Source organism: Gossypium raimondii, chromosome 11 (assembly GCF_025698545.1).
Source record: "Gossypium raimondii isolate GPD5lz chromosome 11, ASM2569854v1, whole genome shotgun sequence".
Taxonomy (NCBI): Eukaryota; Viridiplantae; Streptophyta; class Magnoliopsida; order Malvales; family Malvaceae; genus Gossypium; species Gossypium raimondii.
In genome coordinates, this window is record NC_068575.1 from 57,715,411 (window position 1) to 57,785,081 (window position 69,671).

General features: G+C 33.5%; 9 protein-coding genes and 1 long non-coding RNA gene across 12 annotated transcripts; 4 read left to right on the top strand and 6 right to left on the bottom strand.

Moving 5' to 3' along the window:
• Positions 1-1,553: 1,553 nt before the first annotated feature.
• Positions 1,554-2,523, bottom strand: LOC105802452 (metalloendoproteinase 1). Its single transcript, XM_012634099.2, has one exon. It carries the CDS (start codon positions 2,513-2,515, stop codon positions 1,634-1,636), a length of 882 nt encoding a protein of 293 aa, XP_012489553.1. The 5' UTR covers positions 2,516-2,523; the 3' UTR covers positions 1,554-1,633.
• A 3,863-nt stretch (positions 2,524-6,386) lies between these two features.
• LOC105802451 (putative ribonuclease H protein At1g65750) lies at positions 6,387-9,841 on the bottom strand. Of its 2 annotated transcripts, none has more exons than XM_012634096.2 (9): positions 9,614-9,841; positions 9,089-9,250; positions 8,453-8,527; positions 8,056-8,157; positions 7,813-7,905; positions 7,576-7,719; positions 7,364-7,471; positions 6,786-6,837; positions 6,387-6,678 (listed from the first exon to the last, which is right to left on the bottom strand). In XM_012634096.2, exons 1-9 carry the CDS (start codon positions 9,710-9,712, stop codon positions 6,644-6,646), a joined length of 870 nt encoding a protein of 289 aa, XP_012489550.1. In that variant the 5' UTR covers positions 9,713-9,841; the 3' UTR covers positions 6,387-6,643. The 2 variants fall into 2 exon arrangements, with proteins under 2 accessions (XP_012489550.1, XP_012489551.1); XM_012634097.2 differs by having other exon boundaries at positions 9,089-9,247; positions 9,614-9,840.
• A 9,111-nt stretch (positions 9,842-18,952) lies between these two features.
• On the top strand, positions 18,953-20,663 carry LOC105802449 (xyloglucan O-acetyltransferase 4). Its single transcript, XM_012634094.2, has 3 exons — positions 18,953-19,241; positions 19,327-19,625; positions 19,807-20,663. Exons 1-3 carry the CDS (start codon positions 19,085-19,087, stop codon positions 20,569-20,571), a joined length of 1,221 nt encoding a protein of 406 aa, XP_012489548.1. The 5' UTR covers positions 18,953-19,084; the 3' UTR covers positions 20,572-20,663.
• A 264-nt stretch (positions 20,664-20,927) lies between these two features.
• LOC105802448 (protease Do-like 9) lies at positions 20,928-25,781 on the top strand. Its single transcript, XM_012634092.2, has 9 exons — positions 20,928-21,689; positions 22,128-22,327; positions 22,414-22,594; positions 22,725-22,916; positions 23,815-24,047; positions 24,710-24,811; positions 24,941-24,991; positions 25,086-25,190; positions 25,311-25,781. The coding sequence occupies exons 1-9, from the start codon at positions 21,080-21,082 to the stop codon at positions 25,407-25,409; spliced, it is 1,773 nt and encodes a 590-aa protein (XP_012489546.1). The 5' UTR covers positions 20,928-21,079; the 3' UTR covers positions 25,410-25,781.
• Positions 25,601-28,018, bottom strand: LOC105802450 (WAT1-related protein At3g28050). Its single transcript, XM_012634095.2, has 7 exons — positions 27,636-28,018; positions 27,486-27,551; positions 27,227-27,340; positions 26,924-27,149; positions 26,669-26,827; positions 26,419-26,570; positions 25,601-26,166 (listed from the first exon to the last, which is right to left on the bottom strand). The coding sequence occupies exons 1-7, from the start codon at positions 27,833-27,835 to the stop codon at positions 26,007-26,009; spliced, it is 1,077 nt and encodes a 358-aa protein (XP_012489549.1). The 5' UTR covers positions 27,836-28,018; the 3' UTR covers positions 25,601-26,006.
• A 5,812-nt stretch (positions 28,019-33,830) lies between these two features.
• LOC128034633 (uncharacterized) lies at positions 33,831-37,557 on the top strand. The gene is made up of 2 exons (XR_008190755.1): positions 33,831-33,956; positions 37,112-37,557. It is a non-coding gene; the product is annotated as an uncharacterized LOC128034633 (long non-coding RNA).
• Positions 37,558-39,421: 1,864 nt separating this feature from the next.
• On the bottom strand, positions 39,422-39,907 carry LOC105802447 (uncharacterized). Its single transcript, XM_052623707.1, has one exon. It carries the CDS (start codon positions 39,905-39,907, stop codon positions 39,422-39,424), a length of 486 nt encoding a protein of 161 aa, XP_052479667.1.
• A 6,259-nt stretch (positions 39,908-46,166) lies between these two features.
• LOC105802444 (imidazole glycerol phosphate synthase hisHF, chloroplastic) lies at positions 46,167-54,526 on the top strand. Its single transcript, XM_012634087.2, has 19 exons — positions 46,167-46,813; positions 46,895-46,983; positions 47,560-47,654; positions 48,899-49,002; positions 49,309-49,478; positions 49,605-49,719; positions 50,142-50,197; positions 50,289-50,327; positions 50,501-50,599; positions 50,854-50,916; positions 51,028-51,090; positions 51,200-51,282; positions 51,444-51,552; positions 51,661-51,714; positions 52,130-52,217; positions 52,402-52,439; positions 53,567-53,672; positions 53,968-54,134; positions 54,229-54,526. Exons 1-19 carry the CDS (start codon positions 46,645-46,647, stop codon positions 54,286-54,288), a joined length of 1,767 nt encoding a protein of 588 aa, XP_012489541.1. The 5' UTR covers positions 46,167-46,644; the 3' UTR covers positions 54,289-54,526.
• Positions 54,527-54,893: 367 nt separating this feature from the next.
• Positions 54,894-59,656, bottom strand: LOC105802445 (serine/threonine-protein kinase STY13). Of its 2 annotated transcripts, none has more exons than XM_012634088.2 (6): positions 59,129-59,656; positions 57,813-57,934; positions 56,747-56,943; positions 56,428-56,602; positions 55,732-55,866; positions 54,894-55,229 (listed from the first exon to the last, which is right to left on the bottom strand). In XM_012634088.2, the coding sequence occupies exons 1-6, from the start codon at positions 59,424-59,426 to the stop codon at positions 55,023-55,025; spliced, it is 1,134 nt and encodes a 377-aa protein (XP_012489542.1). In that variant the 5' UTR covers positions 59,427-59,656; the 3' UTR covers positions 54,894-55,022. The 2 variants fall into 2 exon arrangements, with proteins under 2 accessions (XP_012489542.1, XP_012489544.1); XM_012634090.2 differs by lacking the exon at positions 59,129-59,656 and adding an exon at positions 58,054-58,349.
• Positions 59,657-63,276: 3,620 nt separating this feature from the next.
• On the bottom strand, positions 63,277-68,853 carry LOC105802441 (uncharacterized). The gene is made up of 19 exons (XM_012634080.2): positions 68,629-68,853; positions 68,251-68,288; positions 68,147-68,169; positions 67,351-67,457; positions 67,228-67,279; positions 67,064-67,148; positions 66,757-66,847; positions 66,380-66,418; positions 66,169-66,236; positions 66,023-66,085; positions 65,839-65,894; positions 65,667-65,740; positions 65,426-65,518; positions 65,230-65,331; positions 65,009-65,089; positions 64,803-64,894; positions 64,658-64,673; positions 63,819-63,929; positions 63,277-63,718 (listed from the first exon to the last, which is right to left on the bottom strand). Exons 1-19 carry the CDS (start codon positions 68,749-68,751, stop codon positions 63,617-63,619), a joined length of 1,416 nt encoding a protein of 471 aa, XP_012489534.1. The 5' UTR covers positions 68,752-68,853; the 3' UTR covers positions 63,277-63,616.
• Between the last annotated feature and the right edge of the window lie 818 nt (positions 68,854-69,671).

Below are 69,671 nucleotides of genomic sequence, written 5' to 3' on the forward strand. Positions count from 1 at the left end.
GAGTTTCAACAGCCACCTCAGATGTACGAGGTTTCGTGACAAGTCCGGCATCAAATAACCTCCAATCATCTCAAGGATGTATGCCCGAGCATATCATATTCTTTCTACTACATTGGAATCATTCCCCTGCTCTAAGAATGTGTCTCGTAACCAGCCCATCTCGATCTGACCTTGTAAATATTATCCAGAATCGCACCCAAAAGATCGTAGCATATGGCTCCCTAATCAACAGATTGAACAGACCCGATGAGTGCGGATCTATCCACCAACAATCCTAATTGTAACTACACGTCGTCCAAAGTGATAGTACACTCTACGCATGGAAGATGGAATATGTACGTCTCGGGTCTCCACCTCTCTGTTAACGCGCTGATGAGTTTTGGATCCAACTTGCACTCTTGGCCTATAGTGGCCACGTGCCAAAAACCCGCTTCCCTCAAGTAATTTTCTATCAACAGTGATGGAGGACCAGACATATTAAGAATATAACATTGTAACACCCGATCTACAGACTGTTATAAAAAATTATAAAATACAAATTAATTAAAATCACATTAATGAAAAAAATATTAAATATATTCAAAAATTAAAATTAACCCTTACCATTTTCATTTGTTCGACGGAGATATGTTTATGATCGAGACGAATTAGTTCCCCGGCCACTGCTAACACGATCAAATATTTTTGAAATTATAAAAAAATAATACTAATTTAGAAAAAAATTAAAAGGAATGAATTAATTAAAGAGAGCTTTGAGAAATTTAAGGAGAAATTTGAGAGCTTTGAGAAATTTAGGGAGAAATTTGAGAATTTTTTGCCAAAATTTGAAGAAATATTGTGTGAAATAATAGAAGGGGGGTTTTATATAATTTTTTTTACCGTTGAACCCCCCAAAGGTAAAAAATAAAATAGTCGTTGGGAAAAAAATACGGAGCAAAATGCGCCCTTGGGGGAGCGATTTTACTGCGTCAGCAAAGCGCGTCCATGTCAGCGCGTTTTGTGCTAACATGGCAAAATCGCTCCCCTAGGGGCGCGTTTTGCTAAAATATCACCCTAAAACGCTCCTACGTGGACGCGTTTTGCCAAAATCGACCATTTCCGGTAAATAATATGGAAATTGACCCATTTCCGTAAATATATTTGAAAATGGGCATTTATAGGTAAATTAGTCATTCCTAACAATTTTACATGCAAGATGAACATGATAAAAGAAGAAGAAAAAAAACACAACACAACATGAATACACAAATGTTAGAATATATAAAAATTATATAACATAAATTATTACCATTTCAAAATTTATATAATCACAGGAAAATATAGCAGAAGACAATACAAATATACAGTAAATGAAATAAATTCATCAAGTGGAGGTTGGAGAATAAACTTGAGGAGGGTAAGGAATGAATAAGTTGAAAGTTGATTTTATAATTGCAGTAAACTAAAATTCTCGAGTCATCAAACTAAAATTTATGTATAATTTTAAAATTTTAATTAATATTTAAAAATATTTTTATTTCAAAAAAAATTAAAATTTCAAATAGTAAAACATATTTTTTATAGCAAGTAAAATATCACCCATTTTTATTCATAAACAACAATAATTTGCATCAAAACATATAAGTTCATTTTGTTACCGACCAAAGTACAAAGCTCGTATGCCATCAATATCATCTTGGCCTAGATTCCTTTTGAGCCTATAATATGGGTACATAATCGCATTTGGGTCCCGACTATGCCCAAGTCCTAAAATATGTCCTATTTCATGAATAGATACAGATTCTACATCGATTTGATCTAGTCTTGTAAGATTATTAGTACTCCAATTCTCGTCAGCATCGTAATGAAGCCTCCCGTCTTCGGGTGCAAAAGCATGAGCCAAAATATTTCCGGGGCCATCGAATGGGTAGTTGTCCCAATGAAAACGACGATGAAACCCCACCACGATGTCTGATGGATTGAATACCCACGCTTCCCGGAATGTGAAATTGGAAACATCAGCCCATTTACCAAATGCCCTAGCGATGATAGGCCTTAATTGTCGGTCACTAATCACATATGCACTAGAACGTAACTTGTAGGTCAATTGGCGTTTGTTCCATCGAGGCATCCCATTAAAAAAGGTATAGTTAGCTACCATACGAAACTTGAAACCATCATTTGAGTCGTTGAAAACATCTCGAACGCCACATCTAGGGGTTGACATTTTTTTCATGGTATCAGAGTTGATTTTTCCTGTTACCTCGAGACGATAGTATTGTTGGTAAGCTTTAAGCGCAGATTCTAACAAGCTATCGAAATGATCAGTGAAATTGACATCGTTAATGGAATAATAATACCCAAAGGCTTTCAAGTATTGCTTAACGTGATTAAGTCCTTTGAATGTGTATCCCTTTTGAGCTCCTTCAAATAATTGGAGAGATCTAGAATGAGATTCGGAATTAACAAATAAAGACTGTATTATAAGCAACAACAAAGCTTGTGAGATTATATGATGAGAAAGGTTGGGAGCCATGGTTTTTTTGCTATAATCAATTGAAGAGATTTCAATTATTTATATTCAAATTTTGGTGATTATCTTTGCTAAAGCAGCTGTTTTTACATTAAATATTTGGCTACCTTATTCATTATGAAAATTAATGAAGTTAGGTTTTCCTTGAATTTTACTTTTCATGCTACACAATCTAATGGCTAGTTGATTGACTTCTAGATGTAAATTTGTATAAATTTTCAGTGTAGATAGGTTGATTTAATGGAACATATATATGGTTTCTGTTATCATATATAAAGGGAGGAGGGTTAATTTTATATAATTTCGTAACTTTTGTTAAATAATTTTATTATCACGCGGGTATAAATTTTAAATCGATATATATATATATATATTTATTAGGAGGGTAATATCTTTAATGAGAAAGGATTGTATGAAACTATAATTTCACGTCATCCCTATCATTTTTCAAGGATAACGACAAAATCAGATTTTTCCTACTGATTTTCAACCTTTTCCTCAAAAAATTCAAACTAAAAAAAAGAAGAAAAAGCTGATTTGTCATTCTCCTATTTGAAAGGGATAGGGATAACGTGAAATCACAATTTCATACAATCCCTTCTCTATCTTTAATATATATTAAATATTGAAACCTTTTTATATCAAATAAAAAATAATTTTAATTTACTTAAAACTCAATGTTGATTATATACGTGAATAAAATATGAAATATTAAAATATTAATTGTACAAAAATTATAAATGTGTGTATAATTATTTTAATTTTATACTAATATAAATGAATTTATGAAAGATAGTTTCAAATGAGAAATGATAAGGTCTAAAGCCAATAGCTATGAAGATGCAATTCGGTAAAAATAATAGAATTAAGTTAAAATATTATATAAAATAATAATTAAATAATTTAAAAACTTCAATTAACACCCAACCTTTTCTAAATGGCTCTTTATTTTATTTTTTATCATCAACATAGTATTTTAATTACCCTTAACTAATGTTCACAAAATCGATTTTCTATTTAGCTTCCTATTTTCTTCCGGCCTCTGGGACATGTGATTTTCAAATATTTCTCTATGACACTTCCTCAAACGTAAGGTAGAAAAGGAACACAAATCTCCCACACAGGACGCAAAATAAGGACAAGCGCTCATAACCCGAACGTCCACCATCACTCGAATCCTCATGTAATTCCTAAAACCCCTAGTAATGGTGTTTGCGTCATAATCGACAAACAGGCCAATAAAATTACAGAATTGTTGGGCCATTGCTTCCAAGAACAAACTATGCAACAGATCATGCACCTATACCCAAAAATCACAGAAGAACAAAGGAACTAATATCAGATCTTCCCCCTCAACCAATTTATGAACCAATAGCAAATGGGTATTGAAGGTCCACAATCCCCCTTCTAGCACACAGTCGATATCAATCTCGTAAAAGAATCTAAAAGGAAATTGCTTGTCAGCCTAGATTAGAGATCGCCACCGATTTGCTAGACCACTCCTCATTGACTGAAAACTAACAACACTAGCAATCAAAAAACTGGATTTCCCATGCCTCATCTTCATCGTCTTCTATTGACAATCCCACAAGTTCCTTCTCCATCGACGGTCTGTCATCTACAACACCCAAGACCAAACCAAATAAAAAGACAAAAATAAAGAACAAGAAAGAAAACAGAGATAAAAAAAAAACCGTGCTACAAGAGACCTAAATATTTTTAATTAATAATTTCTTAACATTTTAATATTTATTCTATTAATTTATTTTAATATAAATATTATGTTATTAACTTTTAATGATTATTATTTAAAAATAAATATAGTTTTTCTAAATATAAATATTATTTTATACGTTTTAATGACTATATTTAACATAAATATAATTTTTATATATATTTATATTTAACATATATTTTAAAATTATACTTTTATTAATTAATGTAAATATAATTTTAATAAATTTTAATTATCTATTATATTTAAATACCTATTTTATTATAATGTCCTTGTCATTTTCAATTCTCATCTTGCCACTATTATTGTATTTGAATTCAAACATATATCTAATTGTTAATTTTAATCTCACCGTCCATAAAAAAATAGCCTAAACTGCTGACCAAGAAAAGAATCCAGACCATATGCATATATGCTTTAAGAAATATCTTTAGAAGATAAGAAAACATTTGAAAGATTAGACATAGATAATCTCTTAATTTTTCTTTGAAATCACTGAGGCTTAATCCATAAATTACCAATTTATTGAAATTAGGGCTAACCTGGTATAATTTAGATAGATTAGGAAATAAATTACTTAAGTCAAATTAACGGGTAAAATACCAAAAAAAGCTACTTTTTTTTTAAATTTATTGAAATGGACCCGGTATTTTATTATTTATTGGAATGGACCATTTTCCCCTAAATCGCGTCCATGTCAGCGCGAAGTCAAGGGACGTATCAGCAAATCGCGTCCACGTCAGCGCGCTTTGATGACATGGCAACAAATCGCGCCCACGTAAGCGCGATTTCGGTAAATTTAAAAAAAAAATTTGCTTTTTTTGGTATTTTGCCCAAAAAGAATTTCAATTTATTTATATATTTAATTTTTATTTTTCACTTCTTACGCATTAAATTGGGATAAGTTTTCAAAATAAATCGAGTTTTATTTTTTAAAATATAATGAGAGCAAATAATTAAGTAAAAGTAAAAAGAGCGTTTAATGCAATGAAAATGGCATGAGTAGGGCATGCAGTGAAATGTGGCATTTTTCAAGTTTCCGTAATCATTTATTGTCCCACTATTAATGTTTTCATAAATTAAAAACAATTAATCAGAAAATAAATAAATAAAGTCAAAAAGAGAAAGTTTGTTCCTACTTGGAAGCATATTAATATTATAATAAATACCATAAAATAAATAGTACCGAAATTTATTAAACAACCATCAGTGACCGAATTATTAACTAATTACAGTGACAATAGCCCCCGCAATCCGCAGATTCCTGATTTTCTACACTCCTTCACACCTAAAGTCAACATTTTTGCGTTGACCGTCATAAAAATAGATAATTTGGATTTAAAATTAAACTCGTAATTTGTTCGCATAAATTTCATAGTTAAGAAATTTTATTTATTTTCGTTATTAAAATTAATTATTTTTATAATTTTATTTTATAAAATAACATTTTGCCCATCGATTATACATAAAACGGGTTAAAATGTAAATTTACCATTATATTATAAATATATTAAAATTTATTATTATATTTTATTTACTTTAATATTTATTATTATAAATGAAAAACCTGGGCAATTTACAATTAAAAGCCACTTTTTAAAAAAAAAATTTAAATTTACCGAAATCGCATCCACGTCCCCTGACTTCACGCTGACGTGGACACGATTTAGGGGAAAAAGACCCATTCCGGTAAATAATAAAATACCGGGCCTATTTCGGTAAATTTAAAAAAAAATAACTTTTAATGGTAAATTGCCCCAAATTAACATGTGAAATACTTATTTAAGATGTGAAAAATTCTACAACTAGAAAGCACTTTCTTATCATTAATTAAAAAGTATCTTAATTATGCTTATTGTGAAATGTGATTTTTTAGTAAGAAGTTGACTTAACCCGTTAACCAAAGCCCAGTTGAAAGCCTAACCCTAAGGGCAGTTTATTTTGGTAAAGAAAATCAAAATCTTGGAGGTAGGAATTTAATATTCATTTAATTCGTCTTTAATGAAGAACCTCAGAATTCTAACTCAATGATGCTTACCTTACATTTCATCTTCATATTATCTCTAATTCATTAATGCCCTCTCTTTGATTAACACATCACATTCACACTCTCTTACAGATTTCATGGACTAGATCAAATGCTCATTGTAACCGAGAATAATTCACATTTCATGATAAACATGGACAAAAGTTGGCTTAAAAGGTTAGTTTGATTTTTATCCTGGCCAAACCAACAAAGCTTAACTGAAAGGTTGAATATGATCTAGTAACCTTATCAGCCATCATAAAAACTACATTAATGTCTGTGCAAGCTAGGGCATTGACAAATGTGATGAACCAGTTAAAACCTCGAGTACTTCGTAGGCATCTTCGATAGTGTTGGCCTAAACTTGGGTTTACTTCAACAGCCAGTCCTCTTGAACCTGGCCATCTGCATTGCAACAAAATCAATCTAATATTATACTGGCACCAAGACTAAAGTGTCGCAGACTTCAGAAAGCCACAAATAAAAGGTTTGATGAGCTTGGAGACCCTTACTCATGAGATTAACGGCTTGGTTTGCGAGAGCATCAGCTTCGGAGTTAAATTCCTTGAAAATAAGCAATGTCATTTGCATCCCAGAGTCGGAGAACAAGAATCAATTATCCGAGTTGACATTAAAAGAGAGAGTTCCAAGAATTGTTTGAAAAAGAATACAACAAAACCACAATCACAAAACTAACCACATCTGTACTTCTAAAGCATCTGAAAACATAGATGACCAGAAAATTATCATGGGGTAAGGTTTTCTTATATTATAGACGCATGCAACTTCTAATGGCCAGAATCTAAGTTATAGAAGAACTAAGCCAAATATGACAAAAGAATCCTAAATTCATTATATATCCCCATAACTTTCATATTGCTTCATTACTATTTATAAAATCTAGTCTAAAACTGGCAATGACATGCTGTTACCCAACACTGATTTGTTCAATATTTTCCAAGTTTTTCCATGTATTTGGATAATCATACTCCATGACCATGTCCAAATATGTTTTGCATACGAGCGTCAGACAATGGCACTTAAAAGGAAAATGAAGAGTGAAACGTAAGAATTTATTATCAGCCTCTACCCTGTCAACATGATTGATCTGGAATGATATGAACTTATCCTTGAGATCCTTTGCCACTTTATTCAACTCAACCAAATTCTGACTTTTAATTTTCCACCGACCCTGAACCTGTTACACGAGGAAATTACAAAAGAATGATGTGAACAAAATAAAGAAAATCACGAAAACAGAGAGAATACTAGAATGTAGTAAAACACAGTAAAACTCTCAACCTGCATACAGACAAGGTTAGAGTCTCCTTGTACACGAACATGTTTGAACCCCTTTCTAAGAGCATATTTCATCCCCAAAATGGCAGCTCGATATTCAGCCACATTGTTCGTGGCAATGCCAACGCCTTCACGCAATCGACAGACCTATTATATTTCAAGGTTAAACACAGCTAGGCCATTAAAAAAAGAATGATTCATACCCTAAAAGTGTTGCATATAATTCAAGTGACATCATACCACTCTTCCATCTTCAGTTCGTAAAACAGCTCCTGCACCAGCTGGTCCAGGATTTCCTTTAGAGGCCCCATCGAACTCAATGATATAGTACGGCTAGATATTGACATAAATTGCATCCTTTGTTAAAAAACCAAAGTACAGAATCCCATACAATTGTAGTCTAATCATTGTCTTGGTGCTGATAACAGCATCAATTTAATGAAATAGAAACATTTTAATTCCACAATGATACCAATAACTCACAGAATTTGAGGGCATCATTTGAGTTGAAGGCATCACTTGATTAGTAAAGTTCATATGATTTATCCTAGGATCAGTGTAAAGTGAGGTTGATCCAACCAGATCCTGAAATTAGAGTAAAAAACCAGTCAACTTAGTACAAAAACAGAAATGCTGTTAGGTATCAGTCTTGCTTCTCTTTCAATTAAGTAACTATAAGAAATTACTCAACCTCCATACTTGTAACTATTTCTTTATTTTGAAAGCTGAATCCCATACAAAACCACTTGAAATTTAGACTACTCAATCATCTAAAGATTGCCATATGTTTGTGCCTAATTCTTTGATCCAGACAAGTTGGACATAACGAGTTATTGCCACAGAATCACAGTTTAATATTCTTTAAGTTTCGGGAAAGAACCTTTCCAAGTATTTGATGCAATCTATTTGGTGAAGGGTCCCTGTTGGATGTGTTTCCTCTGAAAGAAGTTGGTTGCTGAAAGCAAAATAGCATTTTTAATGAAGATTTCCTTTTTTATGACACAAGTTATGCCAAGTAAGAACAACATATCATCTCATTTAAGAACATAGCATACAGATATACACGCGATTTTCACCTACAATTCTTTTCACTACAATACTACAATTATCCAATCACATTCAATAATTATGTCAGAGTCCACCACTTATAAGTGCAGGCTCCACATAAGTTTTTACCTGGACCCTACATAACTTTGAATTCTAATAGGTTACTTGTAGTATCGTAAGTGATATATTCCTCATATACACTAGAGTTGTACAAACAGACAGTAAAATGAAATATGATAATCAAAAAGGTGTATCAAAAGAAATCCTCACGTTATACCTGGAAACTTTACATGCAAGACGAACATGTCACAAGAAAAATAACACAACAAGAATACACAAATATTAGAACATGTAAAAATCTACATAACACAAATTATTACCGTGTCAAAATTTATATAAACACGGGAAAATATCGCAGAATACAATACATATTTATATAAATTCATGAAGAGGAGGTAGGAAAATCAACCTGAGGAGGGCAAGGAACAAGTTTGCCAAAGGTGTTATCATTAACTTCAGAGGCACTTATGGAATAGGCAGCATTTTTTAGCCCACATGAACCAAGGTACACCTCAGCCTGCTTTGACAAGCCATATCCTTTATATACCCTCAAGGAAGGATCATATGCCTGCTAAGCAAAATTAGAACACCTTTTATACTATTTAAAGCACATGTCTTTATACCTTATTCAACAGGTAAAGTCAAAACAGATTAGCTAAACCCGCACAAAATAACAGCATTGAAGAAGGATTAACGTAAGTACAAGAAATTCTAACATTTGAATGAATGAAGTATTGAGTATCTCGTCAAGGTAAAGCAAACCCAGAATTGGAAAATATATATAATTTGATTAAGAAAAACAAAAAGACCCACTAGCAAATTAGCCTTAAAATTTTTGGCAAAAAAAATCGCCTTAAAAAAAGTGAAGTAAAAAAACCAACATTGCTAGAACGTAATTACGTAAATAAGTGAAACGAAAAAGGGGGAAATTTACTGAAATTCCAGCTTCTGCTATTAGATCCCTTAAACTTTTGTAAATGCCAATAACATCTCCCTTCTTAACAACATAAAAAGCATCTTTCTCTTCCTCCATTGATGACCCAAAATCTTGAATTTACAGATATTGACGATGAAATAAACCCAAAAAAAAACGTCTTTAAAGAATTTCGAAAGAGTGATTAAGAAGCTTTGAAGTACAACTGTAAGTGTCAAGGGTTAGTGGTAGTGGTCTTTTCAAAGTAACAGGGAACACGAGCATATGGCAAACGCTGATTTGGGCTTTGGCGGGAACTCGAAAAGAGAAAGAACAAGACAAATGGCCCATTGATTATGGACTTCAAACCCAATTTCATAAAACTCTTTATGCTTTTTTTTATCAAATTTAAAACGGCTTATTTAATGTATTATTTATTTTCTTTAAATTAAGAGTTTTCTAATTTAATCTATTATTTATTTTATTATTTTTACATGCAATTATCTTATTGGATTATCTAAGTAATAAATTACATCTAATTAAAATATATTTCACACATAAAATTTTCACATCATCCCAATGGTACTCTCATTTAATTTGTTAAAAATGGTACTTTCATTTAACAAATAAAAACAAAAAACAAAAGTTGTAGGTAAAAAATTCAAATATACAATTAATATCCTTTTGACAAACATGCAAACATTAGTAATTAAATGTTTCATTAAGCGAATTTAGTACTCTCCATGCATGCTTTGCTTTCGAGAATTTCCAACATAAAATCTGCAACTTTATTTTGTAATCACGGTTTTTTCACATCATCGGTATTTATCATAATTGATTGCAAAAATATTCATCACTTTTATAATCACAAATGATAAACACACAGCATGACAGTAGATTAATTTGTGACTCAATTTAAATTCTTGCTAATGATCAATGGATAATGGCAGGTTGGCGAGTGATGCATAGATTTCTGCACTGTATTTTTCTTGCTGCAATTCCTTCAAGGAGAAACCACAAGCTTCTATTCCAGATTTCTCTTCTACTTTGTCTGAATATGATTTATCAAGGTAGATGCGAAGTAAAAAAAATTTTAGGGGTTGAAAGATAATAAAATTTTAATTTTATTATATTTATAATTTTAAAATTTTTAAAAAGTCAAAATGTATTTTTATTTTTATTAATTTAAAATTTTAAACCATCTAAATAAAAGAATTTCTATTTTAGAAAGTTGAGACTTGCGAACCCCTAACTACCGCATTATGGGATAGCTCATTTTGTAAGGCTTTTTTTCTTCATATATTTAGGATCACAATTTTACATCCATATAACAAAATCCAGTTAGTTTAGATAGTTTAAAAAGGGTAAATTACAAAAATAATCATTTTTGTTTACCTCAAATTATATTTTAGTTACTTATATTTGAAATATTATGTTTTAGTCACTTATGTTATCGTTTTGTTACGAAGTAGTCACTCTGCCATTAAGCTTCATTGCCTCGCTAACGGCAATCCTACGTGACAGTCCTAAATCCTAATGGGTTTTAAATGCCAGCTTGGATGTTTAACTTGGATGGAAATAGTTTTTTTCAGTCAAAATGGAAAAGAAAACTAAAAGAAAAAAAATAAAGATGATTTTTCTTTTCTAGTTCAAGCTATAATTAATTAAATTTATTTAATTAAAAATATATTCTTGTCCCAATTGGACATCCAAGTTTGCATTTAAAACTCATTTAGATTGCCACGTAAGATTGTCTTTAGGGAGGTAACAAAGCTTAACAACAGAGTGACCAATTCGTAACAAAATGATAACGTAAGTCACTAAAACGTAACATTTCAAAACATAAGTGACTAAAATGTAATCTGAGGTAAACAGAAGTGACTATTTTTATAGTTTATCTATTTTAGAAATAAAATGAAAAAGTAAACATTTTAAAAAAAAATTCATTTCAGCTGCAAAATATAAAACAACAGTAACGCGTTAGGAGCATAAAAAGTTGGGCGATTTTATATGAAGTTAGGAGGAAATGAAGGCTACCTTTCCAATTCCATTGTTTCCATTAATATTTACTCATCAGTCACTTTTGGGCACAAAATAATTCATGTTTGCTTTCTGGAAATATGTCGGGTACATGTTGGATTTATGAGTTATTTAATAATTTAAAAAAAATGTTACATGCTTTAAAATTCCAACTCAAATATGAGTTGCTTTTTAAGTGAGGGTATAATAAATCAAGCTAGTTGGGATGATGCCACTATTGGTTACTGTCTTTACAGTACGAGTAGCTCACCTCACCTGCTATTAACAAGCACAGCTTGCCATTTGGAGAGGGCAAAGGCTACTGCTGCCACTAGAATAGATAGAACTTATTCCCTTTGTTTAATGCCTTTGCCTATGGTAGATAAATTTAATTAAATTGTGTCCACCTTCTTCATGTGAAACAGCCTTTAAAATTGTCACTGTCCCCTAAAACCCTTGCAATTTCTCATCCTCTACCTCAATTCCCCAGGAGCTCAACCCTAACAGCAGCAGACAAGCCTCCTCAATGTGCAAAATTCAATAATTTTCCTCGCAAACTTGGGTCGTCTACATACACTAATTTAATATTGAAAACAATCTTCCATTAAATCTTTTTCCAACTTTGACGAAAATGAATTTTCCACTGGAAAATAGATTTGGGTCTTATGTGCACTAACTTTGTGCCCCGATACTCTACATATTTTACTCTCTCTTTTTTTAATAAAATATTTTACCCTAAAAATATATAGTATGAACTGTGTAAATAATTTTCCATAAAGAAAATGTCAGTAAGGATGTGACGATTATTGAGTGAATGAGAATTTTAGCTCATTGTATCTGATCATTTGACCCCATAGTCGGGACCTTACGTCACTAATAATTCAAATCCATCCCTTTCTTTTCACCTTAAATAAAAACAAATGAATAAAATAATAATTCACTGTATTCCTTAAAATAATTCACAACTTCAAATTTAATTTTCAAAACTACGATTTTGACTTTTCTCAAAGAAATTAAAGCTGATTATTTTTAAAATAAATAGCTTTTATAAGTTTTTGTTTTTGTTTTTTCTTGTACATCCACTAAGGAGTGTACCTAATTAATGAGAATTTTCTTTAAGGAGTCTTTACACATTGCAAATGACTCTATAATCACAAACAATTATAACTAATTGAATTAAATTTTAAAATATATATGTTGATTTAGTCTTAACTCAATTTGTATGAGCATTGTTGTTAATGTAGAATGATGTGAGTTCAAGTCTGTTGAATCATATTATAGTATTATTTATGAGTTAGAAAGTAACTATGAATAACCACATAATGAAAATTAGATACTAATACATAAAAATAATTTTAATACAATATAAATTACCCTATTCCTCTTATCTATCCCTCATTGAAAAATAAATAAACAAATCACAATTTCATTTTTTTTTCAAAATCAAAATCTGATTAGGAGAATTTCGGGCAATTTACCATTAAAAGCTTTTTTTTTTAAATTTACCGAAATGGGCCCGGTATTCTATTATTTACCGGAATGGACCCTTTTCCCCTAAATCGCGTCCACGTCAGCGCGAAGTCAAGGAGCGTGTCAGCAAATCACGTCCACGTCAGCGCGCTTTGCTGATGTGGCAGAAAATCGCGTTCATGTAAGCACTGTTTGTGTCCACGTCATCAAAGCGCGATGACGTCGACGCGATTTGCTGACGTGTAGAGCGTTTCTGGGGACTCGATTTGCCCCGCGCGTGAACAGTGCAACGGTCATTTTTTTACCGTTGCCCCCCAACGGTCCAAAAAAAAACTATAAATACCCCCACCCCTTTTATTTCACAAACTAATCATCTCTCAAATTTCCTCTCAATTTCCTCTAAATTTCCTCTAAATTTGCTCTCAAATTCCTTCCAAATTTCTCTCAAATCCATATTTAATCTCAATTTGTTCTCAAGTTCCTATTAAATTTCTCTTAAATCCCTATTTTTAAATAATTTTTTAAAAAAATATTATTTTTTAATTTTTTTAAACCGTAAAAATTTGTACGATTTCAGCAATGGCCAGAGAATTGACTTGTCTTGATAAGCAGCACATATCGGTGGAACAAATGAAAATGTTAAGCGTTAAATTTAATTTTTAAATATTATTTAAGAATTTTTTATTTATGCATTTTTAGATAATTATTAATTTATTATTTGTTATAAAAGTCTGTAGATCGGACATTGGAATGCAATATCCGGAATATGCATGCTCCTCCATCACCGTTGGTAGAGAACTACCTGCGGGAAGCGGGTTTTTGGCACGTGGCGACAGTAGGCTGGGGATGCAAGGTGGACCCGAAACTAATCAGTGCGTTGATCGAGAGGTGGAGACTCTAGACGCACACATTTCATCTTCCATGTGGAGAGTGCATTATCACTTTGGAATATTTCAGTCTGTAATTGGGATTGCCGGTGGACGGGCACCCGAGCACCCGGTCTGCCCAATCTAGCGATTCGGGAGCGGTGTGCTACGAGCTTTTGAGAGCTATTCCGGAAAAAATGGACGAAGGTAAGATCGAGATGGGCTGGTTAAGAGACACATTCCCGGATCCGGATGAAGATTCAACTGAAATAGAAAGAATTTGATATGCTCGGGCATACATTCTTCAGTTAATTAGAGGTTATCTGATGCCGGACTCGTCACGGAGCCGCGTACATCTAAGATGGCTGCTGAAACTCGTTGATTTTAGAGCAGCTAGTGAATTGAGTTGGAGGTCTGTCGTCTTGGCAACATTATATCGGGAGATGTGCGGGGCGACGCGACCGAGGAAAGTAAAAATCGGAGGTTTCTTGTCACTACTGCAGTTATGGACACGGTTTCGCTTTCCATTTCGACGTCCTCGAGTGGACCACCCATATACATTCTCACTCATAACGAGGTAAATTTTATATTAGATTTTACAATTATTATGTAGATTTTTAAAAATAAAAGTATGCTAAAAATTTATTTAATTAGGTGGGACCATCCGGCAAGTCATGCTCGATTACCCTAACACTTAAGTTAAAAACCCTAACCCTTAACTTAAATATAATTTGATAATTTTACTAACCATTAATACAATTATCAGTTAATAATTTTACACTCACATAATGTTGGATTTGGAAAAATGTTTTGACTGGTACTAACAATTAATAATTTGATATAATTTGATAATTTTACTAACAATTAATACAATTATCAATTAATAATTGAAAAATTATAATTTTTTTTACAATTACATTCAACTATTGCGATTAGGGCATGATCGACTTGTATAGACTTGATTACTACACCATCCGCATAACTTCTGTTGACTGGCTGTTTCTCGGATATCCATATTGTTACGTATTCTAGTCGAGCAAGGTCAACCCTTTGGTTTACGACGTAATTCTCTATCCGGTAACAGCTTAAAAGGAGCAAGAGATACAGTAGGCCACTTACGTTCATCTGGGACCGTTGGGAAAACGTGTCTCTAGACGTTGTACATGTTTTTTAATTTGTACACTTCGTCCACATAGCTCATCGGATCTAGACGGAGATTCTGAGAAGTTGCAATAACATGAGCGCATGGATAACGAAGTGCATCAAACATCCCACAGTCGCAAGTCCTATTTCGCAAGTGTACACGATATTGCCCGCCAACAACACCTTGGTGCGGTCTGTCAAACTCTGTGACGTGAAACCATACATGGTGTTTACCCGCTCCTTGGCATTGTTAATTTCTTGAACTACCTTACTGCACCATACATGACCTCCCTACATCTGGCCTGCATAACTTGCTGCTCGCTTTGGAAATAGCACCGCCAAACGAAACTATGTCTCTCGCACAACCGATGTTATCGGTAGATGGCGCATTCCTTTAAGAACAGAATTTATGCATTCAGTTATGTTTGACGTCATATGGCCATATCGTAGGTCGTCGTCGTATGCTTGTGCCCACTGTTCGAAACGTATGTTACAAAGGTAGTCTGTCTCTTCTCCATTAATTGAACGTAAAATTGTCAACATCTCGTGAAAACGGTCTTTATTTATTTCATACCCTGCCAATATAAGTTCATAGCGAATATTACATACCACTTCTACCAATAAAACTAATTCAAATTGACAAACGAAATAACACAAATATAGACTAAATACCCATGTTGGTTACTTGTCGTCGTTCGCTCTTAGATGGATATTACCTATAGTAGTTGGAAGCAACGTGTCTTAGGCAATATCGATGGTGTGTGCGCTGCCATAAGCTTCCCTGTTGATCAAATGCAGCTAGTATACCGGCGTCCCGATCTAAAATAACACAGATATTAGGTTGGGGGCACACATGCCTCCTTAACCTAGAGAGAAAGAAATCTCAGTCATCAGACGACTCCCCTAGTGTTATTACACATGCAATTTGCAGAATTCTCCCACCGCCATCTTGTGCCACTGCAAGCAATAGCCGATGAGTATACCTACCAAACATAAAGGTACCGTCAATTTGTACCAATGACTTGCAGTATGAAAATGCGTTTCAGTATTGCTTAAAGGTCCAAAATAGGCATTTGAACACTTGGCATCCACATAGCAATCGGCCGTTGTAGTACGCATGTTTCCTTTCAAGGTCTGTGATGACACTTGGGACGTATCTCTTTAGCACTTGACACCACTGCCATATTTCATTATATGAGGCATCCCACCCACTATGCATCTACTCCAACGCCTTTTGCTTAGCTATCCAAGCCTTACGGCAAGAGGGCGTGTACCCCATTTGGCTACGGATATTGGCAATTAACACCGACACTGAAGTCCTGTGATCTACTTTTACCGTGGGCAGTATCAAGCTAGCTAACATAGCTGAATCTATCTTGGGATGATCTTGTGAAACACTTATAAACGGAGTAAATTAAATAATGCAACATTACATAATAAAAATATTTTTCAGAAACTGTCAATACTGTACCTGCAGCATATATATCTGGACCTTTGTACTTTTTAATCTCCCACAACCCTGTCCTTTTCCTTAACGAGGTGTGGATTTCCTATGAACATGTGTCGTCTTACACCGCACACTTCGCCTTAAACTTATCAGATTTGGATTTAACGACGTGGTAGTTAACGCCGTTTTTTTATGCTATCTTGTTTCAAAGCACCAATAAAACTATCATTGTTGGTAAACTGATTACCAACTTCAAATTCACCCGAATCTAGCCTCGAACTTGTACGATCACGCAACCGGTGTGGTAGATCTGGAAACTCTAACACATCATCTGTAGACAGATCGACATTATGCATGTGGGCTAGAGGTGAGTATGTTCTGAATCGTGGATTTTCTTCTTCATCAGAACTCCTTTCAGCATCTTTAGGTTTTGTTGGAATAGGCTCCGGTTCAGAAAATAAGCCAACTTCTGCACCATCAGGCCCGGGCTCTCGAGGTGGATCCACATTAGAGTCATCTTCTAACCCACAATCATCTGCACCGTACGAGGTCCCCTCACCGGTTGACGTCGTAGGGATTACATTATCCCTTTTTCTGGGCATTTCATAACGTCCCCAATTGGATGTAGATTGCCAACCACTAGAACTTGATGCCGTTCCCCAGTACGTATTTCCAGCATCAAACATCTAGCCACCGACGTACATGTCCCATCCACCGACAGAGTGTCTTGTAGGGGATGTGCATTTGACACCTCTACCAAACATTGACTGTTCCGTGTTTTGTAACCCGTTAACCGAGTGTCGGCCAGGGGTCATGTATTCATCTCGAACACCAGTCGCAAGTATATCATTTGAGGATGTAAATTGTACATATAACTCAATATATGGTGTTCCACTAGCAAGATGAGTCTGCACCATTGCCTCCAAGCTACGAGCACATTTTATGTCGAACGAGTCATATGTCACCGGATCAACAGAAGAACAAAATCGATATGTAATAGACAGAACTTTCATTGGCGTTGTTCCGAAAATTTTACGTCTAATTCTTTTACGAAATTCTGTCAAATCTATGTTCTTGGTTAAAAACCAGTCGCACCGTATTCTCGGACAAAAAAACAACACCATTCTCGGTGTGGCAAACCTCACCGTCATAATAAATAAAAGCACTAATACATTCACTCATATTTGAAACTCTAACCTTCTTAGCCTCTCTAAATTGTTTCTACTGTGACTTATGCATTCTGAGAACATTTTCTGCCTCATTTATAGCCTCATTTCAAACATGCTATCAGAGCAAAAGCGGCGTCCACGGTAGCGATTTCATATTCTTCTCAAATAGCATCCTGCTAGAAGCGTTTTTATACTATTTGCTCAGAAACGTCAACTCGAAATTATTTTTCCAGGACCTACTGTAGTAAAAACGCGTCCATGAGGGCGCGATTTCACAAATTCTTCTCAAATAGCATCCTGCTTGAAGCGTTTTTTAAACTATTTGCTCCGAAACGTCAACTCAAAATTATTTCTTTCAGGACCTATTGTAGCAAAAGCGCGTCCATGAGGGTGCGATTTCACAAATTCTTCTCAAATAGCATCTTGCTTGAAGCGTTTTTTTAAACTATTTGCTCAGAAACGTCAACTCGAAATTATTTATTCCTGGACCTACTGTAGCAAAAGCGCGTCCACGATGGCGCGATTTCACAAATTCTTCTCATAAAACATCCTGCTTGAAGCGTTTTTTATACTATTTGCTCAGAAACGTCAACTCGAAATTATTTTTCCAGGACCCACTGTAGCAAAAGCACGTACACGTGGGTGCGACTTCAGAAATCCTTCTGATAAAGCATCCTGCTTTGATTTTATCTTAAAAACCCATGAACATGAAACATAATCTAATTTTGAATAAATTATAATTAATTTAATTAGGAAACCCTAAACCCTGATCCCTTATTTGTTTACTTTTTTCTCCAAAACCTTAAAAATCCTAAAAATCCTAAACCATGAACCCTAAAATCTAAAAACTTAACGTGGGAAAAACGGGCAAATCGTGTCCCTAGGGGCGCGCTACGTGGCAACAAATCGTGTCAACGTCAGCGCGCTTTGCTGATGTGGACACAAATCGCGCTTTCGTGGACGTGATTTGTTGCCACGTCAAAAAGTCTTGACGACGTGGCATGATTTTCGCACGTCCCCGACATCGCTACCGACGTGGACACGATTTAGGGGAAAATGACCCATTCCGGTAAATTTAAAAAAAGTGGCTTTTTTTGGTATTTTTCCCAAAAATTTCTTCTTTTAAGTAAGGAAAGGCAAAAAAAGAATATTTTGACTCCTTTTTTTTTTTTTTTTTGACCTTTCAACTCATAAAATCTCGTTGAAATAAAAAACCCTCATAAAATCTAAAAAAAAACGGTCTTTTGTCTGATTAATTTCGTATTATACGGAAAAATGGAAAAGTAAAAAAATATCTCCTCCTCTTCTTCTTCATCATCTTCTTTATTTTTTTTGTTCAAGATAAAAATACATTAAACCATAACAAAAATAGAGAGAGATGATGATACTTGGGAAGCTCCCTCCATTTTTCTTATCTTGTCTTCTTCTAACCATCATATTCATAGTCTTCATCCTCTGTTCTCCAAACCCTTTCAACCCCATCTCCAAATCTGACCTTCATCAAACACTTGCTTTGCCCAATTCTACCTCTCATGGTAATTCAATCCATTTCTCTTCTTCTTTCAGTTTCACCGAATGAGAATTTTGTTTGATTTTTCTTTTTCTTTTGGGGTATTTTAGGTTATGACGATGATGAGATTCTCAAGTGTGACTTGTTTAAGGGAGAATGGGTGCCTGACCTGCAAGGTTCTTTATATACGAACTGGAGTTGTTCAACGATTCCTACTTCAAAGAATTGTTTCCACCATGGAAGAAAAGACAAAGAGTTTTTGAAATGGAGATGGAAACCTCATCAGTGTCAGCTTCCCAGGTTTGATCCTAAGACTTTCCTGGAATTTGTTCAAGGGAAGAAACTTGGGTTCATAGGTGACTCAGTTGCCAGGAACCACATGGACTCCCTCCTTTGTCTCCTCTCAATGGTTAGTACATTCATGTCGTACACATATTCTTCTCCAACATGTACTCAAAACCGAATAATATTGCTTTTCATCATAACAGGGCATTGTTTTTTTACCTGTGGCATGGTATGGAGTAATTTATCTTTAGATAAATTAAATATAATTTACTGTTTGAGTTGCTTGAATTGCAAATCTTTTACAGATAGAAACTCCGGTGGATCATTACAAAGATTCCGAAGACCGGCAACGGGTATGGTACTTTCCCGGTCATGATTTCACTCTCATGATTCTTTGGACGAAATTCCTAGTAGACGGTGAAGAACGAGTGATCAATGGTTCATCATCTGGTATTTTTGATTTGCACCTTCATAAAATTGATAAGAAATGGACCACAGATCTTCCTGTTCTAGACTATATCATCATCTCGGACGCACATTGGTTTTTCCGAACGATTTACCTACACAACGACACTGGTGTTGTCGGATGTGTGTACTGCGATCATCCGAATGTGACCGATTTTGGTGTCGGGTTCGCCCTCAGGATGGCTTTTCGATCGGCATTAAACCATATCAACCGCTGCAGGGAGTGCAAAGCGAGGGTGACCCTCGTCCGGACGTTTTCGCCGGCTCATTTCGAGAACGGGGCATGGGATACAGGAGGAAGATGCAATAGGACAAGCCCTTTGAGTGAAAGAGAGATTAAGTTGACAAGTAATGAATGGGAACTGAGGAGCTTGCAAATGGAAGAGATTGAAAAGGCAAATATAGAAGGAAATAAGAAAGGAACGAAGTTTGCAGCATTGGATGTGACAAGGGCAATGTTGATGAGACCTGATGGTCACCCTGGTGAGTTCTGGGGAAATAAATGGATGAATGGATATAATGACTGTGTCCATTGGTGTTTGCCCGGTCCGATTGATACTTGGAACGATTTCTTATTTGAAGTTTTGAGAAGAAAAGTTATATAAATTATATTGTTCGAACTTCATTTTTCTTAAAATATTCATGTCTGACATTTGTATTTGATATATGAATATAACTGAAAAAAACTTACAAAATATATTATATTTATATTGGATACATGTTAGACTTTCACACTAATTTAAGTAACATATACTAATTACGTATGGTTAATACAGGTAAACTTCATACATTATACAAACAAGCCACGATAGCACTCCAACATCACACGGCAAAATACACGATTTAACAGCCGATAACAAAATAAAGCCCAACTTGGCACAACTAAAACAAAATGCTCCAATTGGGCCTTGAACCCATATTTCAAACCCATATAAGCCCAAATATACCATCTCTTTCGCTCCATCGACTCGCACATTTCGAAACATTCATTTCCCTACGTAATTGCCTCTGTTTCAAAGAAGCCGAAAGCAAAGAATCCCATACCCCAAAATTAACAATCTTCGTTCGAAATCCCTAATTTGAAACCCTAAATCCCCTGAAGGACATATTCCGATGGGGGAAACTAGAAAACGAGGTCGGAAACCTAAGGCCCCTGCATCTACCACCGAAACCATGGACTTCCAATATACGAGTGCCTCCAACGCCACTCAAACCGACTACGTTGCCGCCCAAAACGACGTCTTTAGCGCTGCAAACGATTCCGTACCGACCGCCGCCGCCGCCGCCAAAAATGACGCCAACAACCCACCACCGGCAAGACGGGGCCGAGGGAGACCGAGGAAGTCTGAGGCGGGGCACATGGAGGATACGGAGCCGCATGCGGCGGCGTCCCCGGAGCGGAGACCTTATCAAAATGGGGCAGTGGTACTGGAGCCTCCACCGCAGCCAGTGGCGAAATGGGAGAGTGTGGCGGCAAGGGTAGTGCCAGCGATGGATGCAGTGGTGAAAGTTTTTTGCGTCCACACTGAGCCAAACTATTCACTGCCATGGCAAAGGAAAAGACAGTATTCTTCAAGTAGTAGTGGATTTATAATTGGAGGGAAAAGAGTGTTAACAAATGCTCATTCAGTGGAACATTATACTCAAGTGAAGTTAAAGAAAAGGGGGTCTGATACCAAGTACTTGGCTACTGTCTTGGCTATTGGGACTGAATGTGATATTGGTAAGGAAAAGTTTTGATTCTGTGGGAATTTTCATCTTTTTGGGTTTTTTTTTTGGGGGGTAAGGAAGTTAGGTGGTTTAATTTCGAGGACTATAGGAATGGGTAGAAAATGGTATTTGGTTATTCGTATTGAGTGACAGGCTTAAGGTATTAAAGTTTGCATTTTTTTTCAGGAAAATCGTTTCGAGTGCTTGGAATTTTTTTCTTCTTTTTTGCATTATTCTCTTGCCCTTCTTGGATTTAGCAAATTTCAGTAATGCGATTTTATTGTAGGAAAAAGGCAGAGGATGATTCATTGATTTTGCTTGTTTAGAGTGGATTGCAGTAGCTGTTGTACTCTTTAATGTGGAACATGTATATGCGGAAATAACTCATCCTAACTTGTTTTCTTAATTTATGGTAACTTTGTTATTAACTGAGGGTTTTTGGATGTTGTAGCAATGTTAACAGTTAGTGATGATGAGTTCTGGGAAGGTGTTTCACCTGTTGAGTTTGGAGATTTGCCTGCACTCCAAGATGCTGTAACTGTTGTGGGCTACCCCATTGGAGGTGACACGATCTCTGTTACTAGTGGTGTTGTATCACGAATCGAGATACTCTCTTATGTTCATGGGTCAACTGAACTTTTGGGATTACAGGTTGTGAAACTAGTTCCCGCTTCTAGTGGTTCAACATGTTTGTTTGACATGTTTATTGATCTATTGCAATTGATATGGTTTTGCAGATAGATGCAGCTATAAACTCTGGAAATTCTGGCGGGCCTGCTTTCAATGATAAGGGCAACTGTGTCGGTATCGCATTCCAATCTTTGAAACATGAGGATGCAGAAAATATTGGGTATGTCATACCTACACCGGTTATAATGCACTTCATTCAGGATTACGAAAAGAATGGGGCGTATACTGGTATTTTTCTTGGCATTACTATTTTATTCAAGTTCAGTCATTTCTATTTTGGAATTAGAAAGAGGTTTTTCTTATATCTGGTATTGTGCTTGAATTCTTATTCCTGTCCTCTTCATCATTTCTATTTTAGGCTTCCCAATCCTTGGAGTTGAGTGGCAAAAGATGGAAAATCCTGATTTGCGCCTGGCAATGGGGATGAAATCAGATCAAAAGGGGGTCCGTATTAGGAGAATTGAGCCCACTGCTCCAGAATCTCATCTTCTGAAGCCATCTGATGTTATACTTCGTTTTGATGGGGTAAAAGTTGCTAATGATGGAACAGGTAAGTTACTCCCCCTACGCCCCATATGTTAGTAGGATGTCATTTATTCACCTATGAATGTTAGTAGGATGTCATTTATTCACCTATGAATGTTTGTGTGCATGGCCTATATATGCATATATGCATACTTTGTTTATTGCCCAGTAATTTCTGCATCAGCACTATACTGTTCTTGGAGACAATATCTTTGTTACTTTTTCTAGAATTAGCAACTGAAAGTGTCGAGTATTGCTTTCATTTTAGTTAAAAGATTAGATGCAGATGTTTCTGTAGGATTTCCCTCTGATCTGAGAATGATAATCTGGCTGTGTGGTTTCTTTATCTACGTGAAAATGTTCTATGGAGATATTGTTTAGTTTAATCGGTGGTTCATTTATGAGATTAAGAACTAGGCAGTAAAAGCAGTGTTCATTCATGGTGGAGGTAGTTTTAATGTAGATTTGCTTACATACAATACATTTGTGCCTTAAAAGGGTTGTAAACCTTCAAGACGAGATTTTCTTAGCAAGCACGATTCATATGATTTTGGCACAAAAGAGTTTAAAACCAGAATTTCTGAATTATTCATCCGCTCTCTTTTGGTATTCAATTCATTGCCTTATTTTATCGTGACTTTTGCAGTTTCCATAAATATGAAAGCTTTTTTAGTTGGGTTTTAGTTGCTTTTCTATCTACTGTGGGCTGTGGTTGATTGATGACTGTTGTATGATGCTTAGTCAACTCATAAATTACTTCAAGATTGAAAGCCCCCTAGATGACTCACATATTTAGCTCAAATTGTCTTTTAATGTTTAATTCAGTCAAGTATTCCGGCATTATTGTCCTATTTTATGTAAGGAAACAATCTCCTGACCTTTCTTTCCTGTTTTTCATTTTCCCTTGACCTGGGAAAAAAAAGTTCCATTCAGGCATGGGGAGCGCATAGGCTTCAGCTATCTTGTTTCTCAGAAGTATACTGGGGATACTGCACTAGTTAAAGTTCTCCGTGATTCGAAGATACTTGAATTTGATATAAAACTTGCGACTCACAAGAGGCTCATCCCAGCGCACACCAGTGCGAAACCTCCTTCTTATTACATTATTGCTGGATTTGTTTTTACTGCTGTAACTGTTCCATACTTGCGTTCTGAGGTTTGTAGTCATCCATCTCTCTCTGTGTTGTGTGTTTCTTTCCTTGAACTTGTTAATATAGCAATTGTTGGTAATTTGTTAACAAACTCCCTGTTTTAGTTTTTTGTTTATTGTGTTTATTGCATTATTGTAAACTTGATTGCTAGGAAAAGGGCCCCATTAGTGAAATTTGAGGTTTCTATTAGTGTGTTTTAAAAAAAAAGAGGTTTGCATTATTGGAATGATTCACCATTCCTTGTGAATCATTCAAGGACTGTTTAATGTAGAATTGTCCTAACCATTGCTCAGAATTTGGAAAGAATATTAACTCTCTCTGAACTTTTGTTCTAGTCTTGAACATGCATAAATATATATCTTGTTTATATTTGTTAACATTTATAAAACACTTTGTATATTGTCCTATAGCTATAGAATCCCATTATTTTGTAGAAATTGGATAGAATCTTAATACTTGCTAAACTTTTGTTCTAGTCATTTTCTTTATTACTCATTAAGAAAGATAAGGGATCCTGTTTTGTGGGTCTAAAACTTACTTTTTTTCGTTTTCTATAACTGTTGCTAATTAAAAGGTCTACGCTGTTATATTTTTATGATTTCATGTGTGAGTGGTCACTGTTCGGGTTTGCTTATACTTCTAACTTCCCTGTTTCTCTCATTTACAGTATGGGAAGGATTATGAATTTGATGCACCTGTCAAGCTATTGGATAAGCATCTACATGCAATGGCCGAGTCTACAGATGAACAGCTTGTTGTTATTTCACAGGTCTATATGTTGTTTCTCATGTTTTTCCTTCTGATATATTGTTACAGCCTGATGTAACACAATGATTTGGCTTTCTTTTTTATTCATGCCTTTTAGACCTTATGCTTACAATGTTTTCTTTATTCTCAGGTGCTTGTGGCTGACATCAATATTGGATATGAGGATATTGTCAATACTCAGGTCAGGGAGTATTTCCTGACATTGCCAGTGATGTAAAGTGTAAAAAATTTAAAGAACACATGCTAACATTTTTCTTTTAATTTCATTTTTCTAGGTTCTTGCTTTCAATGGAAAACCCGTGAAGAATCTAAAGAGCTTAGCCAATATGGTTGATAACTGCAATGATGAATATTTGAGATTTGACCTGGAATATCAGCAGGTTTCCTCCCTCTCCGTCCCTCTCCCTCTCTCTCTCTCTCTCTCTCTCTCACACACACACACACACAGTTGATGAAATGTATAATTTTTTGTTTAGCTGATTCTCAACTTTGCAACGCAGATAGTAGTGCTACATGCCAAGGCTGCAAAAGCTGCAACTTTAGATATTCTAACTACACATTGTATATCTTCTGCAATGTCTGATGATCTCAAGACTTGAACTAAGGTTGGAGGGAAACACTAGACAATAGTCTATGTGGGTCCTATTTTTGCATATGCCGTATACCAAACATGATTGAGTTTTGCATTTGTGGGTGTAGTTATGGTTTTTTATCTGGAAGATAGATTGCAGGTCTTGATTCTAGTTTATATTGGAAGGAGGTTTAGAGATGTTCTTTTTAACTAGAATGGTTCAGGAAAGCATTTTGTACCATTTTCTTGCTCATCTTATTTTTCACCTTTCTTAACTAATTCTAGAACCATGAGTAATCAAGTAGCGGTATTACATATACGATATTCGAATTATACCAAACTATTCATGTACCCAATTTTATTTTTCTTAATATGCACTTGTCTAAACTTTAAATTCCAATTGTTAACATTTTTAACTTGCTCCGTCCACGTGATATTGATCGCTTCGTCACATTGCCTGGTTGGTCCAATCTAGTGTCGTATAACCTGTTTTCTCTTCAACTGGAGCTTCAATATTTGCATATCAGATAGGAAATCCTTATTTAGATATGAGCTCAAACAGGGTTGTCTGAAGAAGACAGACCTTCAGAACTGAGAAAATTATCCATTTCCAATCCATTTGTTCCTACACTTGACCATTTTTATAGCTTTGAAGCAGGGGGTCCTTGTGGGAAGATGATGAATCTATGGTGGAGCCACTGCCATTGTCCTCAGCCGTTGCTTCTTTCACCTTTCCCCACATCAGCGTATAAAATCCAATCGATATTGTTGTTGCTCCGATAAGACTGCACAAGTATAAAAGAAACAGTCCATTAGCTAAAAAAACAAAGATATTAAAGTTACAATCTAAATAGTAGTCAGTACGCAATGTTATGATTGTCATTTTATGGTTTAGGTTTTTCTGTTGTAGGTATTTTACCCTTAATATCCATTGCAGTTGATTGTAGTATATGGTAGCAAATTGGTAATTTCAAAGTGATGGAAATTGACCATAACTTAAATCTTTGCTATATGCAAAAGCAGTGCGTTGTGTATACCTCCCAATATGAGGTGTTTCAGCCAGGAAGACGATACCCATGGTAAAAGCTATGACGATGGAAAATGGCTTAAACATTGCCACGAAAACTGGTCCCTTCAACCGCAGAGCCCATGAATGAACTGTATTGTTCAAACAAGAACTGAAGACTCCCTGAAAGAGAGGATACAGGCAAAGTTTTCAAAGAATTTGCTATCTGTGGCGGATATTCTCGCAACAACCGTAATTTAAATACAATCCCTTGTTCTTACCGAGCAAATAACCGAGGCTAATGCAATGTCTGGCCTTATTCTCCAAGCACTTGCATTTCTTTCAACAACTAAACCAACAACGAGAGCTATGAAACACACACATAAATTGTAAAAGAACACTACCGTTAGTTCTGCTGGATACTCTTCCATGATTTGTGTCTGCAAAACATCAGATAATCCATTTATTTCTTAAAATTCCCAACAATGGATGCACCAAGCGAGATATATTTGTAAAATTGGTAAACGAACTCTTACAAGAAAAATGTACCAGAATGGAATCAGAATATTCTGAACAGTGAGGAAAACACCACCAATGACCCAATTTGTGCTTGAAGAGTTGAGAGGTTGATGAAGAGACATTGAAGCTTTGACAATGGCCGGACCCTTATATAGAGTCACTACAAATGCACCTGTAATTGATATTATGGTGCCCATTACTTTGGCCTGACTGCTTCTTCGTTTCAGTACCAGCTTCTCCATTCTAAAAAATCAGGTATGGGATTTAAGTAGCCGTGGCAACGCATGCATTAATGTGCGTTTTCGGAGTAAAAAAATCACCTGAAGAGGATAGCTAGGATGAAGGTAAAAGCTGGTGTGAGGTTGCTGATTGCAGAAGAAAGAGTAGGAGAACCATAAATGATGCCTGTGTACCCCATTATCTGACATGAAATCCTGAAACCAATTTCAGCAATATTACAGATAAAAACTGATGAAATTGAAAAGAAAATCAAGATCTTTCTATATAATGAAGCAAAATTAGTTGGGAAACGTTTGCTAAAAATCATGCTTCTTGTTTCTGAACCACCACAAGTTTTACCCTATAAACCCGAGAAGTCCAATTTTGCATAGTATACGCAAGCTGAGTGGAGGTAGCACTCTTGATCTGCAAGAAAAACCAGAAATGAAAACACACTGTGGATTTGCATCTTGTAACGATTTGAGTGTAGATCCAAAATAAAGGAAGGACCTGTAAGAGAAGAAAGGAGTAGGAAGAAGAAGAAGAGCAGCAACGGCGTAATCGTAGACCAAAAAAACATGGAAGCTAATGCCCTTCAACGTAGCTGCTTTAAACAGTGTGTTTATCCCCACTATTACACATTCCATTGTCACCATTGCTGTGAATGTCACTACATCCTTGTAATATTTCCTCCATGATCCCCACACCATCTTTCCTTCCTCTCAATTTCTCTCAAAACCAACCAATTGGTCAGGTTGTAAGGTCCTTATATTTGACAATTCTTTATCAAGAAAATCGGAGGGGAGGGGAGGGGAGATTACAAGCTAAATTAAAATTTTGAGTTTCAGTTTTAGGTTTCAAATTTCGTATTCCTATGAATTAAATTATTGATCCTTGTGATTTTTATTTAACTTATAATAATCTATATTGGATTTTTTATGCATGCGCGTGGGTTTGTGATGAGTAAAAACAATAAAAATTGAGTTTATGGTGTAAATAGCATCTTGTCTTTCATAGAATAGACTAATTTTGGCCATGTGACATGAATGATCATAATTTATTATAAATATTTATTTATGTGGATAAAGGATCTTGTGATTATAGTTTTCTATAGCATCTAATGTCAGCAAATATCTTATAGCACAATTGCTGTATTAAATACAATATTTTCTTAATGTTTATCTGATGTCCACTTCTCAAATTCAACATCAAATCAAATTATAAAAATCCATGAGATAATGAATATTTATTTGCTTCAATGCTACTACATTTTCCATCCTTTGTATCTGATGAAAGAGAATATTTTCGTGGGTTTATTTTGGTATCGTGTTTATATTGTCGTATTGAATGATAATGCATACGGCTTTGGTTGCTGGTTGGGCCGGTTTAATGGTTTTATATGGATTAGTCATTTTTTATTCTTCCGATCCAGTTCTTAATCAATGTGGAGACAAGGTATGTTCGTTATACCCAACAGTATTTTATATACACAACTTTAAATATTTTGTATCTAATCTATGAATATATTAATATGGTTTTTTTTTTAACTTTTAAAGATCTTTAAAATTTATGTTTTGTTTAAATAAGGTTTTTGCATTATTGGTAAAAGTTAAGATTTTGATCTTTTAAGTAATTAAATTTAAATCTTTTTATGTTTAATCTTTATTATACGTGATCTGCAGTTTGTTTATACTTTTTATTAATTTTACTCTATTTTATAATTAATGGATGTAAAAAGTTTTATAAAAGATTTCACCAAAGTGTACCCATTAGCCATACTAATTTTCCAAATATGTATACAAATTGTGAAGCATGATTGATAAATATATAATCATCAATCTCAAACAGTAGAATTTTCTCAATTCTGCAACAAACTGGACAAGCCTGCTTCCCAATTTGTGGAGGCTATGTTATGATGGCAATGATAAGTGCGAAAGCGTTGACTATTATTACCCCCACACATCTTGTTCAACTTATATAGCTTTGCAGAAAAGGACCCCTTCACCGGATTAGATCTGTCCATGTCTCGAAAAATAAGAGGGTTTGGGTAAAAATATATGTTCGAAAAATAGGTTTGAACAAAAAAAATAAGATCCATTTAGAAAATGGGTCAAGCCTTGGGTAAGACATTTTTGGCCCTCGAGTCCGGCCCGAATTTGCACAAAAAAACTGTTATTGTTTTTTTTTGTTATTTTCTTCTTCTTGTTTTTTTTATTGTTTTGCTGTTATTTTCTTATTATTTTCTCAATATTTTGCTACTATTTTGTTGTTATTGTTTAGATATTGTATAACTCTTGTTTTATTATTAATTTTGTTACTATTTTAGAAGTATTTGCTTGTTAAGTTGCACCTATCTTAGTGTTCGTTTGAGTACACATTTTAAAAAAAATTTATTTTCAAGTTGTTGAGAAATATTTATTTTAATGTTTTTAGTATTTTTTATATATTATATTTTAAAAAATAAAAAATTAATACAGGCATGCCAAGCTGAGCCCAAGTTTTAACATTTTTATTCGAGTTGGGCTTGGACAAAATTTAGCCCCATTTCTTGAGTCGAGCTAAACAAACATGCCTAAAATTTTGAGAAAATTCGGACCGACCTGACCCATAAACCTCTGCACTGGATGAGGTGTCTAACTTTCTTAACCCTTTTTCATCTCTCAGTTCTTCTTCTTCTTCTTTACAAGACCACTTGAAATAGTAAAGTTCTGAAGATTGAACTATGCCATTAAACCAATGTTGGATAATAGATTCTACAAAATAGTTGCTTCATGTTAACACGTTCCTTTCATTTAAATTATTCTAAACAATTTAGTTTTTAAAAAATTGTCAATTATTTGTTAAACATTATTTCACTTATTTAAAAGCATAATTATTTGGCATGATTTGAATGGGTCAAGCTAATGCATGATATTAACATATTTAGGGGTGTAGCTAAGAGAGCAAGCAATGGACTTAGCACCCCCCCTTTAGCTAAGGGGTAAAATAGCAATTTTAGTTCCTTTTAGTTGTGTGTAAAGCTCAAATGCACCAAGAGGGTGTGAATTGGTGATTAACAAATTTTGATAAAGATGAGCAAATAAAAATGATACTAGAATTTAAAGTGGTTCGACTCTAATTGCTTATGTCCATTATCTTGACTTTCCACTACTAAAGATTTCTCAAGTTCACTAATTTGAAAACCTTTTAAAGATAATGTTTAACTTTTACAAAATTATCTTTTCAATTAGACAAGATAGAGCCACTTTCACCAAAACCTAAGTAAACTCACACAGGTTGAAAAATGAAAACAAAAATGAATAAGCACCTCTGGAATGTTGATATACAATGATTAAACTCTCACAAATACAAAACAATACTTGAAACAATAAATAAGAATTGAACCCACAAGTGTTTTCAAGTGAAAATGAGAATAACAAGGTAAAGATTGGATTTTTGTAGTAAACCTTGTAAATTTGTTTCTTGTCTTCATATTGGTGTCCTTGAACTCTATTTACTCCTTCATTTATTTCTAACCATTTGGATTGGTTATAGGGAAGATAGAGTCATTGGAGTCATTAATTCTAGCATAATATGTAGTTGTAGGACAGCATGTTTTGATACATGACTTTTGGGTGCAAATACCTGGCTTTGAAAAATGAGACCATTAGCTCCTTATGTATCAGAACTTAAGGTCATGTTTCAATACCTCTTATGATGCAGTGTGGTGCGTTTTTACATTAATTGCAGGTAAATGCACCACCCATTCAAACCCAACCTTAGTTAAAGTTCAATACCTCTACAACTATGGTCTAATACATTTGTTGCCCTGAAAAGCTCACCAACTTCCTATGTTCTAGTGTCATGGACCGCGAATCAAATGTAACACCTCTTACCCGAAACTGTTGCCGGATTCGAGCACGAGGCGCCATCTAACTTAACTTACTAGTTCGGAGCATAAAAATTTACTTTTAGAATTAATTTTACTATTCACAACAAAACTGTCCACCTGCACGGCTGTCACTAATTTAATTATAACTCAAGTTACGAAGCTCAAAATTTAAATCCATAAATTTTCCCTGAAACTAGATTCATATATCTTCTTACCATAAAATTTTTAGAATTTTTGGTTTAGCTAATTAGTACAGTTTATTCATTGAAGACTCCCCTATTTCACTAACCGATGGTTCTGACCACCACTCACTAAAAATAAATTATCTCGCTGTACAGACTTCATATGGTATTTTTGCTTGTTTCTATAGAAAATAGACTCACTAAGGAATCTATACATATAAATTATAACTCATAATTCTTTCTGTACAATTTTTAATAATTTTCTAAAGTTAGAACAGGAGACTTCAAAAACCATTCTGACCCTGTCTCACTAAAATTCAAATATCTCAAAATATAAATTTTTTTCCTGCACCGTTTCTTTCATGTAAAAATAGACTTGACAAGATTTAATTCTATATATTATTCACTCTCTAATTCCATTTCTACTATTTTTGGTGATTTTTTAAATTCACGTCACTGCTGCTGTCCAAAAACTGCTTCTTTGCAAAATTTTTACTCTTTTATAGTTTCTTTGTTTTAATTATCATTTAAAGCATACATAACACCAAAACATATTCTTTACTAACCATTTCAATAGCTAATCTTTAGCCATATCATATGAACATACTCAAAATGAATAAGTCTCTATACATGCCATAACTTTAAACGTTTTGAAATCACATAATACTGAGAAGTTTGTTGATAGTGTGATACGAGGCTCCGACGATCCCCAATTCGAGTAAGCTCAAAACACTATAAAATAAAGGAAAGAAAGAAATGTGTAAGCTACTAATAGCTTAGTAAGTTACATGTAAAAAATAAGTACTCATTTAATAATTAACATTTTTAACATATAACTAATCAATACATTTCTTAGCAATTTCAATCACTTACACATGCACAATCTTACCAGTTCACTTGCACATACATTTACACACTTAACCTTCATCACATATGCTCATTCTTTCAAATGTAACTACATACATACTTCATTTCATGTTCACTTTAACTCATTATTAATCCCGTTGAACACTCGGAATATACACGGATACGTAGAGAATTTGCACATAAGTGCCACACTGATATGTAGCCGAAGCTACCACTAATATGTAGCCGTAGCTACCACTGAAATGTAGTCGTAGCTACCACTAAAATGTAGCTGAAGCTACCACTGATCAATAACACTGGAAATGCCCATGGGCCTGCTCACACAAGCTGTCAGGTGCCTGCAACACATGCTAGATCACCCAGCACCCGGGACTCACTGTAACACTGTAACACTGGTCTCTAGTGGCATGTCACTTGTATCCACTTCTATTCCTAAGTTCAACCGAGAATTTATACTTAACACTTTATTTTAAACACTTTATCACTTGAATAATTCATGAACAATTTTCCTTCCACGTTCAATATTAATTCACATATCAAGTATAATTCACAATTTATAAAAATATATTGCTATTATTTACACGTAACTTACCTCGGATGCAAAACGACTATTTTCGTAAATTAGTCGATAACCTTCTCTTTTCCCCGGTTACTTCTACTATTTCTTCTTTCTTGATCTATATAAACACAATTTAATATATTTTATCAATATTCCATTCAAATACAATTCATACACAATATTTTGGTAAACTTACATTTTTTCCCATAACTTTCAAAAATTACACTTTCGTCCCAAAGCTCGTAAAAATAAAATTCACTAAATTTCTTAAATTTCAAACCTCACTAAATCATATTTCATGCTCATAACAGCCCTCAATTTCACAAAATCACAACTTTATGCACACTTTACTATCTTTCACAATTTAGTCCTTTTTCAACATTTTTATCAAAATTCATCTAGTAAAACCCGTAATTAGCACTTCAAACATTCATTATCTATCATCACTCATCAAATTACAACTATATCATAAATGTGTCAATTTTAAAACTTTAATTCCATTTAAAATAAATGGTAGAAACATGAAATTCAAGCTTCAATAAGCATAAAAATACGAAAATAATTAAAAACAGGGCAAGAAATCACTTACAATTGAGCTTAGAAAAATCAAGAACCCTAGCTATTGGGACATGAAATTTTCAGCAGCAAACTTTTTAATTTTGAAGAAGATGAACACTTGTTTTCATCTTATTTTGTCTTTTATTCAATTTTGAAAATGCCCTTGACCCACTTACTTATATATTTTTCTAGAATTACCCTTATGTGTTCATAACACTAATTTATGGTCTATTTGCCACATAAACACTTCTAATTTTATGCAATAATTCAATTAAATCATTTAATCACTAATTAGACACACTTTGCATTTTCAATTTTGTAACAACCCGATTTTGACCCTAGTCAGAATAGTGGTTTCGGGACAACGAATCCAAGTTAGAAAAATATTTTAAAATTATTTTCTATGTTTATTATGTATAAATTTACTTGTGTGAAAATTTCGTGCTTTAATTTTGTCGTTTGAGTGTCCGATTAAATAAAAGGATTAAATTACGTAAAATGAAAATTTAGTGGTTATTTCAAAAAGGGGTTGAATAGTGGTTGTTCTTTAAATATGGGGGTTTTATGTTGCAATTTGACCATTGAAAAGATAGTGGACGGCACTATGTTTAAAATATATAGTTTTTATACTATTTATAAAAGTTATAATAATAATTTATGTATTATAATGTTATTATAATAAAAAGGAAAGGCATAAGAAAGTGGGGGGAGATGGATTATCTTTCTGCCGAATGAAAAGGGGAAGAAAAGAAGAAAACCAGCTGGGTATTCGGCCCTTCCTCAAGCAAATTAAGGTATGTTTTGATTTTGGTTTTTGATGATTTTTATGTTTTTGAGATCGTTGTTTCGAATACTACTCGACCCATGCTTCAATTTCTGATTTTGATGAATATTTTGAGTTATGCCATTGATGAATAATTGTGTTTTGTGATGTTTGATGATGAATTATTGAAGATATGTTTTGGGTTAGTATGTTTTGTATTGGAAATTTTGATGAATTTGAGTAATTAGAGCTAAATTACAAAAATATTTATTGTTCATAAGTGTATGTTAGAGTGAGAATTTGATGTTGCCATAGAAGGGAAAAGTGTTTAGTATGCTGTAAAATATAAGAATAAGGTGTGAAATTTAATTTTCGAGCCTAGGGACGGAATTGGAAATATGCAAAAGTTTAGGAGAAAAATTGTAATTTTCCAAAGGTTGAGTCAAGGACTGTTTTGAATAATGTGAGTGTTAAATAAGTTAAAAATGTTATTATAAACCAAGAAAGATGAGGAATTGAACTTGAAAGCATGATGGTAAGTTTATAAGCAAATAGATGTTATAATTTTTTTTTAAATGTGAATTATATGTGCTAAAATGAATATGTAAATAAATATATATTAGTTGAATGTGTACGCCTGGCAGCTATGTTTATGAGTTCGTTTCGACTGAGTTACGACATTCGAAAGCCCCGTATGAGCCTTAAGAATAGTTAGGATACATATGTCATGACATAGGATTTTGATATGTATTTTCGTGTAAGACCACGTCTGGGACGTTGGCATCGACTTGTGTATACGTGTAAGATCATGTCCGGGACATTGGCATCGTATTTGATTTGTGTAAGACCCTGTCTGAGACAGTGGCATCATATGTGATTACATGTAAGACCACGTTTGGGACGTTGGCATTGTACGAGCCTTCCGACTATCCGAGTATCCTTTTTAATTCCGAATGGTTCAACGGGTAAAGATAAGTTGTGTACGAATGTTTAAATCAGGCTAAGTGACCAGGTATGTGATAATTGAATTATCTATTTGAAAATAAGGTAAGTTGTATACTTGAATTGATGATATGAAGTTATGTGAAATATGAATTATGTGATTGCATATTTGAATATATATGTATTCGGCCTTTAATGTATATGTGTATTGAGGAAAGTGCTGATTCCACTGTGTAACGGTTAATATTCCGAAGTGTTCATTGGGAAAATTGGATAAGTGAAAATATGTGTGAATTGAATAAGTTTACGTGACGAATATTGGGTTCGATATTTAATTGACCCTTGAGTAAGATGAAAAGAAGTAATGAAATTATGAAAAAGTAAAATGTACAACAAAACAGTTTTAGATAGTAACAACAATGTAACTTTGAAAAATCACCAAAAATAGTGGAAATTGAATTAGAGAGTGAATAAGATATGAAATGAAAGCTTAAGAAGTATATTTTCATATGAAAGAAACAGAGAAAGCAAAAGAGTTATACATTTTGAGATATTTGAATTTTAGTGAGGCAAGGTTGGATTGATTTCGGATTCCCCTGTTCTGACTTTGGAAAATAATTAAAATTGTACAAAAATATTTATGAGTTATAATTTATATGCTTAGAATCCTTGATGAGTCTATTTTCAAAGGAAAGAAATGGAAACATCATTTGAATTCTGTACAATGAGATATTTAATTTTTAGTGAAGAGAGGTCAGAGTTGTTGAGCAGAGAAATAGGGGAAACTTTAAAGAATAAAATGTACTAATTGGCTGAGTAAAAAATTTTGAAATTTTTATGGTGGAAAGTTATATGAGTCTAGTTTCGGGAAAAATTTACGGAACTTAATTTGGAGCCCTGTAGCTCTAGATAAAAATAAATTAGCGTCTGTGACGCAGAAAGATAGCTTGCTGGAAATTAAGCAAACCTTAAAATTTATGTGTGATTAAATTTATATTGCTGTGAAATCATGTGAAGAAAATTTATAGATCTTAATTTGGAGCTCTGTAGCTCCGGATAAAAATAATTTAGTGACTCTGACTCAAATAGACAACTTTAAATTTTAATATAAGTGAATAGTGAAATAATGTATAATGCTATTTAAGCATGTTTTATACGTAACGGATGTGGATTGGAGAGGAGGAGGAGGACAATAAAATGTATGAAATGAATTATTTGAAGTTATATAAGCTAGTGTCGAATGTAATATTGTGATTTGATTATATTTCGAGAATGATTTAAATTAGATGTGAATTATGTGAAAGACTGATTTTGTAAGTTCAGGCTTTATGCCTAGCAGGCTTTATGCCGGTGAATTATGTCAGGCTTTATGCCTAGCAGGCTTTATGCCGGTGAATTATATCAGACTTTATGTCTAGCAGGCTTTGTGCCGGTGAAATGTATCGAGCTTGGTGCCTAGCAGGCTTTATGCCGGTGTTATATACAAGGCTCTATGCTCTATAAATCTTATGTAAGCAATACTAAAAGCAAATAAATGTGTTAAGAAAGCTAAATTATTCGGTACATGATTTGGCATGAAGTAAGACCATGAATAGTTTATGAATTAAAACATGTTGGCAAGCCCGATACATGAATAAATGTTGTGCTCATCCATACTTATAATGCTTATGTTATATATATATATATATTTGGCGTACATATTTGGTATACATGCTTAGGCTTTGGCCAAGTAGTGGCTAGACCATGCCACGTTAAATTTATAAGTTATAGCATTGTGAAAATTCAAGCAAATCGTGACACCGGGCAAACAATGTACTCAAATCCGTAATACGATCCTTAATTTAACAAGTATTTGAAAGTGCAATTGAAGTTAAATGTTAGATTATAAGTTGACATCTGATATTGAGCTCGATTGAGTAAATCCATTATTTGATAGTGTGGTTGGCAGAAAATGTTGCATTATATATATATTGTGAAGAGTTATAAAAGCATGTTAATAATTTTGAAAGTTTTAAATTTGAATGAAATTTTGTAACTCGGTTTAATAGGTTTACATGTGTAAGTGTTCTGGTAATGCCTCATACCCTGTTCCGGCGTTGGATACGGGTAAGGGGTGTTACAAATTTAGTCCTAAAAATTCAATTAGGCACTAAATCATTAAAATTTCCTATCCATATTTTGACACAATATTTTAATCAATTCGTAATTAATAAAAAATTATAAAATTAAACTATTTCATTTCAGATTTATGGTTACGAAACCACTGTTCCGATTAGGCCCTATTTCGAGCTATCACATCAAAGCCTTTGACGAGTGTGCACAAAACGCTTCATGGAAGTCAACCGATTAAATGGGGCTCATTTGACCCACTTAAATTGGCCTGATTCTTGGAACACATGAAGAAACCCATCTATTTGAAGCATTGGCGGCCTAATGAAACACTCCAGTAAAACTAAAGTTACCAGAGTAATTATTGTAAATCCTAAAGGGTAAATATGTATAAAGTTGAAATCTCTTAAGACCCTCTATTGTAGATGGGAGCTAATTTCAATTATTGATTTAATTCAATTTGTACCGTTGGATTTGAGGAAGCTCAACTATAAATAGAGGTCTTCCCTTCATTTATAATCATTCCATTCATAGTTTTGAATATATTTAATAGTAGTTACTCAAACACTTGATGTGTGCTATTTTTCTGTAGCTTCTTTCTGTTTCGAGTTTGCTTCCACTTTGCTTCGATGCCTTAGAAAATTTCCCTTGTGAATTTTTTTCTTTCATGAGTTATGCTGACTTAAGCGGATTTGAAGCGAAGAATCGCCTAAGACCACGCGGTCCGCCAGACTAAAGCTCTAACCCCATGACATTAGAACATAAAAAGGTTATGTTTCAATACTTATATTGGTATTTTCTTATAAGTTTTGATATCTATGAAGTTGGTAGTTTACTGACTTTATATGTTTCGATACTTAAGATCCATAATTTCATCATTTAAAGCATAATTTATGTTTTTTGACTTTATGCAAAAAAAAAAAACATAATTACAAGTATTTCTAACTGAAAATCTAGTAATTATCCTTTACGGATCATCAATTACGTGTCCATCTTTGACATGTGAGAGTTCCCTTGAGTGACTAACTTCCTTTTGCACTTAAGTTGGTTCATGAAGATCATGTTGTTTGGACTCTTGAACCAACCCATCTTGTGTTTGCTTCTCGCGATTAAGGAACTATTTTGTTATATCAAAATATTTAAAAATCAAAGCTAACATTATGAATTATTCAATTCAAGTCCTTTTAAGCTTTTTTTTTGCTTTTGACCCTCAAACTTATGAAACTTTATTTTGGCCCCCTAATAGTATATTCATGGCTTCACCTATGAACTTACCTCTGAGTTTCTAAACTTGCCTCAACTTGAAATATGTGTTTCAAAATTTACTCAAACTTATCCATATTTGTAAATAATTAATTTAAACTTGTTGTATGTCATCCATATTATATTTTTAAAATTGGTTTACAAAAGTTTATGCTATTATTTATTTAATACTTAATAATTTAACATTCTATTCTTTTAAATAATATAAATTTAAATATCAACTTCAAACTAATAAACTAGATTTATACATTATTTGTATCGATAAAAAAAGGAACTGTTGATAAAGTATTGGCATAATTGATAAAAGCGAAAGTTCAACTTTTGAGTACTCAAATTTGAGATCCATCATGCATCTATAAGTCTCATTAGATATAATATCAATTTTACTAGGCTACAATAAAATGAAATATTAATTAATTTTTTAACATTATAAATTGAGAATGAGAAATTACATCCACAATAGACTTAACCCTTATCCTTTATGACGACATGGATACATACAATTACATACCTTTTACGATTATAATCAATTCATTTGAATAATTATTATATCAAAATTTAAAATAAACAATATAATCAAACTATCCAATAATAGAATTAAATTAAAATAAATCGAAAATTATCTATATATAATAAAACTCCCACTTACAAGTTTTGAAACACTTGAAATGTCAACTTTCATTATATCATACCTCATTACCAATAAAAACATGTAAATATGATCAGTTATATGTTTATATTTATACGACTAATAAGGAAAAAATATTGGTTTTAACAAATGAGTATGACAACGCAAAACTTTTTTTAAACAAACAAACACAGAAATGCAAGTGAATTTTTTAAAATTCATAAAATGATAGGTTGTAATGCATTAAATTATTACATGATTCTTTCTATTTCATAACTCAGATTTTTTTTTCTTTTCCTTTTTCTTTTTCCGAATGTCTGAATTACTTCTAAACGTAAAAGTTACCAAACAATTAAACTTATATCAGTAAAAATAATACTCAACAAAAACCATTAAAATAATGTAATTTTTAATGTTAACCGCCTCTGAGCAAACCACCGACCGCTTTCTCGTGGACGTGAATGTTATGGTTTTTTTTTTTTTTGGCCTGGACACGTGAATGTTATGTTAGATAAAAGAATAGAAGCCATGGACTTTCAGCAAATCACGTGCAGTCAAACGAGTAACGGCTCTTCTTTGTCGAAATCCAAGGAGGGTTTGGTGGAGAGAGGTAACGTGGCGTACCTGTAAGAGAAGTTTCTCTTGAAATAATCATCGTCGTAGTTGCCGTTTCCTCCCGGCCCTTCGTCGAAATTAAGGGCGTAACTCAACGGATCGTAATGGAATTTCCCTCCTCCATTACCGGTTCTGTTATTTTTGAACCGTCGCACAAACGTCTTCCATTTCGGGCCGGCCACCAACTCCGACCATTCTCGGAATCTCCTCCACCCTCGCGTCCACCATGCCTCGTTGTCGCTTGATGGCATGGATGATTCGGAGTCGATGTCGTTGTTGTACACCGCTAAATGCTGCCACCAGATTGGCCCGACGGCAGAGTTACAAGGCATCCAAAAACAACAGCCTCCATTCGCGAACTTGGCAACTTGGATGTTGTCATCGGAGCAGACCGCTGCCTCCTCCGCCTTATTTTGAGGCGGCATTTTGTGGAGAAGCGAAGAAACGGTTAAGAAGTTTCTGTTAAGGGTACGAGAAGGGAGAGAAAAAAAAGATTTTCTCTCGCTTTCTCGAGAAAGCATGAAAATTAAGAATTTCCTATCATGGGAGAGATTCTCGGTGTTCCGTCATTTTCACTGAACAGGCCTTTTTATTAATTAATTTTTAACAGAAACGACGAAAATTTAGGAGGTTCCCGTTCTACAGCTTTACCAACTAACAAATATAACAGTGCATGATATACCAAATTAACTCGTGCGTTCTTTTAACTACAATCACACACGTGTCATATTTTTCTATTAAGGAGGGAGAGGGTAAGGCGATTCAATTATGGAAGAATATTTATGCTATTTCACTCCATAAATTTCGTAAATAATAATATATTATATTATTAAATAAATTTAGATTTAGTTAAATAATAATTAATTATATATAAATTTTAAAATTGAGATCTTAGATCCTAATCTCAAGAGATTAAATTCAAAAGTTATTAATATTTATTTATAATTGTTATGATTATTTAATCATGTTTAAATAAAATTATTAGTAATTATTTACAGGTTGTCTCTATTTTTGTTGTTTTTAATTGTGAGATATCGTGTTATCGTGAATGAAGCCAATAATCTTTTTGGTGTTGAAATTAATTTGTATATTTTAAGATAGTAAAATATAATTTTATCATTCTAATAGCCTATGTCTTTATAATTTATAAAGGATTAAATCAATTTTTTATCATTTTGGAGGCCAAAATGTAATTTTACCATTACTAATTTAAATTTTTATAAACTATAAAAAGTCCTAATTATAAAGTTTTCCATTTTAAGGGGAGGTCGACCCCTGCCTGCCTCCTGGATTCACCACTGCGTGTTATTATTCATGAATGATGCACGAAACTCATGTACCAATGGTGCATCAAATATTATTCCTTTAATTAATTCGTTTTGTATTTGTTGTAAGCAGATGCTTTGTCTCACAAGTTTGACGAGAGGTTGAACATTTTCATATAATGATTTTGTTTAGAACTCAAGTGTCTAAATACAAATTAAGCATAATTATTTGTAACCATTCGACTCCAACTTATGCCATATAGCATATAGAGCATGCATGGGTGATGATCCTACCACTTGAGTTAATTCAAGCACCTTACAATACTCTCCCACTCTGTGAATTTGGACATTTCCCACCGCATCATCCATAGTTCATTTCACATTATTTAATGACATTTTAGTAATTTTTTCCATTTCATCAACACGTAAATTTGGTAATTTTTTTACCCTGAACCCCGAACTCTAGACTTAGAACCTTGAACATTAAATTCAGAACCTCAAACTTGAACCTTAAATTTAAACCTTAAACCCTAAATCCCAAAATCAAACTCGAACCACAAACTTGAACCCAAACTCTAAATCATGAACACCAAACTCATATTTAGGGTTTAAGATTTGGAGTTTAAAGTTTAATGTTCAAGGTTTTGGTTTAGGTTCGAGGTTCATGATTCAAGGCTTAGGGTTCGGGGTAAAAATTCGACCAAAATTATGTATCAATGACATGAAAAAAATTTGTTGATATATCATTAAATAATCAAAAAGTGACCATGTATAATGTAGTGGAAAGGGTCCATAAAATAATTTATCCTTATTTAGATACTTAATCTTTTGGCAAAGTCTTTTTATGAAGTTATGTGGGCTATCAAGAGGACCACCCTGTGAATCTGCTTAGATTCTTGATAGGGTCATTCAATAAGCTTGCTTGAGTTTTTAATAGAATTAAAAGACAAACCTATCAAAAATGATATTGGACTTGTTGAGGGTTCAACCCCTCGATAAGAAACTTGATAACAACACAACTCTTTCACTACTATATCAATACCTTATATTATATTTTAAAAATAAAAATAATACATATTGAATTTTTAATATTGTTTATTAACTTAAAAAGGGTTACTATAATATCGTGTACCAAATTTTGATATTGATATTGAAATTAGTACTTGAAAATTGGCCCATAATTTTAAAATGTGGCATTTTAAGCAAATAAAAAATAGGCAGTTGTTGTCAATGGGGCAAAATACCAATAAAAGTCCTATTTTTTTTAAAAGTTACTGAAATGGGCTCATTAAAAAATTAATTACCGGAATGGTCCTATTTCCCCGAAAACGCGTCCACGTCAGCGTGTTATCAGGTGACGAAGTAGGAAAACGTGGACAAAGCGCTTCCTTGAGGAACTGTTTTGCCCGAGCGTGAACAGTAGCAACAGCTACTTTTTTTACCGTTGGTGACCCCCCCAACGGTCAAAAATATATATATAAACCCCCCTTTCATTTTTTCACACCTAAATCCTTTCTCTCAATTTCTCTCCAATATTCTCTCAAATTCCTCTCAAATTCCTCTCAAAATCCTTTCAATTTCCTCTCAAATTCCTCTTAAAAAAGCTTTAAATTTTTTTTAAAAAAAGCTTTAATTTTATTTTTTTATTTTTTTAAATCATAAAAATTTGATCGTGTTAGCAATGGCCGGAGAATTAATTCGTCTCGATAACAAGCACATATCCGTCGAACAAATGAAAATGGTAAGTGTTAAATTTAATTTTTAAATATTATTTAAGATTTTTTTGATTTATGTAATTTTAAATAATTTTTATTTTATTATAAATTTCTTATAATTTCTAAATAATTTTTATTTTATTATTTCTTATAAAAGTCTGTAGATCGGATATTGCAATGCTATATCAGTAATATGCATGGTCCTCCATCACCGTTGGTAGAGAATTACCTACGAGAAGCGGGTTTTTGGCACGTGACGACTGTAGGTCGGGAATGCAAGTTGGACCCGAAACTCATCAGTACGTTGATTGAGAGGTGGAGACCCGAGACACACACATTCCATATTCCATGTGGAGAATGCACTATCACTTTGCAAGACGTAAATTTTCAATTGGGATTGCCGGTGGACGGGTAAACGGTCACCGGGTCTGTTCAATCAGGTGATTGGGGAGCGGTATGCTACAAGCTTTTGGGCACTATTCCGGAGAATATTAACAGAGGTAGGCTCGAGATGGGCTGGTTACGAGACACATTCCCGGAGCCGGATGATGATTCTACCGAACTGGAACGTACGAGGTGCATCCACATCGGAGTCATCTTCTAACCCACCATCATCTGCAACGTACGAGGTCCCCTCACCGGTGGACGTCGTAGAGAGTACATCATCCCTTCTTCTAGGCGTTTCATAACGTCCCCAATTGGATGTAGATTGCCAACCACTAGAAGTTGATGCCGTTCCCCAATACGTATTTCCAGCATCAAACATCGACCCACTGAGGTGCATGCCCCATCCACTGACAGAGTGTTGTGCAGGGGATGTGTATTCCATACCGCTACTAAACATGGGCTGTTCCGTATTTTGTAACCCACTAACTGAGTGTTGAGCAGGGGTCATGTATACCTCTCGAACAACAGTTGCAAGTGCATCATTTGGCGATATAAATTGTACATATAACTCCATATAAGGTGCTCTACTAGTGAGACAAGTCTGCACCATTGCCTCCAAGCTACGAGCACCTTTTATGTCAAACGAGTTATATGTCACCGGATCAACAGAATAACAAACTCGATACGTAATAGACAAAACTTTCATTGGCGTCGTTCCGAATATTTTACGCTAATTCTTTTACGAAGTTCTGTCAAATCTATATTCTGGTTAAAAACCAGTCGCACTGTATCCTCCAATAAAAAAATAACACCGTTCTCGGTGTGACGAACCTCACCATCATAGTAAATAACAGCACTAATACGTTCACTCATTTTCAATTTCTATCCTTCTTAGGCTCTCTAAATTTTTTTTGCTGTAACTTATGCAATCTGAGAAAAAAATTTGCTTCATTTATAGCCTCAAGCCAAACAGGAGCTACTGTAACAAAAGCGCGTCCACGTGGGAGCTTCTTTCAGTACTTTTGCTGACAAAGCATCCTGCTTAAAGCGTTTTTGACACTATTTGCTTAGAAACGTCTACTCAAAATTATTTTTTCAGGAGCTATTGTAGCAAAAGCGCGACCACGTGGGAGCTTCTTTTAGTACTTTTACTGACAAAGCATCCTGCTTAAAGCGTTTTTGACACTATTTGCTCAGAAACGTCTTCTCGAAATTATTTTTTCAGGAGCTACTGTAGCAAAAAAGCGTCCATGTGGGAGCTTTTTTAAATTAACACTAAACCCTAATATAATTTTTTTTAAAAATTAATTAATTTACTCAAGTAACCCTAAACCCTAATTTAATTGATTTTTTCTTTAAAAACCATGAACATGAAACCTAACCCAATTTTGAAAATTTTATAATTAATTTAATTAATAAACCCTAAACCCTAATCCCTTATTTATTTAATTTTTTCTTTAAAACCCTAAACTTAAAAACCACAAAACCCTAACCAGCAGGAGACACGGGCAAAACTTGTCCTTGAGGGCGCGCTTTATGTCCACGTAGGCAGAGCGCTCCCTTGAGGCAGCGTTTTCCTGCCTCGTCAGCTGACAATGCACTGACGTGGACGTGTTTTCAGGGAATTGGACCATTCCTGTAATTAATTTTTTAATGGGCCCATTTCAGTAAATTTTTTAAAAAAAAGGACTTTTATTGGTATTTTACCCTTATTGATGTGTTATTTTAAAATATTTTAATTTCACATTTATTTTTCTAATTAGCGAAAAAATCATCCTATTTGAACAAAAATGATTGGAGTAAAGAATGGTGGAGAGTGGGGAATAGAGGTGCTCATGGGCCGGGCGGTCCGGCCTGGCCCGACGGCCCACCCAAAATATGGGAGGGTTCGAGTAAAAATATAGGCCCGAAATATGAGTTTGGGCAAAAAAAGAGGCTTGTATAGAAAACGACCCGGGCCTCGGGCACCACTTTTTTGGCCCGGGCTCGACCTGGCCCGACCCGAATATAATAAATATATTTTTATTTTTTAAATTTTAAAATATTTTTAAAATACTTTTTTTATTTTTAAAATAATTTTTTAGTGTTTATTAAAAAATGGGCCGGGCCGGGCCGGGCTCGGGCTTAGAAATTTGTTCCTAGACCGGGATTGACAAAATTTTAGGCCCATATTTCGGGCTGGGCCGGGGCCGGGCCTAGGACGCGAGCCAAAAAATTTTTCTAAACCCGGCCTGGCCCGGCCCATGAGCACCTCTAGTGGGGAAGGGGCAGGGAATACAATCTAGGTTTCTTGAGAAATGAAATTTAGCGTGGGCGAAAGATGCAAACAATTCATAACATTGGGGTGGAAATGATTTGGTTACTACAGGAAAAAAAGACCATCAAAAAGGAGAAAATGGTGAAAGGATCGAGGGAGTGAGAAAAAGATTCATTAAATGAGGTATTAGTTGAATCAATAGTTTATATGGGCGTAAAGTTTTAGATTTCGAACATTGACCAAAATTTTATGACAAAATTTTCATCAATGTTTCAAATAAATTGTCACAAATGTTTATAGCTTAATTGAATACACAATGTATTGATAAGATATAGTGATAGATTCTCATAATAGGAATACAAAAAATCGTAAAAATAGAGTGATTCAGTATCGTAAAATATGTGAAAAATTGTTAGATTTGAGAAATTAAAAGATTTCTTATTTTATTATCAAAGCATTTATAGATAGAGAGGGGTAAGATGTAGGCCCCAAGCCCTCCAACTATTGAGTATAAACATTGTGATAATGTGATAAGTGTTAGTCTAAAATGTTGTTAAAATTGACTTGAATGAATAAGATAAGTGAGTTATTGGATGTAACAGATTGATATGTGTCATCAAAAGTTTTTTAATATATTTTTTACAAATTGTGTGGGTCTCAAAATATATAATGCTCAGATGAAGACTCCAAGGGTTGAGCCTTTCGAGTGAAGTAGCAAGAAGGCTACGGCACCGTAGCTTGGGTAAGGACGAGAGGATAGACCTCTATGACAATAGATCGCTTTGATAATAAAAGGAAATCTAAATACTAAAATTATAAAATATGAATGTATAATAATTGTCCAAATACATGAAAAAATTATAAAATATTGATTCAATTAGTATCACTAAAATTTATTGAAAAAATGGTTAAATCTCTCATTAAAAATATATATCAATATTACACAAGTACTTGATAAGCGTTCACTAAAAATGTTATATATTCAACTCATAACCTATAGCATTATTGAGATTGAACTTTTAGCCAGTATGACCTATACACTATAGTCTATAGCACCTGAGTTAAATCCCATTCTTTTCGCAGCCACAGCATCGTTGTTCTCTCGGTAGGCAATAACGAGTTAATTTTTTTTTTTAACTCTAATCGAATAATCTACCAACTCAACTGTTTCCAAAATGACTGGATCTTGTTTTTAGCCACTTAAACTTTCACAGCTTTCCGATAAAACGACAAACCCAAGTTTAACCCTAAAATTAACTCCTCCTTTGCTCCTTTTTTCCGCTCGTGGACCTCAAAGAACTCCCTCACCGTCAATCGCCGTCCTCCCAAAAGGAAAACATAAAAAAATCTCGGCCACCGCTGCCGCTGCCGCCATTGGAGTCTTCTTTGACGGCCGCTTCCTCGAAATTTCTCCTGCAAACATCTTCACTTACCTGAAGATGGTGTTGTAGACACGGTCAATTTGTATTTCAATTCAACACCTCCAAGGCCTTAAACAATTCATAAACAGTTGCTTTGCTGAAGTGCACTTTTCTGCAATGGAGGGGGTGGCATGTGCTTCCTTTACGAGCTCCGCGTCAAAATCATTGTCATTTTCTCTTTCGCAATCTTCTATCATAACACTCCGCCAAAACTATCACAACAATACTCTAAAATCAAAATCTCCTAGAAAACTTGTAATCCGCGCTTCATCTGGTTCCAGTTCTGGTACTTCCTTTCATGAATTTGGCGATAGTTCTAGTTCTAGTTCTCCAAGTGCTATTTAAAAAAAAATTGGTTTTCTTTTAGGTTCGGTTGTGACGTTGCTTGATTATGGAGCTGGAAATGTTAGGAGTGTAAGGAATGCGATTCGATATCTTGGCTACGAGATAGAGGATGTAAGTCATTTTAGCTTACTTTTCTTTTTCTGTAATTGATTACTATTTTTATTTATTGAAAAGTTCAAGACTTTATTCAGATTGATTAAATGTTTACATTCAATTTTGTTAGAGTAGCGTCTATATTTAGAATAAGAATCTAATATAAAAATTTTATTAGATAGAGAGTAGAAACAGAGGTGCTGAACTATAAAAAAGATTGTTTCATTTTGATTGTTCTTGTGATCTTCATGTCCGATACACACTTTTCCTAAAGTACTCATGTATTACAATCACATATAGACATGGGTATAGGGTATGATTCCTCCAATATATTCAAAGACTTGGAAAAGAACTTAGTATACTCATATTGGATACATACACGAATGAAATTTGCTAAGCATTACTAACTATTTCCTACAAAAATGAAATTTCATAGGGAGTTTTTGTTATAATTTTCTTTTTTCCTCTGTATGAAGTATGTGGTGGCATGATTTTAAGAATGTTATGATTTGTATCAATTTAGTTTCAATTGCATTTCAAAGAAGTATGCATAATAAGTAATAGGTGTGTTATTTCTTTTGAATTCAAATGTAGGTGCGAACTCCAAAAGACATTTTGAACGCAGACCGCCTTATCTTTCCTGGTGTCGGGGCATTTGCTTCTGCCATGGATGTATTGACCAAGACCGGGTATTAGTTTTTATTACTTTTGTTTATGAAAATAATTATTGAGAGCAGTTCCTTTTTGGTCATTTTAACTTACTATTCGAACTATTTGTCCATGCATGGATTTTGGACGTGGAAGAACTAATATTAGAAAATTTCTTGCATTAGCATACTTCTTGGTCCGTGAACGTGCTATGTAAAGAACTTTAGGCTGATTTCTAAGAAACCTATGTATGAGGCTTCAGGGTTTTGTCTCTTCTTCTTTTTTACTTCATCTATTTGAAGGATTCAGTTAAGAAAATTGTCAAAAACCAGAATCATATGGCTATCTTAGATCATAGGTCTAAGCTTAGAAATGGTTGATAATTTCAGTTGTCATGATACTGATATTCGCATTTCTTTTACTCCAGTTGTCTTGTGCATATAAATTTTGAGTTGAAATCAAGGTGGAAAGAAGCTGAGGTCAAAATAATAAATTTTACTAATTAGAAATATGATCATAATCTTTGCAAATTCTTGAATAAGAAAATTCTTTTTCTCCTTGTTTTCTAGAAGCTTGTTTCAAAGGTCTTTATGACTTTTTTCTTGAATAAAGTGATTTGATCTTATTAGTCGGGCAAAATGAGAAAGCAATTTATTGTGGGAGCTCTAGAGAATTTGGTCTTCCTTTTAGAGACTGCATTCTTTAGAACTTGCTTCTGTTTTCTTGTGGGAGCTCTGCAGAATTTTTATCAGTATCTTCTTCTTTTCCAATTCTGTTGGATTTGTTGTGGGAGTTATAAAGGCCTTATTCTGATCATCATCCTTGAATTTGTGTACTTTTCAGTGATTTCGATTCTTTAATTATTTTTCTTAGTTGCGTGTGTCAAATGGCTTTGGGGACACTCCTTTTGTAGTGATAAGTGAGAGAGTTCTCTAGTAACTTGTTCTTTTTTTACTTTTCTTCCCTTACAAATTATTGTAACTAGAGATATATAACTATTCAGAGATCAAATCTGATTGGATGATCCTTGAGCTTTTGAAAGTTGATTGGCAAACCATGTGTCTTTATATTATTTTGCCAGTGGCTTGTAAAACTGCAATTAATCTATTTAGTATCACTAATAAAATTCAAAGAAAAATTCGAACATATACCACTTTGTAGTTGACTGAAAATTTTATTCGTACAAACTTTTTAATGATAACTAATTATCTCTTTTATTTAAATCAATTTTAATAACTTAGTGAAAATTGTCAGCTTAGAAGTTTCCATTTGTCATTTTCTGCAGGATGGCTGAAGCACTATGTACCCATATAGAAAACGATCGCCCATTTCTAGGCATTTGTCTTGGACTTCAACTGCTTTTTGACTCTAGTGAAGAGAATGGACCAGGTCAATTTTCAAACAACTCCATTTTTTTTGTAAAATTTTGAAAGACCTATGTATATATGATTTTAATGATTAGGACTTGATAAAGTTTCTGCACTGGTAGAAAATATGTCATGACTACTTTCCTGGATGTATGTTATGTTAGATTATGTAGTACATGAAGAAGAAGGATCGGCAGGAAAAAAAAGGAAAAACAATTAGTCTTCCTTTTGCAAATGAAAAAATTTCGGATATTTTCTTTGTAGTATGTTTTCATTTATTTTCTAGTTTTTAACTTTTCAGCTTGATTCCATGGTGCATTTGTTTCAGTGAATGGTCTCGGCTTGATCCCTGGTGTGGTTGGGCGGTTTAACTCTTTGAATGGTTTTAGAGTGCCCCATATTGGCTGGAATGCCTTGCAAATTGCAAAAGACTCTGAAATTTTGGACGACATTGGAGATCGCCATGTCTACTTTGTTCACTCTTATCGTGCCATGCCAGTATTCTCTTTTTTGTCTGCCTCGTCATTATTTTGTAACACTTGCTCATTAATGTGCCTATTGCAAAAGCTACTAATAATCATACCTCGTGATCTTTGGTAACCTATTTTCTCATTTTCTTTGTAGTCCAATGATAATAAAGAATGGGTTTCATCTACATGCAATTACGGTGATGATTTTATAGCATCTATTAGAAGGGGAAATGTGCATGCAGTTCAGTTCCATCCAGAGAAGAGTGGAGGCAAGATATTTGTGCTCTTAGTAGTTATTTTTTCATTGCATGTTTCAAATTTCATATTGTGCAAGTTTCTTCTTGTTGGCCTGGGAATGGCTTGTTCACATGCATATCTCTATTTAACAATGTTTCCCTTTAAGATTGGCATCTCCTAGGTTTCTGTGTTTGTGTGAAATAATAATAATATAATCCTATTTATGATATCAACATGAGTACATGACGATCATCAAAAGCAGAATTTTTAAGGTGTTTGTCCTGACTTAGGAAGTTGGTTCATATTTTTTCCAACGTAATTATTTGGTCCATCTGATTGTTGAACAAGTTTCTCCTCCTCCTCCTCCTCCTCCTTGTTGTTGTCATGAACAAATGTCAGACAATAAGAGCTTACCTGTTCATTGACAATTGGTTCATTGATAAAATTGTTTCAGATGTTGGTCTTTCTGTATTGAGAAGGTTCCTAAATCCAAAATCACAAGGGTCAAAGGTAGTCTTTGTGTCATTGGTTTAATTCATCTAGCAATTTTTATCAACCTTTACTCATCCATTTAACAATCTGAATGATTTGCTTGACTCAGAAGCCTACTCAGGGGAAAGCTTCAAAACTTGCTAAGAGGGTAATAGCTTCTGAATCTCGAACTATTTTGCATGTTTTTCTTGATTTTATTTTCTATGCACCTGCTTCACTTTTGGATAGATTTTAATTACATAGCTCTAGATAGAACTATTGACATTTTCTGTTTGATTTTGTGGTTCATATGGCTCTTACCTGAGATATTGTTTCATTCAGGTGATCGCTTGTCTTGATGTTAGAACAAATGATAAAGGGGATCTTGTTGTAACCAAAGGAGACCAATATGATGTAAGAGAGCAGACAAAAGAGAATGAGGTGAGTGAGAGATCATACATTGCTCTAATTCCATGATCTCGTTGATCTTAGTTTTGGATTGGTGGAGGCCTAAATTAAATTTTTAATTTTGCCTACCAATGCATCATGATACCATAAATGACAAAAATGGATGTGCCCTTAGATATGAGAGCATATTAGAGTTAAATTATGTTTGTTTGATAGTTTTCTTCTTGATCTCCTATAGATTAATACTTGGATTTGGATGCTGTTTTAACTCATCAAAAACTTTATAGGTGAGAAACCTTGGTAAGCCAGTAGAGCTTGCTGGACAGTATTACCAAGATGGGGCCGATGAGGTATTTATAGCTTTGATTTTCTGTTTATATTGCAATATCAGTAGTCATTTAGCCTCTCTGGAGTTTCTTTTATACTTTGAATTATTGATTCTTCTGTATTTCAAAATTCAGGTCAGCTTTTTGAACATTACTGGATTCCGTGATTTCCCATTAGGCGATTTACCAATGTTGCAGGTTTTTCACTTTTAATTATAAACATATTTTGACATAGCATTTTTCATTTATTCTTTAGTGTTTATATATTTAAAATACGGATATTTATATCGATTTCCATGCTTTGCAGGTATTAAGGCACACATCAGAAAATGTTTTTGTCCCACTAACAGTTGGAGGTGGTATACGGGATTTTACTGATGCAAATGGAAGGTCTGCCTCTATTTTCTACAGTAATCTAGTTTTCATGTATCTTACAATTAAGACTTAATCTCTGTTCAAATGATTTATGAAGCATTTCCTGATAATGGTTTCAGTGATCTTTGTGTAATTAACTGGCCCAATTTTGTATATAAATGTATATTGATTTTCAGGTACTATTCTAGTTTGGAAGTTGCTTCAGAGTATTTTAGGTCCGGGGCTGATAAAATATCCATTGGAAGTGATGCAGTTTATGCAGCAGAAGAATATATAAAAACCAAAGTATGCAATACAACCTCATTAAAACTTTACAACTTATAACATGTGAAGTTAAGATGGTTATACAAGCATAGGTGTAACTACTAATAGTTCTGCAAATGCTTGTTTCAGGTAAAGACAGGAAAGAGCAGCTTAGAACAAATTTCTAAAGTTTATGGAAATCAGGTGATTGCTGGTCTTGTTTTTGATGTGTTGGCACTGACACAAATATGCATCCATGTATATTTTGTTAATCTTCCATGGTCTCATTCTGAAGTTTTTCCTGCTTGTTACTTGTCATTTGCCATAAAATGACAAAAAAAAAATTAGAGGAAAAATAAATGTTAAAGAACAAATGAAAACTTACAAGTTGTAGATGGTTTTATGAGAGTTCTAAACCATATTACCCGACTCGGGTGTGTCAAATACATACTCGTGTCCAAATAGAGGATCTTTCGAAGGTTATACATACCCTATACCCATGTTGCTAATTTTTGCTATTACTTGTAAGCCAAATTTTGATTTATCATTTTGGCCACTTGATTACATATGCACTATCCAGAGTGAATTTTTTTGAGTTAATTGAATATTTATTTGACAGGCAGTGGTTGTAAGCATTGATCCTCGTAGGGTGTATGTTCAAGGTCCTAATGATGTGCAGTTCAAGACTATACGGGTCCCAAAACCAGGTAATAAGGATTTTACTGTTTATGGTTTTACCATTGTCTGAGAGTTTGCATTTTTTCCATTGAAAATCTTGCTGTGTGTGAACAGAAGATAAAAAAATTTCTAGAGACATTTCCGGAGAATGTTTACCCTTTTTTTAGATTTCACAAGAATCGTTGATTAGAATATGTCTTTTCTTGTGTTTAGGTCCAAATGGAGAAGAATATGCTTGGTATCAGTGTACGGTAAGTTTCCTTGCTCCCTACCTTTTTGCATGATCTTTGATAAAGCATTTATCTAGACGAACTTTTTAAACTAGATGTATGCATTAACCAATCATAAAAATTAAATCTTATTCAAAGCAAGCAAATACCTCTTGTAAAACCAAAAAAAGCTCATCAAACACTAATAACCAATCAAAAAGCGTACTTAAAACCTAGGATTCAAATGCATCTTATACCCATTCACGTCATCACAATTATGTTTTTGCCGATCAGTGGGCGACCATTGGCTTAAGTAGCCCTTAAAAGAGGATAAGAAAAAGGAAGACAGAAAACACATGAAGATGTGGCATCAGATCAGATCTTGACCATGAGCATGGAGAAACTATGTTAATCAGGCTCAGGGATAAATGTCTGATAAGATGTGTCCAACACAAGTAATCTCTCTTTGTTCTATGTTCCACCGAACATCTGGAAGATCACACCCCATACCCATATTTGAATATGTGTTAGACACTTTCAGGAAAATGAGAAGTCTTAACACAGTGAAGAATGAAGAGAGTCGAGGGAAAGAAAGAAAAAGAAAAAATGTAGGCCTATGTGTTAAGCTTGTGATGATCATATAAAATCCTGAATATTCAGTGAAATCTGAATGTGCAAGAATAACAAAAGAAATGCCGAGATAGGAAAAGGCAATTAGCTTGAAGGTGCAAACTAAATAATGCAATGCTATAACGAACAATAGCATCTAAGGTACGCACAAACTGACACTATTCTATGGTTCAAGTGCAAGTTCAAGCACACCAACAAAGAAATATCTTGCAAAGCTCAACATGCAAACCTTACATGTCATTTTGTACTGCACCTGAAATGTTGTCTTTAATGGTATCCAAATACTAAAAACCAAGAAATTGAGAATTTATCCTTTGAATCACAATAGCCACTGCCTGCCTCAACCATACACCCAGATAAAATATTATCATTTTGCATTTTAACTGTAGCAACATGAATCACGTTACATTCCTGGAGATTGTTTAGTTGCTTAATATGTTTATAAACAATACATAATGATTAAATAATCATTAGTTTGTTGCATATATTTCAAAAGTCTTTTAATTTACGTGTAGTTTAAATGGCTTTATGTTCCTAAGGTTAATGGTGGGCGAGAAGGGCGATCAATTGGAGCTTACGAGCTTGCGAAAGTTGTTGAAGAACTGGGAGCTGGAGAAATACTATTGAACTGCATTGATTGCGACGGTATAAACAACTTCCTCGTCACTCATAATTCGCCTTAATAAGTAATTGTTGACAACACAACATTAACATTTCAGATAATCACTCTCTGTTTTAAAAATTATGTCAAGAGTCTTTTATTTACATTTACAACCAGTGGTTAAGTGCTATTGACAATATGCTATTGAGTATGCCAGCTTTTCTCTGATTAAATGGTAGGAGATGTATTATTATATACTTGTGATATTCTGTTTAACCTGGTAGAGATTTGGTTTATTCTTCTTATGTTTGTTTTAATGCCTACTTGCTGACTTTACAGGTCAAGGAAAAGGGTTTGATATTGATTTAATAAAGCTGATATCTGATGCTGTCAGCATCCCTGTAATTGCAAGTAGCGGTGCTGGTGCTGTTGAACACTTCTCAGAGGTATTCATGAAAACAAATGCATCAGCTGCTCTTGCTGCTGGCATTTTCCATCGGAAGGAGGTAATTATTTAATTTTTTTTACAGTTTCAGGGTTTTCCAGTTTGATGAATGAGATTAAATTTTGATTACATTCCTTCGGTTCATTGGGTTTTAGGTGCCCATTCAGTCTGTAAAAGCACACTTGTTGAAGGAAGGCATTGAAGTAAGGATATGACCATATTTGTTATTGTGTCGATTAGGACCTCGAAATTTTGTTCCTAAATTCAGGAGTAGGGAAAGATGTGCAAACTTCAAATCTTACCTGTTTGAATGTTTTATTGCATCTTGCTGTTCTGGGATTGATTTCAATTTTTCTTTTTGGTGGCAAATGTATTTATCATGAGTTAGAATGTTTGTGAGTGAACCATTCCATGGATTGGCAATTGTGAATGTTAATGTTAAACTCTTAACTTTTTTGGTGTGTTTGGTAGAGTTGAAAAATAGGAGGATATATAAAAAGGGTTGAACCGTGGAAAGAAAATTATATCTGATATCCAATAATATTTGTATTAACAAAGATAATCCAAATAATAGATGTGGATATCTAACACTACTACTGTTCGGATCAAATTTAAAACAGATTCAAATATAATATTCAAGAGTGTTATTATTCATTGTCATCATTAAGTACTTTTGTCCTCTAATATGTATATAAATATGTGTGTATATATTATCAATTTTATTGCCTGCCGCTGGTGTCAACACAAGGCACTTGATTATCACATGATTAGCTGAACCAGAGGACCGTGGAGGCTGGATTACTGGAAGTTGGGATGGAGGAACTACACATCAAAGATTTTTTACTAAATAATAAACACCAGAGTCCCTCCTATATATATAATATTAATAAATTGGAACTATCCCTGAAAGCTTCTTTTAATTCAAGTCAATGGGGAAAGGATAAAAATGTCAAGGTCCCCTATATCTCCTAAAACACAAACAACCCTGAGGTTGATCATGTGGGATCATCCCTCCTCCCTTGGATGTGTCTATACCCTCTAACATTGACACCACTTCATCCATCTCTGGCCGTCTGTCGGGGTTTGCATCCCAGCATCTTTTCATCACATTTGCAAGCGAACTTGGACAGCAACGAGGAATCTCTGGCCTCAGATTCTGTAGTTTAAAAAGTTTAATGTCATCATCCGTCTTTTAGCTTTTAGATAATTTCTCAAATATCTTTATAACTTTCAGGAGTAGGAAAAAAGTACAAAGGAGTATTCCCATGAGCTATGTTATCCACACTCGGAATGGTATCGAATTCAGGTAATGTTTAATTTTTTCAGTCTTTGTATAAATTTGTATGATCATACTTTTATACCCATATCCGAGTACTCTAGAAAATAAGAAGTCCAGGTAATATAACGTCCGATTGTCATAGAATCATCCCAGTTTATAGTTTGTTCCTTTGTTGCTCCGACTCTCATTTTTAGTATACGTGTTTGACATGTATCTAGATATAGGTGCAGTATATAGCTATCCAAGAACCCTTCAAATACATGGAATAACTTAGGGAAAAAAAATAATTAAACATACCTGGACACATATCCATATCCGGCACTCTTACCTGATACAGGTTTTTGCAGCCAAGAAAATTATTATGGATAGACTAATTTACCTGGCGGACAACAGCAGATGTGACTTCTGAGAAGCTAAGATCTGGATATGGCATGTCACAGCAGTATATCTCCCACAAACATATACCAAAACTATACACATCACACTTTCTATTGTAAGGATTGCCATTAAGGACCTGCTCGAATCTCAAAATTCATCAATGTAAGATCGTAAAGATTAGATAATGCTGAAAAGTAATTGGCATATAATCTCCATTCAACCATAGCTAAATTAACAATGTCCGCATGAATATAAAGTTTTGAGAACACAAAAATAGCAAAACTCGACCTAAATTATTTTTCTTCTTTTCCCCTCCCCAGTCCAAACACCTAAAAGAAAATTAAATAGTTTCTACGGTTTATGGTTAACCATCTTGCCCATAATTCAGCTTGAAGACCCTGCATTTTGATAATTCAAGGAAGAAATAAAAAAGCCTGAACTATCTTGCTGCCATTTATATTGCCCGACTTCTCATTTTTCTTTAAGTATTTATATCCATCACTCAAGTCCAACACTCATCTGAGTTAGAGTAACATATTCTTTCATATATGATACACGTTTCCCTCAGTCCATAAATTCAAATTAGAAAAGTTCAAAATCCCTTTTAAAATCTTGAGGAAACCGTAATCCAAAACAAGCCATTCACAAGCTAGAATAACTGCAAATCTCAAAGAAAGCATATTGGCTGTAAGTATACCTCTGGTGCCATGTAACCAAGTGTTCCAGTCTCTCCAGTCATGTCATTTGGATTCGATGCCTCTAGTCGGGCAACACCAAAATCAGCAATTTTCAGAGTCCGTGTCTTGTCCAGAAGCATGTTTTCAGTTTTGACATCTCTATGGACAATCTTCTTAGAGTGAAGATAACTCAACCTAACAAAGTACATCAAACAACAAATGTTTACACAAAATGATCTGGGAACTTAATGTTCACTACAATATACACACTGAATATGATCCATATATTTGTAGATTTATAAGAATAAAATCGATATCGATAAGGCTCTGGAATCTGACCCTCGTGCAAGATCGAGTGCCAACTGAACAACTACTTTAAAGGCCAACTTCCTCCTCCGATTCTTTATCAGGTAAGATTTTAGTGCACCCCCAGGACAATATTCAACAACAACACAACAAACATTACTTGGCATGCCTATATGACCATTTTCCGTTTGTAAGTTCAGCTCTGATGACCCCATTGTCGCCCCTATAAACTGCATGAGATATTTAACACACAGATTAAACATGAATATAATCACCTTATGTTACTTTGAGTCTTCATTTTGCTTGAAGTATCAATATCCAACTTATACCCTGTCATGGGTATAAAAAATATAACCCTGCAAAGATCCTTCAAATGCATGAAAAAAACTAGAAATTATATGACACATCCATATCTGACACTTGAATCGTGTTAGAGTAGCATAGTAATCATTTAATGAGCCTTTGACTGGCCTCAGACGTTGTAATGACCAAATGCCCATAATTCATTGTAATTATTCCAGTCAGCGTAAGATATTCAATAATACCCTCATTTGTCAACATCCTAATTAGTAAGTTGACCTACATAAATGAGTAGAATAAGAGATGGTAATATCCTAAATTCAAGAGAATTTGAGGGAAATAAAATTCCTAAACTTGTTAGAACTTGGTGTTGCTTCAACCCTTGAGAAAAAAATTACTAAATGTTTATGCTCTTAAGTCTAAACAACCAAGTAGATGAAATAAGTTAAGTTGTTCGGACTCTTATATTTTTCTTTTAGAATGTGTATGACATAAATTTGGACATGGTGATGGAGGTATACATCACTGCATAAACTCTCATGGAAAAACTTTTAAAATATTGAATATACTTATGTTTTTCATTTACGCTTATCATAGTGGGTTTTATATTATTTGGGCTTGGATATGAGTGTAGGATGTGTATGTGCTCGACACAGGCATGTTCAAACATGAGTGTCAAAGACAGTTATTTCAAGAAAAACGAAGAGCCAGGGTAACATACTGGTTTGCTACTTTCTATATTTTAGAGATGTCGAAAAATAAAGGGAAAACATGAGAAAGGTAATGTAAGAAAGAATACCTTTGTTACATTAGGATGATCAAGCTTGTGCCATACAACAACTTCTTGTGTAAAAGCTGCTCTAAGTGTAGCTATTTCCGCCTCTGATCTATGGCCCTCTTCTCCCCAGTCGAGAAGTTTAACTAAGCATTGATACAAGAAACAAACATTTAGAAAATACAAAAGCAAAAGTTAAACTTCTCATTCTATTTTCCAAACATAATTTTACATTAAAAACAACAGAGAATCATGAAAGAAATACCAAAGAAATTGTTCCCACGATCAATCAAATATGGGTCCCAAATATCTTCATGGATTAATGCAACAGTTAAGTCCATGTAAGCTCATAGAAGAATACTTGGGTGGTAATTTAGGGGTAAACATAAAAGAAAATTAAATTATAAATTCTTTTAAGGATCAAAAATTAAGTTCTTTTATCACTTTTTGACATGAAAAATCCATAAAATTTTGGAGTACAAGAGGGGGGTCAGGGGCTCAGGGCCACTACCTACACCCTTGGGTGTTTTTTTTTTTTCTAGTAGATGAGATAAGGTCCATTTGGCAGCTTTTGGTAATGTCAATGAGAGAGGCTCTTTTAATGTTGTAGCTTTTTTATCTCCAAAAAGTAGACATAAAAGATGGGTGCATAGCAACAATAAATAAAGACACATGAAAGTTTAGAGATAATAAATAAATAAAGAATTAACATCATTTAAGTCACTGCAGCAGTGCAACTAACTTCCACCTAAAAAGAAAAACTCCCATGAATCACGGATTTCCAGGAGTTAGATCCACAAGCTTTGATCACAAACTACTTTGTGAAAATCAGAAAGATTTGTTTACTACATTTCTGAATTATTTCCCATCTCATAAACCCAAACATATAGATCTTTCTTGTTGCTTACTATTAACAAGGGGGAAAAAACTTATTAAAATGGAAGTTTCAAAGTTTTGATTTCGTTTCCCCTTCACCTGCATTTTTCCTCAACATAAATGGAATAGTTGCAATAAAAATTAACAAGACAGAAGCTGAAGAACATAGAAACATTAAAATATTAGATTCACTAACACTTAAAAGCTACAAAACACGCTTAAATTTTGGACTGTTTGACCTTCAAATCAGGAAGGCATAAACATAATGCACATACCTATGTAACATTTTATCATGCATAGAAAGTTCATTTCAAAATAGGTTTCTCAGAGAGAAACGAGTGACAAGCTTTAGTTTCTAGATCAACAAGAAGAAAAAATGTCATTTTGTGGAAAGCTTAGTGTTTTAAACAACAAGACTCAGCCATATATGCTGAAGAGAAAAATGGGAGGAAGAAGTGAAATACCAGCAACATCTTGGCCATCATAAATACCACGGTGAACAGTACCAAAAGTACCACGAGCAATGACACTTTTGATGATAAGCTTAGAAGGATCAATCTCCCATTCTTGTCTTCTTACAGTGTTGCTTGGCCCACCAACACGTCCGCCGATGCCAAACCCACCTTCCTCTTTCCCATTCCTGTTATTCTCCAACGACCATGCTCTACTGTGATGCCTTTGAAGTTGCTCATCCAAGCTCTTCAAATCTATCTGATCAGCTCTTACGTACCCTCCACCACCACTCTCGCTTCTCTCCTTCATCTTCTCAACCAAAATCACAAACTTCACTCTTAAAGTACAAACAAAAGGACTTTGGAAACCTTTTTCTTGGCTTTTGTTCACTTGGTTTGAGCTATTTCTGGTTCTGGGTCTCTGTTTAAAACTTACTAAAAACTAGTAATTAATGGTGTGGGATTCACGGTCAAGTGTACCCTTAAATTGTTTTTGTTTGGTTGTGCTTGTAAGTGAAACTAAACTGCCCCTTCAAAGATGGTATACGCAACGGTTATACAAGTTAAGTTGTAACTTATTTTATATTATATATATTAAAATTTAGGGTAAAATACACCCATGGCCACTCTAAAAAAGGGTCAATCCTATTTTGGTCACTCCAATTTTTTTTCAATTTAGTCACTCTAAATGAGATAATTGTACGAATTGCCACTGCATTTAAAAATTCCGTTTTCTTTTAATGGATTGCTAACGTTGCACATTAGCCCATTAAGTAATTGGCATATGACTTTTTTTGCTGACTTTTGATTAAAGTTTAGGAATCTCCCTATAAAGTTTAGGGGAATTTTTTTTGACTAATTATACGGAGGTCCCTAAATTTTAGCTAAAAGTCAACCAAAAAATGCCACGTGTCAGTTACTTATTGTGCTAATGTGCCACATTAGCAATTTGCTAAAAGAAAACGAAAATTTTAAACTAGTGACAGTTCACACAATTATTTTATTTAGAGTAACTAAATTGAGAAAAAAAATTGGACCATGGGTGTAGTTTACGCTAAATTTTACTAAAATTTTGGCTAAAATGGTAAAGTTGAGACTGATTAAGCCTTAGTTCAATTGGAACCATTATTACATCTAAAAAAATGTGAGTTTAAATGCGTTTAAGTGTGGTTTATTCTTCGATTTAAGTTTAAATCTTGAAGACACATTGTTGAATTAAATAAGTGATAGTGAATTTTTATTTTTTTTAAAAGAAGTGTCTTAGGTTTAAATATAATCATACATGGGATTTTATTCATTTTATTTAAATATTTTTAAAAGATAAAAATATCTTAATAATAATAATATAATTTTGTAAAAATAATAAATTTTGAATTATTTTTAAATTAAGTTGGTGCTTAATTAATTGAAACGCTAACTCAATTAAAAGTTTCTAAACAATTTATATTTGATTCAACATATCCATTTTCATATCATAAATAAATAAAAGAAACACACGAGTAATGTTGTTAACTATATTATAATTGAAAGTTGTAGATGATTTATTTAAGTTTTAAACCAACATAACTGAAAGTCTTATTTATGTTTGTTTAATTAGTTTAATAAACAAATATAAATGAATAAATTTGAATTGTTAGTCCAATACTCTCTTTATTTATAGCTCTAATTGATTTTAATTTGTAAATTTCAAAATTGAATTAAAATTTGATGATTATGTTAGAATTGTTTGGATGTATTTAAAATAATTTTTTAAATTTTAAATATTTTTATGTCCATTTTATAGTTTATGTTCAAGTTTGTAGCTATCTTTTTCAACAATGTGTTTTGAGATTTATAAATTAAAAACTAAAATTATTTAATCTAAAAATGATTTTTAAAGAAAATAAATAACCCTTCTTGTAAAAATAGAATAGAATTAAATGACAATCTCATCCCTAATTCTTATAGCTAGAAATTTTGTCGTCTATATGTGTGTGAAAACTACGTATTTAGAATACTGATTAAGAATATCATATTAAAATAAAATTTTAATAAATTAAGAATTTATTAATGTCAATATCACAGGATCAAATCCAATCATATCTAAAATTTTTATTAGCTTTTTAAAGTAAAATAGACTAAAATCCCTTGAACAATGTTATTTATTCTAATTATAGGATATTTTGTGATTTTCCTATTTAAATTGGTGTCTAATTATCTCGTGTCGGATTAATTCGTAATTTCAACTCAATCAATTACTTTATTAATATTAGTATAGTTAAACAATTTATAATCTCTAGCAAGTATGGTTGTTCGGATTAATTTTACCTTCTTTCATTTAGAATACCGCAATTATGCAATAACATTTAAAGATTATAATATATAAGTATGCACCACTTTATATATGTGGATTTCACCTTATATTTTAATGGATTTTACAAAATATCTAATCTTAATTGGTTTATTGCTTTGTTATAATTTCTTTTATGAAATAAATTTACTTTTGTTATAATTTAATGCTTTGTTTGATTAGTAAGGTAATAAAAGAAAATTTTTATAATAATAAAACATAAAATAAAGAATAGTTAATAAAAATATAAAAATTCTAGTAAAAATAAAACCCCTTCAAAATAAGTAAAATTACCTTTTCTTTATTAAAAATAAGTCATTAGAGTAATTAAATATTTTGTTCAAAAAGAAATCATCATTTAAAATATAATGATGATTTCAACAAAGTCAAGACCAACAAAGAAATGTAATAAATACTAAATTATGTCTCACTAAAATTTATATAATAAATCTATTTATAAAAAAATATAAATAACAAATAAAATCATATTTTAAATGATAAAATTGATATATTGAAAATGATAACCTTTTAGATTCAAATTCTTATGTACTTGAATTTTTATATAAAATATATTTAAAAAATAAAAAATAAATTGAGAATTCAATTGCTAAATTACACCAACCCAATCAATATATTTACTGAAACCGTCTCTAACTTTAAAAAAAATTCCATATATTCTGGGTAAAATTGGTAAAAATCTACAGGAAATATAGCTTAAGCCCTTTGAGGATGTAATAACAAGTGCGGCAGATCGAGATAAAACAAAGAAAATTAAAAATGGAAAGTGACCCCTAAACCATTATCTTTCCCATGAGTTTTATCACTAATTATGGCAAGCTCAAACCTCATGAAGCACGTGAAGTTTCACCTTTATTGACTTAATGCAACCTAATTAAGCAAAACATCAAAAAGAAACAGTAGGGGTTTTTTTTTATGGAGGGGCCTGGAAGGGGAGTCATAGATTCACAGGGCCAGGGAAAAGGCCCCTAATTGTCTCACCAATTTTCCTCGGGGTAACTGGGAAATTAATTAGAGACCAGCCACCGCCTACCAGGGTGGCTCCACAGCCTTATCCTTTCCCCAAGCGTCAAACTTTCCACGACTCCTTTTACTAGACATATATGTAATACTTCGCCCAAAACAAGAACACACGATCATATAATCAAAATGAATAAGAAGAAAAAGAACTGAACATTTACTCAATAAAATAACATAACAGTAGTAACCTATGTATCCAAAACCTTTGGTTTTCCAAAGGACTTGTATCCAACACTTGTGTCGACATATTCGAACATAGGTATGAGATTTGATTTAAAATTTTGAAAATATTCCAAGTCGGGCACAAACTTATATATTATACCAGTCTTGAATCTAAGTACTTACCATATACATGCTCTTGTCGAGCTCATTTGATGGCAGAACTCAGTGTTTCAATCTACTGAAGCAATACAAGTATATTAAACCAAGATTGGTACCATGTTGCTATCCAGAATTGTAACAATTACCGCTCTGAGTTTTCTCTGCATACATCATGAAGAAATTAACGTAGAATTAGATAAAGAGTGCGCCATTCTGTCAACATTTGTATGCTCTTACCTGGCAAAAGGAAGAAACCTACTTCTCTAAAGTGCGCCATGCCATTCACTGAAATTTATCAGATATTGGCATTTTCAACCTGCCTTGAACTTTCACTCTATCAACTGGATGTTGTGCTTATATTTGTCAAGCTCAAAGTGCTCAACCAAAAAAATAGTCATATGCTAAAGGTGCAATGTGAGAACTTCATTTATAAAGTGCAGTGCGTAAAATATACAACACTCCATAAACCCTGTAGACCTTAATAAAAGCATCATATTGGAAGCAGCAAGTTTGATAGCTCAAAAACTTGCACTTTTTCAAGGCAATTATAAATTCAGTTCAAAAGCAAAAAGCTGATATTTCTCACCCAAAGCCCCAAAAAGCAAATGACCAACTATACAAAACGGTTCATTTGATGACACTATTCTCTCTTTCAAGTTGAGTGAAAACTAGAATGGCTTTTATCATAACAACAATCTAGTAGTATAACTTTTGAACTGCATTTACTTTGCATGTGGCAAATGAAAATATAATCTATATATATTTTGGACAAAAAAGGAGTAACAAGGAGAAACAATCAACACCATGCAGCCTTAAAAGCGCCGTTTCTTCTTCTCAGGTGTAGCATGCACTTGAGCTTTAACTCCGTAGATTTTTAGTTGAAAATTTTCGAATGCCTCAGAGACAGCTGCTACCTGTTCATGAGTACAATCAAAAAGAACAAACTATGGTCACAAATATAATGGAAAAGAGAAATATAACAAGGAAATAATAATATCATTTGAATTCACCAACCAATTCAGGTTTCTTCGAGTACACTCTCACTATCATATCCTGATAAGATGTGGGCAGCAAGTGACTGATGCGTTCATGTGGTATGGGGAACTTCTCCTGACTCTCATAATCCTGGCCAGATAATTAATCCTGTCAGAAACTAGTACATACAAAGGAAACGACTCAAAATGCCTAAACAGTATCAGGATCCAGACTACATAATTTAGGAATCTATGTTACTCAGGTGTAGACACCTGAACACAAGTTTATGTCTGACACAAGTATGTTTAATTCTTTTTTAAGATTTCTATGCATTATGAGTGTCTTTGGAGGATCATATTCTATACTGCATATCCAGATATACACCAGACACGGGTACTTAAGCAAAATGAAGAATCAGAGCAACATAGTGAGGAATTTCCTCTCTTAAGTAGCTAATATAGGTCAAACTTTTATGTTTGCATCGCCATTGAAAAGGCAGCACAATTTTATCACATATGCTAATAGTATCTCCTGTGTATTTACTACTATCCAACAATCAAAATATTATGGAAAAATAACAGAAAAATAAAAAGGAAACCCATTATTGACAGAAACCAAATAGAAATCTCAATTGTCAATAACCATCCAGCCTAGCATTTTCTTCTTCGGTTAGGGAAGTGATATTGAATCATTTCAAATGTCAATAACCATCCAGCCTAGGTTTTCTTCTTCCAGTAGCAGAATGAAATTCAATGTTTAAGTCTAGGCATGAATGTAGAGCAAGTAAAAGGATAAGGTGAGTACCTTACATTTTAGGCCACAAAGCCAGACAAACAGGAAAAATAAAAAATAAAATCAAGGTAAGTGATTTTCAGTACCTTGAAAAAGTTGATGCTGCAAGAGTAGAAATGAAACAAAAATGAACAAGAAAAAAAAGTATCAAAGACAATAGTCAAAGATGAAACCTAGAAAAACAAGGAAAATATTTGCCTCTTCAAATTGAGCATAAGCGGCTCATGATACCTTTCGAGAGGATTTTGCCTTCCACGAGTCAAATCAATTCTGACATTGCTAACAGCAATATCATCTTCTTGCAGCAGTACTCCCCCATTTTTCTATTAAAATAAAATTGCCTTGTATCAGTATTGGAGACTATTCAATTGTTTAGCTAAGAACAGATGCATAAGATCATGCAAATGTAAATGGAAAAAAAAAATATCACAACAGACCTGGGAACAAGCAATGTCTTGTGCAGTGACATCTTTGAAATGTTCCAATTGGTCTTTTGGAACTGAATACTCATTACAGAACTGCCACAGAAAATAACACAATATACAGTAAATTTCGTCTTTCACATATTTAAAAAAAATAAAAAATAATAGCATGTTTGTTTGCAAGCTACCATGATCAAAACAAAAAAATGAAGTGAAAGTAAGCAAAGGTTTTCCACCTGATACAAATTTCTCCTACGAATGCGCAGAATCAAATCTCTAGATTCTCGGAGTTCTTCATCTGGTGCTGTCTCGATAGTTTTGATTATTGTGTCATCTAGCTGGATTCAAAGAAAGAATAGAATACAAAGCATGTTATACATTTGGACTCCAAATTTTTAGCAACTCAAAAGAATGCTAAGCATGTTGTCCAACCTTCCAGTACTCAGAAGGATCCTGAATGGAAGAAGAGATTTCTAGATAACTATTAGCTTTTAAAAGAGCATCTACTATCATTAGCTCAACAGCCTGCAATAAAAATGAAATCAGACCTCACCACTTCAGATAAGACGCCTACACAACTAATTACACAAAAGAAAAAGAGGAGAAAAAACAACAATGTAAAAAAGACGTTTGAATGAGACAATATAGAACCCAGAGTTAACTCTGTGAATACCTTCACTTTAGAGTGGGTGTACACAGTTCGATAAAGATCAGCACGAGTAGCAAATAACTTGTGGATGCTAAGATCTAGCAAGAGCACCCATTACCATTATTAAGGAGGAGTAAAAAAACACTAAAAGAACTAAACATGTATTTTGCAAGTAAATGAAACAGATGATACTAACAGTCTTTAGCACGATAGCAGATCTCATCACCCAAAACTCGCATAGTCTCCATCAACCTGCAGGTGGTGTAGCATGTATATAATGCTGGCAAAAGAAATCTTCTAACTTTTATTCTTTTGCTTTTTAATACATCTATTGATAACAGAAACTATAAGCTAAATGCCTAGGAAGATTTAACAAAAACCTGTGGAAATCAAAGCTGCATCCTAGGCCACAAGCTCGACTGTCGCGGACAATGTAATCAAACCTACACAAGTAAAATTTCATGCTGTTAAATTTTTTTATTCAAACTGGAAGGCCAATGTAGACAAATAATTAAGTTTCACTTACTTATCCACATCAATTCCATTCCGACCATTTGCAACAATATCATATAAGAATTGCTTCTCCTTTGCACTCTTCAAAGTAAGCACAAAATAGTGTATGTGTTAGATAAAGCAAAGAAACAAAGAATGTCTGTACTTCATACTGGAGCAAAATATAAAAAATCCAGTGATCAACATGTGCCCTACAAAATGGGTGTTAGAAACAAAACACTTACTTTTGGCAGTGCAAACTCAGAGCTAGCTAGTACCATTTCCTGGAAAATAAATAAATTAACATGGATGAAAATTAATTCTTATTATAAACATAAGGATCAGAGCAAAGCAAAAGTTGCAAGCAGAAATTATTAGGATATATGGAGGAAGAAAATAAACAGGTAGACATCAATAAAGTTTCTGGTTCTGCTTACTAGCTACAAATAGAGAATTAAAGAAAGAAATCATAAGGTTAAGTATGGCTCAGAATTCAAAAACATAGGATTTATTAGTATCTAGCTTCTCACACTTCTAGGTTTATTTGGGAATATTTGCAACATCAGGACCAGGAAAGGCAAAAAGATCGTGTATGAACAAACTCCTAATAAAATCAGCTTACCTTGACTCTTTTAATCATCTCAGATTCAACATCGATATGGTGCACATCAACAATATGATCAATCAGATCTGCTGACATTTGTTCATGAGCCCTAGAAAATACAGATATGATGTTAAATGGATGAAAACCATATTTTTCAACACCTAACATTACCTAAGCCAAAAAGAAAAGTAAGTACTGATCAACTATCAAATATCATTTTATGCAAAAGTCATCAGACTGGTACATACACGAGGAATCACTGGGTGATCAATTTTTTTAAGATTAGAAGTTAATAATGCATCATATAAAAATATTCAACATTTACCATTTGAAGCTATTAAGAACTTTGGGGAGAAATTCCCGTTCAAACAAGTGGCTAAAAGGTCCATGGCCTACATCATGTAGAAGTCCTGAAATTGAAGGAACAAAATCTATAAAGACCCGATTCAATTGAAATGAGAAGCACCTTTCAGGAACACAAGCTTTTACCTGCAACTTTCACTGCTTGAACATCAAATCGATCAATACCAAGCTCCAAACCCTACACAAAAGGATCTTAGTATATATAAATAACACATGGTAGATTGTAACAAGAGAAAAACAGCTCTATACCTGATAAGTTTTGAGCTTTTGCATAGCTTCACCCGCAAGCCAATACACACCAAGAGAATGCTCAAACCTGGAATGTACAGCCCCTGGATAAACCAGGTGTGCCAATCCTGAAACATATTAATAGTTAGCCAATCAGCAAGTTACGGCCTTACATGTGAGCTCAGAGAATTATAGCAAACTAAATAAAGAAACCTTGCATAAATTTAGGTAAAATCAACACCAATGCAATGCAAGCCATTGTTGAGTCTAATACAAGTGAAGAAACTAAGATCCTATGAAGAGAATCCTATTTTACTAACAGCAGTAAATGCAACTGACAAGAAAACAACAAAATAAAGCATAATATCACTGTTGTTTGCTAATAAATAAATGTAAAAAACAGATACTTTTACTATAGGATAGAGGCCAAGCGTCCCACCCTTCATCCATTCCAACATAGAAACAGCATACAAATGAAGAAAACGCCAGTTCTCAAATCAATTTTATGGTGAATCGATATTTTTCACCACGTTTATCCTTTTCTGAAGCATGTGATATATTCATCATCCCATATAAAAACATAGATAAATAGTTGAAAGATCATAAAAGTTCCTACTTTTCCATGTAACAGGGATATAAATTCGTAACCATTTCAAATATATCCTATAAAAACTTGTCACGACAGTGATATATATTGCATGCTTGATAATAAATCAACCATCTCAACCGCATATATTTCAAGACAATTCACAGTTCCTAAACACCCATTCTCACAGAAAAAAAAAAAGTGGAAAAAGAACATGAAAATGAACTTTACCAAGTTGTTTCAGCTCACGGAGCCTGTATCATAAAAATCGAAAAAACAATAAATGAGATCTGAATTGAAGCTAAACCAATAATAAAATAAAAGTACACACTTACCTTTGAAATTGCTCGGTGTCAATAAACTTCAAAGAGAGCTGCGACCGGACAGAAAATTAAAAACAATAATTACAATAATCACACACAAAAATCAAAAGAGCAAAACTCAGCTACTGTTGTAGTCCTCGCTCTCAGTCTCCAGTCAACGAAGAAAGAAAAACAAAAATAAAAGCACAATAATAGTCATATTACTGTGAGTTCTGATTTAGCATATCGAAACAGTGAAAAAAAAATCACAATTCCAAATTAAGAATCAAACAAAACATTTCTGTTGAATTTTTGTACTTACATATAGGGCACTTCGCTAAAACAAACATTGAAAATGAGAAAAAAAAAAGTAAAAGAAAAAGGAAAAATGGGAGAGTGAAAATGAAATACAGGATCGAGATAAATGTTGCCGTGAACGTTGTCGTGGACGTGTTTGGAGAGCCGGAGGTCGTGAGAAGGAGACAAATTACAAGCCGGAGAGAAAGAGAGATTTTCATCACAGTAAGCGCCCATTTCCTTTGAGAAAGTGGATGAGAAAAACGTATAACCAAAAAAACGTGTTTGGAGGAATTTTAGGCCAAGTGAAAAGGCCGGCAAGAATGTCCAAATATAAGGGATTTTGTATAACTAATGCTGGAACGCAAGCGCAAATAAAGTTTCCTTCCGTTCTTTAATATTTGGCTTAAATGGTTAAAAAAAACAATAGTAAAATAAATAAATTAATTAAATTGAGTTCTTAATAATAAAAAACAAACGTATAATTGAGATTTAAACTGAAAATTAATAATCAGCTAAGTTCTTAAAATTAATTTTTTCCTAAAGTTTCTGACCTCTTCAATTTGGATTGAGTGGCAAGATAATGTAAAGGTTAAAACTATTTAAAAATAAAAAGTTATTAAAAGTTCTGAATTTTATTAGAAATACATCTAAAACTATAAATTTATAATATAAATGTAAATTTAAAATAACATACAATAAATAATTAAATTTATTATTTAAAATTAATTAATAATAATACATGAAATATGTACGTTATTAAAATTAAAAATTAAATTAAATTATTTATGTTGTCATCAATCTTGAATCGATATCGAGTTAATTTATTGCATTAATTCAATCAAATTATATATATATATATATAAGCTACACGAACTCAAGTTGTCGCAGCTTTATTTTTTATTTTTATTTTATTTACAAAACAAATTTTAAATAATTTAAACACAATTTTATTTTAATATATTACAAATTTCAATTTTAAATGGAAATTGTTAATTGAAATATATAGATTTACCTTTCTTTAAATAATTATTATTTAAATAAATTATATAAATCCTGTATAATGCTCAGTATAGTTCTTCAAATAATATTTTAATATACGAATTGTTGTCTACATATTTATTTAAATATATATTATATTATATTATATTATATAT

What these genes read in the sequence shown, in the direction of transcription:
- LOC105802441 (XM_012634080.2), bottom strand. Translation starts at nt 68,751, where the DNA reads ATGGGCGCTTACTGTGATGAAAATCTCTCTTTCTCTCCGGCTTGTAAT. An exon ending in AGATGATTAAAAGAGTCAAG is followed by an intron (nt 66,419 to 66,756) that starts GTAAGCTGATTT and finishes TTTATTTTCCAG; the next exon opens with GAAATGGTACTAGCTAGCTC. An exon ending in ACTCGAAGAAACCTGAATTG is followed by an intron (nt 63,719 to 63,818) that starts GTTGGTGAATTC and finishes ACTCATGAACAG; the next exon opens with GTAGCAGCTGTCTCTGAGGC.
- LOC105802445 (XM_012634088.2), bottom strand. Translation starts at nt 59,426, where the DNA reads ATGAAGGAGAGAAGCGAGAGTGGTGGTGGAGGGTACGTAAGAGCTGAT. An exon ending in GCACTCGATCTTGCACGAGG is followed by an intron (nt 56,603 to 56,746) that starts GTCAGATTCCAG and finishes GTACTTTGTTAG; the next exon opens with GTTGAGTTATCTTCACTCTA. An exon ending in TTGGTTACATGGCACCAGAG is followed by an intron (nt 55,867 to 56,427) that starts GTATACTTACAG and finishes AGATTCGAGCAG; the next exon opens with GTCCTTAATGGCAATCCTTA.
- LOC105802450 (XM_012634095.2), bottom strand. Translation starts at nt 27,835, where the DNA reads ATGGTGTGGGGATCATGGAGGAAATATTACAAGGATGTAGTGACATTC. An exon ending in ACTCCTTTCTTCTCTTACAG is followed by an intron (nt 27,552 to 27,635) that starts GTCCTTCCTTTA and finishes TTTTTCTTGCAG; the next exon opens with ATCAAGAGTGCTACCTCCAC. An exon ending in CATTCTGGTACATTTTTCTT is followed by an intron (nt 26,828 to 26,923) that starts GTAAGAGTTCGT and finishes GATGTTTTGCAG; the next exon opens with ACACAAATCATGGAAGAGTA.
- LOC105802452 (XM_012634099.2), bottom strand. Translation starts at nt 2,515, where the DNA reads ATGGCTCCCAACCTTTCTCATCATATAATCTCACAAGCTTTGTTGTTG.
- LOC105802444 (XM_012634087.2), top strand. Translation starts at nt 46,645, where the DNA reads ATGGAGGGGGTGGCATGTGCTTCCTTTACGAGCTCCGCGTCAAAATCA. An exon ending in CTTCAAAACTTGCTAAGAGG is followed by an intron (nt 50,328 to 50,500) that starts GTAATAGCTTCT and finishes TGTTTCATTCAG; the next exon opens with GTGATCGCTTGTCTTGATGT. An exon ending in GAACTGCATTGATTGCGACG is followed by an intron (nt 53,673 to 53,967) that starts GTATAAACAACT and finishes CTGACTTTACAG; the next exon opens with GTCAAGGAAAAGGGTTTGAT.
- LOC105802447 (XM_052623707.1), bottom strand. Translation starts at nt 39,907, where the DNA reads ATGCCGCCTCAAAATAAGGCGGAGGAGGCAGCGGTCTGCTCCGATGAC.
- LOC105802449 (XM_012634094.2), top strand. Translation starts at nt 19,085, where the DNA reads ATGATGATACTTGGGAAGCTCCCTCCATTTTTCTTATCTTGTCTTCTT. An exon ending in GCCCAATTCTACCTCTCATG is followed by an intron (nt 19,242 to 19,326) that starts GTAATTCAATCC and finishes GGGGTATTTTAG; the next exon opens with GTTATGACGATGATGAGATT. An exon ending in TCCTTTGTCTCCTCTCAATG is followed by an intron (nt 19,626 to 19,806) that starts GTTAGTACATTC and finishes AATCTTTTACAG; the next exon opens with ATAGAAACTCCGGTGGATCA.
- LOC105802451 (XM_012634096.2), bottom strand. Translation starts at nt 9,712, where the DNA reads ATGGAGGAAGAGAAAGATGCTTTTTATGTTGTTAAGAAGGGAGATGTT. An exon ending in TGCATCAAATACTTGGAAAG is followed by an intron (nt 8,158 to 8,452) that starts GTTCTTTCCCGA and finishes CTCTAATTTCAG; the next exon opens with GATCTGGTTGGATCAACCTC. An exon ending in CCAAGCCGTTAATCTCATGA is followed by an intron (nt 6,679 to 6,785) that starts GTAAGGGTCTCC and finishes GTTGCAATGCAG; the next exon opens with ATGGCCAGGTTCAAGAGGAC.
- LOC105802448 (XM_012634092.2), top strand. Translation starts at nt 21,080, where the DNA reads ATGGGGGAAACTAGAAAACGAGGTCGGAAACCTAAGGCCCCTGCATCT. An exon ending in CTGAACTTTTGGGATTACAG is followed by an intron (nt 22,328 to 22,413) that starts GTTGTGAAACTA and finishes ATGGTTTTGCAG; the next exon opens with ATAGATGCAGCTATAAACTC. An exon ending in TTGACCTGGAATATCAGCAG is followed by an intron (nt 25,191 to 25,310) that starts GTTTCCTCCCTC and finishes TTTGCAACGCAG; the next exon opens with ATAGTAGTGCTACATGCCAA.